This window comes from Colossoma macropomum, unplaced genomic scaffold (genome assembly GCF_904425465.1).
Source record: "Colossoma macropomum unplaced genomic scaffold, Colossoma_macropomum, whole genome shotgun sequence".
NCBI lineage: Eukaryota > Metazoa > Chordata > Actinopteri > Characiformes > Serrasalmidae > Colossoma > Colossoma macropomum.
In genome coordinates this window covers 6,567,719-6,639,807 of record NW_023494789.1, presented here as the reverse complement: position 1 = coordinate 6,639,807, position 72,089 = coordinate 6,567,719, and the positions used below count along the sequence as shown (strand labels likewise).

Sequence of the window (72,089 nt, the reverse complement as noted above, 5' to 3'; positions counted from 1 at the left end):
ACAGTCATAAGTGCATTTTCTCTAATCACTCCACAGTCCTGCACTCTTAAAAAAGATAGTTCTTCAAGTGGTTCATACTTAAATTCTTTGCATGGTGAAATGGTTTTTCAGATTGATGGAGAATGTGTTGTGTATGGTTCTATGTAGAACCTTTCTGAAACTGGTCCTACATAGCACCAAAAAGGGTTGTTCTATTATTATGATGTCAAGCTTGAAAAACAAAATGAACCCTTTTTGGTGCTATAGAACCATTTTTTTCTATATAAAAAAAACATATACAACACATTCTCCATCAATCTGAAGAACCATTTCATCATGCAATGAATTTCAGCATTAAATGGATCTATACAGAACTCATGGATCTATTTAGAATCATTCCCTATGCTAAAGAACCCTTGAAGAACCATCTTTTTCAAGCTTGTACACTGTATTTGCTCTAATCCACTGCATAGACATGATTAGCATTTTTTTGCTGCTTTACCACTTGTTTCTACCATCATTATTACAGCGTTCTTCAGATTGATGGAGGATGTCCTGCAGATGGTTAAATATAGAACCTTTTTGAAAAGGGTTCCATATAGCACCAAAGAGGGTTCTTCTACTGTTACAAGTTTGAAATTGTTCCAGCTCTTCACAGAACCGTCTACAGCACGTCCTCCATCAATCTGAAGAACACTTTCACGATGCAAAGAACCATTTAATCATGTAAGAAGTTATTTGGGTGTTCATGATTCTATATAGAACCATTTTCTTTATTAAAGAACCCTTGAAGAACCATCTTTTTAAGTGCGTACAAGAACTGACTGCCCACTGCAACATCACTAAACACTGGCTATAAACTGACTTAACAATGTTACAATGTTACCATGAGTTCTTTATAGATCCATTTAATGCTTGAATTCATTGCATGATGAAATGGTTCTTCAGACTGATGGAGAATGTGTTGTACATGTTTTTAATAGAAGCTTTTTGAAAATGGTTCAATGTAGCGCCAAAAAGCTTCACTTTGTTTTTTAAGCTTGACCTCATAAGATGGCGGTGCAGTGTTTAAGTGTCAACGGTATCTGGAAAGTGAACAGGGTCGCTGTATATGGTTTCTTGCTTCTCTGTTCCAACTCCATTAACGTTTTCAAGGAACCTGCGCTTTAAAATACAGATGTTACAGCTCAGCTCACAACATGAAGTAGGACGGCTTTTAACATTAGCATTAGCTAACTAGCTCGCTGGCACAACTATCACCGCGTCCCAAACCTAATGAGTGCACTTCTAATGGTATATGCGCTATTTTTACACACTATTTAGTGTGCTAGTGTGCAGTTTGGGACGGGGCGCATCTTACCGAGATTAATCTTCTTCACCCACTGAGCTGACGAGTTTCCTCTTCAGATGCTCCAACATGGAGGATGAGCTCCCGTGCAAGGTCGGCTTACAAATAACACAACTGACAGCCTTTGTTTCTGAGTTTAGCTCCCACACTTTTGAGGATTTTGTTCTTGGGGCTGCCATCGCTCTGTTGTCAACTCTCCAGCAAGCAGAAATGTCAAAACGTTCCTAGTGAGCGCGAGAAAGACGTTTAATGACGTCACCACTAAATTAGTTGTCAACTAATTTAAGTCGAATAATCGTTGCACCCCTATTAGCAGCTAACAATAATGCTAACTCACCAGAGTCATTTAGGGAGTGTCACTCAGAGATGTTCTCACTGTTGTGGTAGAGGAGAAAAACTGTGTGGACCTTTAAAAGAGAACATCAAGATTCTTTCAAGGTTTTTAAAAATGTGTAAATGTTCATGCAGTTAGTGCATTAATTATTTGTAACAACTCACATTAATGTCATAGTAATTCATTTTAAACATCTTAGGGGCACTCCAGCCAAAATAAAATATTTAACCATTACTACCCAGATAGCAAGCGGATAGCGGGCCATTGTTGGCCTGCTGATGGCAAAGCTGGCAGCCCGCTAGCTTTTGGCTCAGCATTTTCCAGCCCATTGGTGTTTTGTCTAACTCTCTAAGCAGATTGTTAGACAAAATGGCACTTTTAACTGCTTATTTTCCACTCACAGTTTACTTATTTTTTTATCATTCATTTCATCATTCTTTGTAAATTAGTTTAGTAAATCATTTAAACAGTAAAATCATAAATTAAGCCAATTTACAGCTGTAACCACAGCAATTTCAGCAACAACATTTTCAATAAAATAATTTGGTTTCAATATCATTATTTAGTGTGTGTAGTAATTGTATTAGTTCATTTTCCAAAATAAAAGACTATATGAATTTAAAATCTGTTTGATGAGATTAAAAAGTTGGTAAACGAGGGTGGACCAGCAGTGGCATACAGTCAGCCAGGTGCTGACCTTATCATGCCAGCAGACCAATATATGCTTGATATCTTGGTGAACATGCCTAATTGCTTCCTGCGGTGCTGCAGTAATCTCCAGAGTGAGAGATTCCAGTTTAAAGACAGGGAGGCTAAGAGGCTTCCTTTTCTGCCTAAAAAGGTAAAACACACGTCTCTGGCATCCATTTTGTGCAGATTGAGTTGTCTTCACAATTTCATTCCACAACTGAAGTAGGAGTCACAGTAATGTTGGCTTGGTTGCATTTATTAGCCTATAGCTCAGCAGCTAGGCTAGCACCCAGGATTGGTTGAAACCACAGAGATGCTCAATGCCTGTACGATGTTTAATAAAGCAATAAGCCACGAGAGGCCATAAATATAGTGGTTGGTATAGTGTGGTGGGTAACACCTTTGCCTTCTATGCTGTAGGCTGGGGTTCAGTCCCCCACCTGGGTGAGCACCAAACACTATATTGATAAGAGTCCTTGGGCAAGACTCCTAACATTACCTTCACCTACCTGAGTAAACTGATCAAATTCTGCCAAATGCGTTTCTGTGATTTTATCATGGTGAAGTGGTGTTCTTAGGCACAACATGAAGTGGCTTATTATTATTATTATTATTATTATTATTATTATACTTATTATAAGTGTGTTTAACAGTTTCTGGTTGCAGAATAAACGTATCAGGAAACCAGCTGGAGTGATTATAAATGCAAATAAGTCTCCAAATGATCGATGTTCCTCTCTGTTTGGTCAGCCACTAGCTAGGCAAGACTGTTGTCTGTGTTGCTATAGTGACCAGCAGTTGGTGCGCCAATCTTCAGGGTTAAAGGGTGAATTAGCAGTTCTACATTAACTCCAGCATTTAAGACCATTTATTGTTAAAACTGTGTTGAACGATCAGCAGAGCTTTATTTTGCTGCAAAGGAGGATTATTTTATTTTTTATCTACAAATCGAATTCTGCTGTGGAGCCACAACAGGACAGTAAAAGAGCCGCATGTTGCCGACCCCTGGCCTATTGATTAAATATTGAATTTAAGATATTGATTAGCTGGCCATACTAGGCAATATGGATGCACATCTCTCAGTGAATAATAACCAAGTACTGGTTATCAAGTATTCAGCCAAGCCATAGTACAAATAGTATTTTATATTTGAAATTGTATGTAAGGAAATCTGGGGGAGCTGGTTTAGGCCTGATGTAGCTTATAACATTAATAAAAGTATGATAAATCTACGTATTTTTAGACCAACAGATGGAGCAAAGTATTTTGAAGGAGGGAGGATTGTAATGGGAGCACTGCGGTGTCAGGTGTGGCTGTGTGGCCAGGTAGGAGGACCCCTTTGCAGAATTTTGCTTAGGTCCCCAAGGAGTTCAGAACCTGCTCTGCATGCTACAATAACCTTGAGAGCAATAAATCATCATTAAAGGTAAGTGTGTTTATATGAACATGCTCAGAATTGGTCACTGTTTGGGCTGTGAAGAAAGTTGTGTCCACACTGCATGATGGGATTCTGCATCGGTGCTGGCTGAAATCTCATGGAGTTAAAGACATGAAGTCGACGCTGCTGTCCGTGCTAAGGATCTGAGTCATTGCAGGAGCATCTCCCTGTGCCATTTTACATCCCCAGAATAGGCATGAAACTTGAAAACCATCTGGCTGGCGTGTTATTTCTACCGCATTTGAAGTTTTATTTGAAGTTTCAGGAGATACATTGTGTGAAAGGGCAGAGGTGCTGCCTGAAAGGGAGTCTTTATCAGTGGAGGAAATCTGCAGCGAAAGTCATTTCCAAAGAAATCTTCCTCTGATTGTACATTCTTACTGGCACTCTGCTCTGTTTTAAAAGAAGGCTGATTACTAAGTGCTCAGGCTCATTGTTTGGAGAGTGAAGAAAAATGGCGTTTTCCTCATGTCATTTATGAAAGGCCTGGTTAGCCCTGGACGACTGACAAATCATACAATAACCTGATAAACGGAGCACTTGAAACTATTAAAAAGATGAGACTGCACGTAATGCAGATGGCATTTGAGGGGATCAGTAGGATGTCTAAGCAGTGAAAGTCACGCACCGTCATTTTTAGTCTATGTACCCGAAGACATCTAGATGTGAACATCTAAAACAAGAGCCACGAAGGCGCCATGTTCGTGGGCCTGAATTCAGGCATAAACAGCACTGCAACTGGAGCAAAACAAATACACACAAAGCACATCACACATCTGGAAGCACACAAGTCAAGACTCGCACCACAGCCGTGGCCAAGAGCAGGATCCCCCCACTCCAGAGAACAATGAACGGACTCTGCAAGCGAGGGAAAAGGGCGTCTCCGGGTTACGGGACGGACCCGCGCAGACACCCGAGTGACCGCGCTGACTCAAGATGGCCGAACGTCAGGAAGTGCTGGGCAGGTCAGTTTCTGACAGAGATTCCTGCTCCATGTCTAATGGAGTTTCTCGCTGCTCAGGAAGCGATGGGCTGGTTTTATCACGTTACTATGGAGGATCCTTTTCCACAGATGGCTTCACAGATGGTTTCACGGACAATGTGGTGCAGAAATGTTGCTTTGGAGTCAGAAAGAGGTCAAACGAATGAATGAGGGATATGAAACATTTACCTCAATGCCAAAAAGGAAGGGTACAAGGTGTTTCAGAGGACTAAGTGGTGCTATTTGTTAACAGGCTCTGAGTGGAACTAATTATTAACCCTTACAGGGCACAACTGTGACATTATGTTATTTCCCGCTCATCACTCTCGCTCACAACGCAAGCAGAGAAATTATGGTGCAAGTCTTTCTTGAAAGTTGTGAAACTTTTAATTGACACCATATTTGGGTTTGTAAGAAGAAGAGGAGACATTTTTTATGATGGGAATTTGAAGGAAAGTTATTGTGGTTATTATGTGTACAATCTAGTTTTGCAGACTGCTTTGCTGCTTTTGGCGTTTCCTAACATCCAAATAAATAAAGGTCAGAATTGCAGACTCAAGCTTGTTGATGTGGGATATAAATTATATATATATATATATATATATATATATATATATATATATATATATATAAATGATTCAATAAAATGTAAAATATTTAAATATCATTGCATAATTTCAGATCTACATTACAAATAAATATATTAATACAGCAAAAGTAACATTTTCTTATTTTGAAGAGAGCAGTTGATTTACAAATGCTTACTGCCCAGTTAAACAACTGCCCAGTTAAACAACAGCCTAAACTAGTTTTACTTTATATACAATAATAATGTGGATTTAAATATTATGAACTATTTGCCAAAAGGTATTTAAGGATGTTCTATTTCATATTTCAAGAATGTCTGTAATGATATCCTGAAATTATATTTGCAATTTTTCTGCCTTGAGATTTAATCACCTTTTCAAATAAAAGCCATTCTGGATATTAATTTTATTTCAGCCTCATTTTCAATGCTTTACAGATTTCTTAGTGTTTTTAAATGATCTACGGCTCCATTAATCATTCTGGACACATCAAACAGTTCTTCACTTATATTTACAGCTTCCAATCATGTTCTATTAATTATTTGAAGCTTGTGAAGTAACTCAAGACTAACATAGAATCATTTTATACACTTATCTGCAACTGTGGGTAGTATTGCTGCATCCCACCACTGGCTCACGCTGCCAATGGAGCTTGGCTGTGCAAAGCAGCTACGTAAAGAGGCTCCCGGGAGGAGCTGCGCTCGCATTAGGAGCGGCATTTCTTGTAAATAAGTTGTTGTTGTCTTAATGAGGTGCTGATGTGTTGCTCGTGCTTCACTGTGCTGGACTGTGGGGCAGTAGTGTCAGCGCCTTAAAGTGAAGATGTGTGGCTAGAAGTGACCTGCCTGCTGTCTCGGCCGTCTCAGCAGCGCCGAGTAGTGGTTCTCACTCACTGCCTGTTCAATAAAAGAACATCCGCCTTCAAAGCGCAATGTTTCCAGCATATTACTTTACACGGACACCACAATATCATAGAAAACAGTAAATTTAAACTTTTGAATATTACGCTCTTAAAAAGAAGGTTCTTCAAGGGTTCTTTAGTAAATACAATGGTTCTATATAGAACCATCAACACCCAAAGAACAGTTTACCTGCTTAAATGGTTCTTTGCATGGTGAAATATGCATGTGAAATAATTGCATATTGTTCTATATAGCATCAGATCGGGTTCTCCTATTGTGACGATGTCAAGCTTGTAACAATAGAAGAACCCTTTTTGGTTGCTAACCATTTTCAAAAGGTTATATATAGAACCTTTATATATCCAACACATTATCCATCAGTCTGAAGAACGATTTCACCATGTAAAGAACCGTTTAAGCATGGAAATGGTTCTCTGAGTGTTAATGGTTATATATCTTTGCTAAAGAACCCTTGAGGAAGCATCTTTTTCAGAGTGTAGTGTATATATTTGTACTCCATGTCTGTAAGGAGGTTCTGCAGTGTTGGGATGTTCAGTGTTGCTCTGTGTGAGCTGTGATTGTTTGGATGGTCGTGTTTAGGGAAAGTCTTCCTGCTCTGCTGGCAACACACAGGAACTTGGACATGGAACACTGAGAACAGGAAGATCTCATCCCAGGAAGCGGCAGTGCAGAGTGGACACTGAGAAGCGCTCTCCTCCCTCTACCTCCACTCCTCCATCTACACTTCATCCTCCGCTCATCCTCACTCACTCTCTATTGTTCTGTGTTGAAGAACACACCTGTGTCTCTGGCCTTCTGTAGCTACGGCTCTCTCCCTCTCTCTCTCCCTCTCTCTCTCTCTCCCTGTCTCTCTCTCTCTCTCCATTTCTACTTCTCTCTCTGTTTCTCCTGTCTCCCTCTCTCTATCTCATTTTCTCACTCCTTTTCCTCTCGTTCTCTCTCTTTTTCTCTCTCCCTTTCATTCTCATGAATTCTCCCCATCTCTCTCTTCCTGTCTTCTTTTCCTTCACCCTCCCTCTTCATCTGTCTTTCTATCTCTGTCGCTCTCTCGTTCTCCATTTTTCTAGTTCTTTCACTTTTTCTGCAGCTCTCTCATTGTTTCTGTCTCTCTTTCTCCATGTGTCTCTTTTTCTCACTGTCTTTCCTCTTTTGTCTTTCTCTCTCTCTTTCTCTCTTTATCTTTATCTCACTCTCTCTCCTTTTTTCATGGTTCTTTGTCTCTCCTTCCATCTCTCTTGATCTTTCTCCTTCTGTTTCTCTTCTCTTTGTCTTTCTTTCTTTCTCCTTCATTTTGTGTCTCTTTATTTTTTCCCTCCTTCTCTGTCTACTTCTAGCTCGCTCTCTCTTTCTCCGTTTCGCTTTTCTCCATCTCTCTTTGTTCCCTCTTTCACCCTCTTTCTTATTCCTAGCCTCTCTCTTTCCATCTTTCTCTCCCTCTCTCCATTCCTTTCCTTTCACTCCCTCTCCCTCTTGCTCTCCCTCTTTCCCTCTCCCTTTTTTCTCCTTCTTTCCTGCTCTTTCATTCTTTGCTTCTCTTTCCTTCTTTCTTCTTCTGTCTATCTCTTTCCCTCCCGTTCTCTCTCCCCCTCCCTCTTTCGCTCTGTCTTATGCTTTGCCTCTCTCTATCCCTCCTTCCCCTTTTCCATCTCTCTTTCTTCCTTTTTCCCTCTTTCTCCTTTTTCTCTCTCTGTCTACCTTCCTATTTCCCTCTTTTCTCTCTTTCTCTCCCTCTTTCTCTTTCTGTTTCTCTCTCTCTTTCTCTCCCTCTCTCTTCCTCTCTCTGTCCCTCTTTCTCTTTTCCGCTCCCTCTCTCTTTTTCCCTCTCTCTTTCTCCCTGTCGCTCTCTCTTTCTCCGTCTCTCTCTGTCTCCCTTTTTCTTTCCCTCTCTCTTTCTCCCTGTCTCTCTCTCTCTTTCTCCCTGTCTCTCTCTCTCTGTCTCTCTCTTTCTCCCTCTCTTTCTCTTTCTCCCTCTCTCTCTCTCTCTCTCTTTCTCCCTGTCTCTCTCTTTCTCCCTGTTTCTCTCTTTCTCCCTGTCTCTCTCTCTCTCTGTCTCTCTCTCTCTCTCTCTCTCTCTCTCTGAGGTGTGTCTGATGGAGTGAGTACATTTTCATCATTTGCAGTTTCCTGTCATTGTTCTGCTGCGGTGCCGCTGCAGCTCTGCTGGGCACTGCCGCTGCTATCTGGGAGAAAGGGGGAAAAAGGCGGGATGTTAAATCACACGCTTTCCTGTCCGTCAGCGGGAACCGCCGCCAAACACCACAGACATGGGCGGGGCAGCCCACAACCTTTGACCTTCAAAATAAAGCCCCGAATTCCAGAGAGAGAAGCTCGGGCGCTGTACTGTAGGTAACACTGAGCACAAACACGCCGCACACCACACTCGAGATCTCTGCAGCTGAGAAGAAGAGCACAAGAAGTGCAGCTACTTCTGTGAAGTCTTTGTTCCAAGTCACTTTATTAGGTCAAATCAGCCACGATTCCCATCACTTTTGGCTGAAGACACGGCTGTATATCAAACAGGATTTTAAAGCGGACACACTAACGCCATCTGGCCAGTTGAGAAATAGTAGCATTGTGTGCGGGCAGTTTAGAAAACAGCTGGAGTGATGGAAAAAAGGCTGCAACACATTTCCGTCAGCGGTTTTCATGCACATACACACACACACACACACACACACACACACACACACACACACACACATGCAAACACACACATACACACAAACACACATACACACACACACATATACACACATACACACACACACACACACACAAACACATACACACACACACACATAAACACACACAAGCCTAATTAGTTCAGTTCATTCCACGGGTTTATAGAAAACAAATGGGTAACACTTCCCTAAATGGCATCATTCATAAAGCTACATGACATCTACATAAGCATTGTTGGTGGTAATTGTATCACAAGTTACTAGTTACTTCAGATGTAATGGGTTTACCTTACTCATTACTTTCTGGAGAAAGTAATCTCTTTACTCATTTCTTTATGTCAGCATTTTTTTGTAATACCCATTTTGAATATTAACTGTGCAAGAGAAACTCCAATAGTCACTTTCAGTAACTTATTCTGAAAGAAATCACACACATTCAAATCATACACATTAAAAAAACACACTATAATAGATAGATAGATAGAACTTTATTGATCCCACAGGGAAATTGCAGTGTTACAGTAGCAAGACATATTGCAGATAAACTTACATATCACTGCTGTCAAAGCAAAACCTCATATCTCCAAAATGGTAACTTTATAGGAGAAGGAAAAAACATACTTTACTTTTAATGTAAGTCAGTGGAACCAGACTTTTTTCCAAGTAATTTTGGGACATTTCAATTGGTCGATTTAACATGAAATTTACATACAATGTAAAGGACAACAGGCATTTTCAAATTATGACAAAAACTGAAAAATAAAATTTTTGTTCCCATAGCAGCGATGTATTCGGCAGAGAAAAAATAGAACTAAAAATAGACATAAATGAAGCAGAAATAAAAATTTGATTTGTTGATTTGTTGTATTTACAATTTAACACAACCGACTGACTGCAGTTATTTGAGCTGATCATAGTTATTTTAGCTGATCGCCATTATTTTCCACAGTTGTTGGCTTTTACAGTCATATGTTTAGGTTACCAAACCTAAACTGGTTTCAGTTTAATCAGTTGGGTTACATTAATACATGTAAATAAAACATAGCAGAAAACACACTGATTTAGATATGTCAATTTATGGATTTCACAAAAAGACACCTTTAGAGGGCAGCAGTGAGTAATGTTTGTTTATTTGAGCTCGAACTGTTATTAGTTGGGAGCAACTACGTATCGACAGCTAGGAAGCAACATACAGTAGCTAAACTGCTAATTTAGTCTCTTTAAGCTTGTACTTGATTAACTACACACAATAAACAAAAAACCCGCACTTATTTATGTGACAATAATTGTCAGCTAAAGTGCCATGATCATCACAGGCCTACAGCCAGGTATACTGATTAAAATGATGCTGTTTAAAACCTGAGAAAGCAGCCAGTGGAAACATTCAAACCCTACTTCATTACAGGAAAATAGTCACATAACTGTAATGTGTTACCTGGTGCCATGTTACCTCGACACTGTATATAAGCCTAGAATGGCTCATGGCATACACTTACATTGACGTCTATAAAGGATTATTCCAACAGTTAACATAAAGGCAGTGATGTCAACACTGATGTCATTTCACCTCAGAAAGTGTTTTGACTACTGACACATTATAAATGTGTGTAAAGGTTTATGTTGGTCATCATGAAAGGTTTATGTTTATGGTATTTAAGGCATTTACTGCATTTACATAAGTGTCCTGTAGCCTTATGAATGCCACCCCTCAGTAAAGTAAAGTAAAGCGTTCCCAACAAATGCTTGGTAATTAAAATGACTTGTAAGCACTGTGTCTGTTAGCAAAGGTGCCACTTAGAGTAAGGAAGCACTCCATTTTCATGAACCATTTAAAGTGCAAAATTACTTAATCATTCAACCGTTTAGATGCGAACAAAGTCATTCAGAGTGGTTTGGAGTAATATGCACCTTTCTAGTGTCATAGTCGTTCACCATTATAGTACTAGGAACCAGACGTCTGCATGTCTACACTACAAACATCAGCATCTTATTTGCTATCAAAAATGACCAGTGAACTTACATGTGTCTTGTAAGGTTTTATAGGTCACGTTGATGATGGTTAAATATTACTAAATTCCAAAAAATATGCATTTTTGCATGCGCCCTGCATGTTCCTCTCCGCCCTGCACGCATTTTGTGTTGTTGGGGTTGGTGGTGTTGCATCACACGGTGTCAGCAAAACTCATGCAGTGTATTCAATTCCGTTCCCCTTCAAATTCATTCACTAAACAGAAAACAAAGCCAAGCAACACTGGAACTAAGGAAAGTGAAAAGACTCAAAAAAAGATTGAAAGGCTGCGTGTTTTTAATATAAATTCACCCAAGGTAACAAGGCATAATTGAGATTCTGTGATAAACATTATTTTTAATTCTAGTAAACAGTAAACAATCGTATTGATAAATACTACTGTTCGTCACCGATTGGGTGAATACAGCTGCCGTACAAACCTTTTCTTTTCGCTTTCCGTAGTTCCAATGTTGCTTGGCATTAGCCGTGTTGAACGGCTTTAGCTACAGCCTAGTAACCACAAAAGCACGTTAGCTGCGTGCATTGATCTCAGTTGAGAACGCAGTTTTGACAGGAAACACGGAAGTAATCCTGGAGACTATTTACTAAAAGTATGTTTTAGGGCAAAACCTTGTAACAAAATTATCACAGAACAATCTCTCAGGTATCAAGCAATGCATTTGGGTAATAACTTATTGGGATGTAGCTTTTAGAGCCATTAAATGCTTCAGACGTCTGGTTCCTAGTACTATAATGGTGAATCCTGACTCTGTAAATTTCTCTAGAAAGGCGCATTTCACACCGGACCACTCTGAATGATTTTGTTTACATCTAGACCAAGGAATTATTAAGGAATTTTGCAAAATGGATGGAGTTCCCCTCTAAGTAAATCCAACTTACTCTGTGTTTCAGCGTGCACAGGCACACACAGAGCCCTCTTTGACTGCCCAGTGCTTGCAAACTCCTGCTTTCACAAACTGTTGTTTTTCATTTAACGCAATTAACTCATAGTCTGAGAATTTGGCTTGGAAGGCGCTGCATAAAGACGCAGCTCTACATTTACCATCTGCGCTCTAGTCTCTGTCTCAACCACTAAAATCAGCGGGTTAAAAGTCACCAAATTATGTAACATAAAGCAAAACCCGAATCATCTTTTGCTTGTACTCTCTAAGGGAAGACAGATGTTGCGATTTGGCCTGTCTTCATCGTCCATTACGACACATATCAATGCATGTTGTAACTGTACAGCGGCCGAGCGGAGGACGGGCCGAGACATAAAAAGGAGCGTTACGCCTAGTCTGCGGGGTCCCGAAGGGTACGGAGGTGTGTGACTTCTTCAGATGGTGGGAAAAGATCCTTCCCAGGGTTCTTTGGGGCATTCTGAGACAGGAAGGATAAGGAGGGAGTCTGGGAAAAGGTTGGGAAGGCCCAGAGCACACATAAACAGATGCACACACACACGCACCGTAGCGTGCTGAAGGAGCCCCCTGCCAGCGTGCTGCCGTCACCGTAGGCCGTCCCGAGGAAGGTCACGGGCACAGAGAGGCCTTTCGGACCGCCGCGTCTCTGCCTTGTGTAATATCTGCCCTGGAGACGGGCCGGAGATTAAACAGATTTAGCCGACTTCACTTCCCCGGGAAACGAGAAATATTTACCTCCCTGAAGGGCTGTGGGGAGATTGGGGTCCGGGGAGCGGCGCAGAAAGCAAAAGGTTTGAGGTTCGGCCTCTGCTGGGTGTGTCAGGAAAAGCTTCCATAAGTGTCTTTACCATGCCCTGTTGGGACCTTCCTCGTGCCCTGAACCGCCTGAACTCTTACACAGCTTTTCTCAGCGTCGCTCTCCAAGCCCTGCCCATCCGCAGCCAGGCTCTGTTACACTGTACAACCACTCAGCTGTTGTGTTTACACAGAAAGGTTTTATGTGGTTTATTTGTTGTGACCTGTTTGAGAAACTCTGACTTTATTTATGTGGGCATGATTGGTCGTTCTGTTCTGAGTTACACAATTATATTGCATAAGGACAAATCATTGCAAATCAAAACAGTGATTGGTCATTGCACAGAACAACCAGCCTTACTCGAGTCAACTGAGTAGAACTTATTTAATAAAATAAATCAAATAAATCAAATAATCAAGAAGGGAAAATATTCTAAGAAGTACTACTAGTGTTATTCTTAGCTAGAACCTTTGAAAAGTTCTTCTAAAGCAAAATGTGGCCCAGAAATCTCTACAGGGTACAATTTTTTAAATGCATTCACCAAAAACTTTAATCATAATAGCTTTAATGCTTGTGACCATACTAGCTTCACTGACCTGCATTTACACATGTATACACTGAGTAGCCCACTGATGGCAAAGCTGGCAGCCCACTGGCTTTTTGCTCAGCATTTTTCCAGGCGGTCCACTGCTGAATAAGCAGAGCATTAGACAAAATGTCACTTTTCATTGCTCATTTTCCACTCACAGTCCAGTTTACTTAATTTTTTCCTTCATTCCTTTCTTTCATCATCCATTGTAAATTAGTTTAGTAAGTAATTTTAACAGTAATATCATAAATAAAGCTGGTTATACAGCTGTAGCCAATCTAGCACAGTGTCAGCAAGAACATGTTCTACTAAATCATTTTATATCAGGGCGAGTCATTAAATTTTTCCCTCTTAATTGTTTGAAATACTAGACAGTTTTCCAAAATAAAAGCCTGTGCTCATTTCAAACCTATTTGAAGAGATTTAAAACTAGTTAGTCTTCACATACAGGACAATAATCCGGGTGGTCCGAGGGTGGACCATGCCAGCGGACCAATATATGTTTGCTATCTTGGTGCTTATTAACCTTAAATACTGGCTAAAGTTAGCACTACTACAGTAGCTATTAAGTAAACAAGTTAGCACAATGCTAGCTGTTGTTTTCAGATTCTTTCACTTTTCCTTTCCAACCTTTTAACTTATGTTGTTTTGATGATAACTAAGAAAATCTGTGTCAGCATGTTCCTCCATTCCTCAGAAGTGCTCATGTTTTTGAAAAGGGTTCTGAATAGCACCAAAAAGGGTTCTTCTATCATTACAATGCTTGACATTGTAACAATAGAAGAACGCTTGTTGGTGATATATAGAAGCCTTTTCGGGAAGGTTCTATATAGATCCATGAAGATTCTCCATCAATCTTAAGAACGCTTTCACGATGCAAAGAACCCTTTAATCATGCAAAGAGTTCTTTGAGTGTTCATGGTTCAATATAGAACTCTTTTCTTTACTAAAGAACCCTTGAAGAACCGTCTTTTTTAAGAATGTAGAAGTGGATGCATTGTTGATAAACAATCTGCAGGAGGTTGCGATATAATCTGATTGTTAATAAAGGAAGTCATGCTGATCCAGTAAGGAAGTTAATTTCCAACACCGTTCCAAATATGGTATTTATCAGGTCTTACCGATGGCTCAATGAATTAGCAGTATATTAGAATTTCTACAAGCAGCCCTGCTGTCTGGTTTTGTGCCCTGTGGAAGATTTCCGGAGGTTATTTTTGCAAATCAGACATGTATTTCACAAAAAATCATTTAACCCTTGTGTGGGGTTGATGTGTTTGTTACTCAGTGGTCTGGTGACCCACTGCATTATTGTTTTTTAAATCAATACAGCCACAACAATTAATGTAAAAATACCAGATGTTTGAAATGTCACAGGTGTCCAGCATAGGGTTCTCCTTTAGCAGCTGTAGCCAGTCAGCAGCCTGTCCATGCTGTCCACCCTCACACACACACACACACACACACACACACACACACACATACACACAGCAGGCCATGTAGGAGGAGAACAGAGTGAAGGACACAGCACCTCGACACTTTTATTCCCCGCAGGTTCACCCAACACCACATGTAATATAAATGTGTAGGGGGTGAACAGAGTGAAGACACTGAAAACGTAACTTTATAATGTGCATATTTAGAATTAAATGAAGGAAAATAACTCTGTACAGTCAGTTTTCTGCTGTTTTAGTGAACAAAGTTGAGAACTTGCATGTGATACAAATTCAAATACACAAAACTTACTCTGTGTATGAATTTATTTATAAGCTGAGTAATGAAACATTGGACATTTAGAATAAATATAATAATGTGAAGAGACAGGCCCCTCTCCATTCACCCATCCATCAGCCACTTATTAATATACTCCACAGTCCAACCGTGTCTACAGAGCCACACACGCTGCAAAGGGAGGCTACCGGTTGGTGGTGCAGTTTATTGGCTGACTGTCCACTGCGCTAGCCATGCTGCTGACAGGTTTACTGGCTGGGCACCCGCACAGCTAGTCATGCTGCAGGCTGACTGACTGTCCACCCACCAGCTACGTCTCTCTGTATCTGGGTGGCGTGGTGGGCGTGTGGGCGTGTGGCTGCTGGGTTTACGTGACCCGAGGAGACCCTGTACTCTGCTTTCGGCCTGGAGAGGCTGGAGAGAGGCCACAGGATTTGGACGAGCGTCCGAGCAGAACCAGATGTTTCTGGGTGTCTATGGCCTACATTCAGTGTCTCAGATAAGAACGTCCATCCAAAGACGAGGTTCTGAAAGGTTTTATTGAAGGGGTGTGATGACTAGGTCTTTTTATGATTTCACAAACGAGACGATCATTACAGACATCATTACAGAACTTGTCAACGTGTCACTATGACAGGTATGACACTTAACCTCTTAATGACCTTTTAGTGGTTTAATGACGTTGTTAAAATCTCCTTCAGTTAAATTCTCATGTCTTTCCTACAGGCTCTTTCAAAACAAAGTTATAACTTTTCAGAATAGCTGACTTGCCATTGGGTGAGCAACTATAGGTTTTCTATTTGTCCAGTTATAAATAAATAACCTGTTGTTTTGGCTCAAGGTAGAGCAGAACACTTTGAACATTTGAAGAATCGGGTCCGATTGTTACATAGCAATGAATGAAATCTCTCCCAAAACAATCTGTATCCACCGAAACAGGAGATGCAATATTGATATACAATCTGCAGGAGGTTGCGATATAATCTGATTTGTGTTAGTAAAGGAAGTCATGCTGACCTAATTAGGTAATTATCTTCCAACAGCATTCCAAATATAGTCTTTGTAGGTCTATGCTGGAGTGAATTGAAAGCCATGTTATAAACAGCTGAGTGAGGTCCATTGTCCTCAGACAGGACGTTTCTGTATCAGTATCAGTGCGCTAACGTTTGACAAAGTGTACTTGAGATCCAAAAGAATGGGGACAACAGCTGAAACGCCACCAGTCTAATAGATGTTTAAACAAAAGAGACAATGAAACAAGAAGAGAAGGCAATAAATAGATGTGCCTCCTTAGTTTTGCAGTGGAGCTACAAGACTAATGTATTTGGGGTCATCCTGATGTAATAATAAGAAGAAGAAGAACACATTTTATTTATATAGCAAACTTTCATAACAGCATCAACTTAAGGTGCTTTACAGAAAATAAACATTACAAAATGAATTATAAAACACATCTAAAAATAAAGTCTTAAAAATCTTCTTAAAAAGTGATAAAGATCTAGAATTTCTTAAGGACTCAGGGAGTTTATTCCATGATCGTGGACCCAATACTCTAAAAGCATGGTCAACCATGAAACGTAAATTTGAACATGAAACTACCAGCAGATTCGAGAATCCAGGCCTAAGTGAAACTGTAGCATGAATCTGAGACAGTACAAGACCCTGTTGCCCAGGCCCTTCATTTTCACACTAAAGTTTGTAGGAAACAGCCTTATGTTCTCCAGGCCTTGTTCCCTTTTCTTCATTTTGAAACCGCGCTATATTCTCAGGCTTACCTCACTGAAATTTCCCATGTTGCCTCAATCCTATTTCGTCACCATTTAAACAAGTGTAATTTGTTTATTTCTGGTATATTTACAAACAGGCATATTCTGACATGTTCAGTACATTAAATCTGAATTTGTCTTCATGCACATGCAGCTTCCAAATAGATTCTGTTATTAAAAAACCCACCCTGACTGAACATTTCAGTGAATAAGAATGAGAATCTATTCATTGATTTGTAGTTTTTAAATGATTGGTCACTATTTTATTTAAACTTCACAATATAAGTGACCCTGCAAAACCAAAGATGACATTCAATTAACAATAAAATCTTTGAGCATGTCCTCTATTAGAATATCTATCCTCTGTTTCAATACAGTTTTTTAAGGATGTCCTTTGGGGAAACTCTGATATCAAGCTGTTACTTTAATCTGCTAACTTGCTAGCCAGCAACCCAGTTAGCAAAATTTGTCTGGCCCACTGGTGGGCCACGTCCTTGGTTTGCTCTGGCCCAATATACGGCTGGGTCCTCAGCCCAGATCTAGCCCACACACTGTAAAGTGTGTAGAACTAAAGGATATGGCCCAAATTTGGCCCCAATCTGGCCCAACTACATTGTTGGTTCACAACTTTCACGCCAGAATTGTCCCATGAATGTAGACACAAGGCAAAACTGTATGAAACTGTCCAGGATCTGGCCCTATTCTGGCCCGCATGCCTAGCATTTACCCAGTAGTCAACCAGCACTCACATAGGAAAGCCAGAATTGGCCCAAAACTGTTTGCTATCTGGGAACCTTAAGGGCTACACAAATAGCAACAACATAAAAGAAGAGCAGTGCATCACACTTAATCCACACATTCACAAAAACTGAATTACAAAATTTGTTTAGCAAGCGGATTAGCTCACTGAGGCTAGGCTAACTGAGAGAAAGTGCATTCCTACTGAAAAATCTACTCTTTCTTGTTCTATGTATGACTGTTAATGACCCCACAATGTTAACCATGACCTTGGGAATTCCTTCACAGACTCCTTTAATCATATTAAGATACAATATATCACATAAAGAGCTCAACAAAAGGTCCTGGGATGCTAGGTATGCTACCCATGTAGTTAGCATGTAGTTAAGCTTAAACTCAGTTAGTATTGTGGAAACTGTATTCCTGAATCATCACAAGCAAGTTCTCTAATAGACCTGCTTATGTGGTTTCTGGCCCTGTGTGACCAGCAGTGCATACAGAATTCAAGCTTGACGATGCTACTGTTTTTAGCTAAGCTACGCACTTCTGTCCATAGATAATAGCAGTCATACAATGTCAAAAGCTTAATAGGCAAGTCTATTTGAGAGTATCTAACAACTTAACACAGTTTGAGTCAAGTGTATGAAGATTTATGCATGCTGTTTGAACAATGCTGATTGGCGTTCATATTCTTTCATTACTTTTTAAGTACATTAGCCACACAGCTTCAGTGCGACACTGAAAAACAACCCTCAGGCACAAAACATGTCTTGGCTGAATGACTACATATGAAATAAGATTAACAAAAAAAGCGTAAATTAGATTTTTTGCCAAGCTGTGGCTGCAGCCAAGCCTGTATTTTAGTCAGTGAGTGTTCCTCTGGTCTTGGCCCGTAGCATAATTTGTCTTAAGCCTGAACACCCTTCTGACACATGTCATGGCCAGGAGAGCCAAACCGTGGGGTCCTGATCCTCTGTATCAGATCTATTGGTACAGCTGTTTTTTCATGAGTCTGAGTGCGAGCCTATTCACCACAGGCCTTAGACTCCTCTAGGGGAGCTCCCAAAGAAAAACAAGCAGTAAAACTCAGGGCGCAGGGCTGCTTCCTTTAACTCGCTGATATTGTATTGCTGAGTTTGCTCGGGGTCAAACGGCGCCTCGCGGCTGGCCGCTGGTTCACAGGCCTGCTCGGCCCTCCCCGACGCTGTGAAGGAAACCTTAAAGCGCTCGTTGATCCATCAGCATCTGTCACGCATTAATACCAAGAGCTTTCCTGGTTTCTTAAAATCACAGATAACGCCGCCGATTAAGACTCTGATGTTTTCTTTCCCATTTTTTAAGCAGACTTCATTAGAGCAGAGTTTCAGTGACTGGAACTGAATCAAATGGTTCAGTGATGAAGCTCTTTAAACTGCAAGGGTCTGTCTGTGGGCCCATACGGTTAATTCCTTACTTTTATAACAACATAACTAACATATTGGGGATGTAAATTTCTAATGTAGCAGTTATTTGATTGGATTGCATGAAATCTTATCTAGTTTCACCATGATTTGATGCAATTTTATGTTTTCATTCATAACTATGTTTGAAATTATAAACACAGATGTGACTGGAGGATACAGAAGTGTGGAGAGGCCATGAGCTGTTGCTGTCATTTTCTGGATTGTAATCTTGAGATAACAAGATAAGTAACTCGTCATTTTAAGATAACAATTTTGTTATCTTGAGATAACAAGTAACTCATTATTTTAAGATAACAATTCTGTTATCTTGATATAACAAAATAAGTAACTCGTTATTTCAAGATAACAACTTTTGCTGTCTCGAGATAACAAGATAAGTACCTTGTTATTTTAAGATAACAATTTTGTTATCTTGAGATAATGAGATAATTAACTCATTATCTCAAACTAACAATTCAGAAAATTATCTCATGCCCTCTCTGGACGTGTGTAGGAGTAACTATTTACACAGTAGTACAGTGTAGATAATAAAAATCAAACTTTTCAAACTTTTTTAAAAATCTTTTTGTACTTTTGAAAAAAGCCTGAGGATTTTATTTAAGCTAAAATGCATGCTTCATGATTATGCATGAATATGATCATAACTGATTATCATCAATGCTGACTTTCCAAAATCAATACAGTTGAATCACTTTCAAATGCATTTTTACACCCCTTAAAGCTGCACGTAAGGTATTTTTTATTCAAATTAAACAAAGTAGCATTACTGAGTCAGAAGAAACAAAAACACATTAACATATGGTGTGTGTGCTGCTGTGAGTCACCCTGTGAAGCCTGAAATAATAAATTAATAGTCTGAGGTGTCAGGTCAGATTTGATGGGAGTTTTTCTCACTACATCATACGTGTTGATGTATTGACATCACAAGCACAGGCTCAAAAAGAAAGTCAAGCTTGATGTTTAAGTCGCAAATGTAAAATCAACATTATACTTATGGAGAAATGATGATTATAGTAGGTAATTCGTATACATTCCAAGGAGACATCAAGTTTTCACTGAGTTCTCTTTAAATACTCTTTCAACGCACTTGCAATAATCAGATTCATCTGCTCAGGGAAGGGGACCAAAGCCCAACCAATGTTACAAAACGTTCCTGAGCACTTTGTATGCATTGACACATTTTCACCAGAGAGGTCACCAAATCCCCAAAACTTACAAAGTGTAGCTTTAAATGTTAGTTTTATAGTAGTACTTTATAGTTGTCATACTGTTTAATAATAGTAAGTCATTAATAAAGAATTAATAAGCCTCTTTTCACTGCAGCCATAAAATGCTATGTCTGCCTGTTTTGGATTTCCCTCAGTTGAACTATGCAGTGAAAAAGGATATTATAACTTAATATTATCTTTCCCCGCCCACTGGTGCTCAGTGACGTAATCAAAAATCCGATGTTTCAGAGGTGGCAGAAGTCCTTACGTTTCATTACGAGAATTTTATCTCTTAAATGACGTGTGATGAATCATGCTTAATATGACCAGGGATATGAACTAATAAGGTAACAAAAGTTCATTTTGATTTAATGACTTTAAGAAACTGTACAGCCCAAACATATCTGACACAGAATTATGTAGTGTGAACCAGTTCACCTCTCTGTGGTTCTCAGTGCCTCATTCTTTGAACTCTTAGACCAGCATTCTACTCATGTATGCATGTGAGTGTGCAAGATAATGTGTGTGCGTGTGTGCGCGCTCGCACGTGTAAGGGAGTGCAAAAGTGAAGGTGTGTGTGCGGGAGAGAGCTCATCGCCTTTGCTGGTGCTGAATGAGGTGGTGACCTTACAACATGTGCTGCGTGAACTTTTAGCCCGCTCCTTTCCTGTGTGGTTCCTTCCTCTGAAAAAAAGAAAAAAAAAATCATGGATCACATAATATAAGTAACGAAATAATAAAGCCGCATGAACACATGCCCCTCTAGGTCAAATCTCTGGGTGGAACCACTGGCGTAGGCCACGTTCTGAACGTGCACATGTTATAGAACGGCCTCTGGTGTAATTCCTTCTATTAGGACACCGACAGTTCATACTTGAGATGGAAAATTCAACAATAGCTTATAGTAGAATTCAATAATAGATAATAGTTCAATAATAGATCATAGTAGAAATGGAGAATTAGAGTTAGTCTGTCTCACTACTCACTACGTCACTTCTGCATTACTCTGTAAACCCCTCACAAATCTGTACCAACTGTAAAGTACAAGGTGAAATCCAGCAGTCATTTCAGTTCTTTAACTAGAAAGAAACAGTCAATCACAGTAAACTTCATTTGAAAGGTACTGTCCCTGCTTTTGAGCAAAACATAGCCAGTTATGCTTGATTAGCATTGTCATCGTCGTTGTTAACTGCTTAGTCTAGCTAGGGTCGCAGTAGTAGTTGGGAGAGCAGAGAATCCCAGACGACCCTGTCCCCCCGCAACTTCCTCCAGCTCATTCCCGGGGACCCCAAGCCGCTCCCAGGCCAACTTGGAGATATAATCCCTCCAGCGCGTCCTAGGACAACCCCGGGGTCTTGTCCCGGTAGGCCGTGCCTGGTACACCCCCCCCAGGAGGCGTCCAGGGGGCATCTGGATCAGATGCCTGAACCACCTCAGCTGGCTCCTCTCAATGCGGAGGAGTAGCGGCTCTACTCCAAGCTCCTCCCGGATGGCTGAGCTCCTCACCCTATCAAATAGAGTGTAGCCCGCCACCCTGCGAAGAAAGCTCATTTCTGCCGCTTGTATTCGCGATCTCATTCTTTCAGTCATTACCCAAAGCTCATGACCATAGGTGAGGGTCGGGATGTAGACCGACCGGTAAACAGAGAGCTTCGCCTTACGGCTCAGCTCCCTCTTCACCACTACAATCCGGTACAGCGACCGCATTACTGCTGCCGCCTGTCCCAGCCTGCGGTCGATCTCACGATCCCTCTTCCCATCACTCGTGAACAAGACCCCGAGATACTTAAACTCCTCCACCTGGGGCAAGTCCTTTCCCCCTACCTGGAGTGGGCATGTCATCCTTTTCCAGGCTAGGACCATGGACTCAGACTTGGAGGTGCTGATCCGCATACCAACCGCTTCACACTCAGCTGCAAACTGCTCCAGTGCGCGCTGGAGGCATCCATGTGATCCAGCCAAAAGAACAACATCGTCTGCAAATAGCAGAGACACCACACTTCGGCCTCCACCACACATGATGAATATCACGAACAGGAGTGGAGACAGGGCACAACCCTGGCGGAGTCCAATGCTAACACTGAAAGAGTCCAACTTAATGCCGAGTATACGAACACAGCTCTCACTCCGGGAGTACAGAGGTTGAATGGCCCGGAGTAGCAGCCCCGGTACCCCCATACTCCCGGAGGACCTCCCACAAGATATCTCGGGGAACACGAAGCCTTCTCCACAGTAAGCCTTCTCCAAATCCACAAAACACATGTAGACTGGGCTGGCAAATTCCCATGCCCCCTCAACAATCCGTGAGAGGGTAAAAAGCTGGTCCATTGTTCCACGGCCCGGAACGGAATCCGCATTGTTGCGGAATGCGGATTTGATTAGCATTGTAAATAGCTAATTGTTCCTGAATGAAAATGGAGTCTGGTCTGTTTAGTTCGATGCTATGACAGATGGCGCATATTCACAATCAAAGTCATGCGGTCAGCCAACGGATAGTAAACATGCATGCAGATGAGTCATTCTATGGAAACATCCATTTTTGTGTTCCTTAGCGTTTACAGATATATTACACTTGAAAATATGTTACAATTAGACTTAGACAGACTTTATTGTCATTCAAATTTACACCGTACAGTGCGCATTAGAACGTAATTACGTTGCATTGGCTCAGAGTAGATCGGGGAGAAAAGAAAAGAAAAAAAAATTAAAAATTTAAAAATAATAAGTAATACAATGTAGTGCAAAGTGCAATGTAGAGCAAAGTGTAGCGCATATGTAAACATTTGTATATCAACAGATATACAAATAAAACAGTTTATTTATATTTTAAAATAAAACAATGTTAATTTAACAAATACACTTTTTTGAGTCATCAATTCAGCAATATTGTTTTTAAATCAATCATACAGAATTCCAAGCACCACCATAGAGCTCGTCCTCACAGTCATGTATAAAGGGTGAGGCCATACTTTGAGGTGAAAAACATGTTTTTCTGCAATTGTAACTGCAATAATCCATACATGACCATGAAATATATGAATTAAATGACATAAAGAAAACAAATGACAAATAAATATTATAAAATACATAATGAAAGCTGTGGTCCCCAGGAGTCGTGTCACTGGTGTTACTACGTAACAAAAAATCTCTTATTTTGAAATAAAAATCACACTGATAACATCACTTGACTTCCTTTTGCCTGTTTTCTGAAAATCTATGAAGAAAAGCACATGGTGAGTCCACTGTGTCTTTCAGTTATCAGAGATTTTCTCATTTATCTCATGATTTCATATGAAGCTTCACTTGAAGTCACTGGTGTGACCGACTTTATTCTTAGGTAATTGTCAAAAAATAGAATACAAATGGATTAAATTACATATTTTAGTGGATATTCCATGATTGACAACATGGGGTTTGATGCTCTGTAGCAGCCATTTTGTAAAATGCATTTTTCATTAAAAATGTCTCTGGTGTTCCCTTTCTTACGTGTAACACCAATGAGGATCAGTAACACCAATGACTCCTATGGATAGATAAAAAAGTGGACGTTTCTGTAGAATGACCCAGAAATTACATACAAGGACAGGCACAGGTACTAAATATATAGTCTTTGGGAAAGGACGTCATGTAGTGCTGCATTATAGGACTGTTCCGCCATGTTGGCAGGGTATATTCTTTGTTTACAAGCTGCAAATACTCACGTGCACTGTGAGAACATAAAGAGATGACTGTTTTATTGTGTGTTTTCAGGCATGTTGTGCTTAAAATTGAATAAAGATATAAATTTAGCCTTACTGATGATGTGGATTCATACAAATTCCCAAGCTATGAGTGGAGTAAATGATCTGGACATGCTAATGTTACCTGCTCTTTCATTCACACACTTTTTTCTAGCCCATGTGTGGCTTAAGTACATGTCCTTTTGAGTAAGTTTGGATTTTTAAGTCAATCTAAGCCTGTGAACAGTCTATAAATGGTTATTTCATTCAGCCACTAGCAGACTTAACTAACTGACATTCACTCAATGTGCTGCTGCAGATTTAACTCCCCTACTGCTGTATTTCACTCAAACCCTGTAGATTTAACCAGAGAGGATTCATACGATCTCTGATTTAACTCACTGGCATATTTCACTTCACTACTGGCAGCCATTTAGCAAACACTGCTAGACAGTTAGCAAACTGACTCTGAAATTGACTCTATTACTGTCTGTAAGATATCATTAACCCCCACAACAGTCCATATTAGATCACACAAATCTCACATTTACACTGAAGAGGCAGTCAATCTAAAGTCTTCAAGAGAAACAGATAAATAAACATGAACCATCAGCTAATGTTGCTAGCCAGTCATGGCATAACTTACTTCACTACATTTTGTAGATTGATAGTGGTAAGATCACTGCCGACCTCACCACGAAGCTGAGATTTGCTTCTTTGCTGGTTTTTATTCCAATTTTCCAGCATTTAAATGGTGTAGCAGTTACGCATAATTAACAACGGGCCTCCTTCGTCGGTATCTTCCTAAGTTTTTTTTTCTTAAATTCGTTCCTGAGAAAGATCCTAAGAAAAAGTCTACATCAGCTTCATGACGTGTTCTTAAACTGCCTAACTGTTCACACCTTTCTGCTCTTCAGAGTGTGTAGATTCTGTTCTTACCAAAGAACAAATCCCAAATAAGAGAACTTTGGCGAATGTCAGAATCTTCATGAAAACTGTGTAAGTGGGTTTTAGGAAGAAAGTTCTTCTTAAGAGTGGTTGGTGAATGAGGCCCACAGTGTCTGTAAGTAACGCAAGTAATATAATTCAGAAACTGTAATATGATTCAAGAGTTTATTCTGAAATACCTTACAGTCCTTCATTACAGGAAAAGGTAATCAAATTACTGTAATGCGTTCTACTTTCTGTTGTGTTGCTCCCAACGCTGATGTGGATTTAGCTCAGTGGAACAAAGCTTTTAAGCGTTACAGCAAACTGTGCTTTCACTTTTCTGTTGATTTTTACACTTAGAAAGGTCACATACTCTCAGGTCTGAGTGTCACACTGATTTATAAGGCTTTTGTGTGTGTGTGTGTGTGTGTGTGTGTGTGTGTGTGTGTGTGTGTGTGTGTGTGTGTGTGTGTGTGTTTGTAAGCTGGCATTAGCACTATAATAGGAGAACAGAATTATTATTGGCCATATGATTTACACACAGCAGGAAAGCCTGCGTCTCCGCTGCACCTCCTGGGATCCAAACAGGAATGAGAGATCACAGCTTTTCCCTGCCCTGTTTCCTCTCTTCTGCGTTATCTTTCTATCACTGCCTCACTCTCTCTGTCTCCCTTTCACACTGCGCTCCAATTCTGTCTGTCCTTCTCTGAGGGCCTGTTTTCTCTGTATGTGAACTCACATACAACAATGTGTCTTTTTTTGGTTCTGGCTTCTCTGATCCAGTTGCTGTGTCCCAATTGTTTACTGAAGACTAGTACTAAACTGTACTAATTGAAGTGATGAAGTGATGTTGTTGTAGAAACATGTCATATTATGCTGCAAACTTTGTAAACTATTTTGTACCACCAAAAAAAACGGACACGGACCACGGGTTTAGTATGCCACAGTGTAGTCTAGTGTGAAACTGTGGGTATGCTGTGACAGGCTGTTAGCAAGCCTAACTAGCATATGCCAACATGAGGTAATTTCCTGAAAACAAGTAAATATACTTCCTGAATACGCTTAACTCATTGGGACTCTCCATTGAGTTAAGCTAGAGAACTTGTAGAGAGGAGAATTACCGCTCTGTAATGTCTTCTGGGTTTCTCAAGCGCTAGAGGGCGCTCTGGAGCGAGTCCAAAATGAAAGGGTTAAGATGGAGCATTTGAGCAAAATCATAGTTTATAAATGCTTAAACATTTTTAGGATAAAGCAATACATTCATTTCCTGAACACTGAATAGCATAAAACATTTTAACCCTGCTGTTATACTTTTGAGCACTTTTGAACTCAGTAGCAGTGATGCTAACCAATCAGCACTCAGTAGCAGTAACGCTAGCATCCTGCTGCCTAAAACCCATTTGCTGTAGAAAAAAAGGAAACATACAGGTGAGTTTTCTTTGTTTTTTAGTGAAATTCATCCTTCTACTTTCCAAAATTAAAGGAAAGTTCTGGGTGAGTGATTAGAAACTATTTTAACTTTTTATTTTAAATTTAGCTCCATTCAACCCCATTCATTGAACATGAACTGACAAAGCGAAAAAGGCCTGACTTTGAGAAGGTGCAGTGTGTAAGATTTAGCGGCATCTAGTGGTGAGAATGCAGACTGCAATCAGCTGAAAACTCTCCCTCACCCCTCCCTTATCAAGCGTATAGTAGAATCTACAGTGGTCATCAGGTTTTCTGCCTTCACCTGTCCAGATTTCGTTTTGCTTCTTCATGTTTTCACTTCTTTGACTATAAGAATTCACCCTCCTTTGCTTTTTCTTGTACTAAATAATAAGTATGATGCTCCATTTGTCAAAACTTGGGTTCTCAAACTTCTCACAGCACTTTCCAATCAGTGCTACCAAATTCAAGCTGCCGCTTCAACGTATAAACGTGAAATGTCCTTTCTAGAGCCAGTGTTTGGTTTGTCTGTTCTGGGCTACTGCAGAAACATGGTGGCTCAGCGTGATGGCCTATTTGGAAGAGAATCCGCTCCATAAGTAGGGTTACTGGTAGGTGATTATAGACTAATGAAAACATGGTGTTGTATACTATATTCCATTTCTGCTAATAGATCCCTGTAAATCTTACACACTGCACCTTTAAGGTTTTGTCATTAGGTTGTCAGGCAGCTTGACAAGGAGTGAAAGAGAGTTTATTATGATGCTAACAGCCAAATACATATCACTGGGCATCTTTAAGTGCGTATAGACTGCGAATCCTAGTGGTTTCCTATTGGGTATAATTGCTCATCATTTAAGTACACAAACTTTGGCACTTCATCCTTCATACTATATACTTATAAAACTATAAAACTTATAGTTACAGAACAGGAACACAGCTGAAGTTTCTCCCATAACCCCTAATCAGGAAGAGCTCGCTGCGAGGCTCAGTGGACGTGGGCCGTCACGGTTAACACCCACATGGGAAACAATGCTGGCCGGCCGCTCTGTGCTGTCTCAGCCCTGCTGGAGCGGCTCTAACATAAATACTAACACTCTCTGACAGCGCTGTATCTGCTTTAGTTTCCCATGGGGAGATCCCTCCTCCTTTCCTCGCCGTGCACCAAGGCATGGTGGGAAAAAGTGAAACACGTGAAACTCATAATAGCTAATAGCAGTGCTTTTGGTTCTGAAAAGAAAGATGTACTTTGCTGTGAGAATTGGCGCAAGATGGGGAAAATAAACAGGGGTAACAGCAAAAAGAAAAACAAAAACAAAAATTTCCTCACTTCAACAGAAATATTAACCCCGTAAACTCTAAGCAGCTGTTTGTGGGTCCACATTTCAGTTCCTCTCTCTCGTAACTACATAAGTTACATATTAGTTTCAAAGTAGTTACTGAACAATGTATAGTTTTAACTAAATAATAATGCAGGCATATGTAAAAATTTGCACATTTTAATGCATGATTACTGTTTATTTGCTGAATTTAACATGGAAAACAAAATAAAACATAAAAAGTGGCCTGTGCAAAAGTTATGGTACATTTTATATTTTGCTTTATTTTTTTTCCAATATGTTAAACTCAGCAAATAAACAGAAATTACGAACAAACATTTGCAAAAAAGATTCCATAGTTAAGTGTGTTCTCTGTAGAGGATGTGTTGACTTATTTTCATTTAGATTATCAAAGACATTTAGACAGTGTTTAAACTCTGTACATCTTAAGATTAATAACTGAATAATTTGTTGATAAATATAGGGATAAGTTCAATATTCATATTTAACAAATTTGTGTATAGTTGCTTTGTGAAAAATTGAAGCAAACACAGCATTGACGCTTTAAACTACTGCCCAAAGTGTGACCCATTAGTCAAAGCTGGCCTGTGATCCCACCTCCCCAAAAATTAGTGAACAATATGTTTTTACACTATTTAATCATATGCAGTTTGGACAGCCCTGGTCAAATGAGATGTTTGGTTTTTCTAAGTGAAAATAAGTTCATCCTCTACAAAGAACAAACTTAAGTGGCATTTTCCTGCAAATGTTTTTTTTTTATATTAAAATCTGCAAATAAGCAGTAATTGTGCATTCAGATGCACAGAAGTGCAAAAAATCGTATTTCTCTATTAAATCTGTACTAAAAACTTGATTTGTAACCTATCCATTTTTATTTGTATGCTGCTTTGTCTTTCTGGCCCTCAGCCCACCGCAAACATCACAGTTTGGACCCCCAGTACAATAAGTTTGAGCACCCCTGGTTGAAGCCTAAGGTCATGTAAGTGGGCCCTCACTTAAGTTCCTCACTCTCATACGTAAACAACATTATAGTTTCTTTAAATTATTTATAATAGTTTAAACAAATAAGTAAATAATAACAGCAATAAATTGAATGAAATATATGAAATCAACACAGCTGCCGCAGGTACACAGACTGTAAGACACAATTATGTTGATGTTGTGTTTTATTCACGTGCAAATAAGCATTACTGTTTTCAGTCTAGAGAAAAACAGAGCGCTTGTCCCGGCAAAAGTCCAGTCAGTTCAGGGTCATTGCTTTGTTCCCCAGGCAGGCCGAGTTATTGCTTTGGGCTCTGGTCAGTGTAGTAGGCTCAGAAAGCTCTGCTGAGAATATCTGGTTTGAGCTGCAGCTTTTCAGCAATTGAAAGATAAAAGCAGAGCATGCTGGAAAGTCTGTGTTTTGCAGCCATGGAGCTTTGCACTCCCTCTCCACCTGTCTCTCCCTCTAGCAATCCCTTTCTCATCTCTATCTGTCTCCTCTCTCTCTCCTTCTACTCTCACTCTCCACATGTCTCCCTTGTATGACGCACCTAGACAGGGTCAAACCAACTGCTCGAATTCATGGTACGCTGCAAAAGCACAAAGCGAACTTATGAGCAAACGAATAGGATCTGAGGAGGAAAGCTGCAGGAATGGGTACGTTAATTCAAACGGATGGGACATCCATATTCATGGGCAATAAAAATGGGTGTTGTCAACAGCAGAATGCCTGAAATGATATGTGAATTAGGCTGCGTGTGTTGGGTCAACAGATGTTTTGATGATGTAATCCATTGCGGAGTGCTTTTACGGAGGGGTGGGAAGGTCATTTATCATCCACCACCGCTCTCATGACTCAACATTACAGCACTTGTTTTGTGGAAATTGCTCTAGGATGGTAATTTATTTCAATATAGGGAAATCTGTTCACGTCATTTAGCTAAATGATATCAACCTATATCACTCCTGGGTGCAGTGAGACCTCCTTTCTCTGTCACTATAACTGATAAAGCGTTAACTTCCACATTTATGTTAACTGAATCAACACTGTCCAGAGATCTGGAGATAATAACTGCTATAGCGCTAATGCTAATGTTTACCAATGCTGGTCCTGAAGCTCTGAAACTGCACGCTAGCCTTTCTCCAGCATAAAATGAAATGAGAATGGGTTGTTTTTATATGGTTCTCCAATTTGTCCCCAATTTAGACATGGTCAGTTATCACTCAGTAGTAAGGTGACCAGATTTCTGAAATAAAAACTGGTGACGTTTCCAGTGTTGGAGTTCAATATATCATTAAAATATCCAAGGTTTTATCTATGGAATAAAAGGGGAAAGTTCCAGTTTCATGTATTTTGATCATGGTAATTGTTGTACTGCAATAAACAATTGTGAAGGCTGACTAATAAAATTGGGTGCTAGCTAAGTAACTTTGTAAACCATGTCAGAAAATCATACAGAGGCCTACCATGGTGAGTGAAGCTATAGAAAACTATGGAAAAAGAGTCCCATGGCTACGGAAAAAAGACCCCTGGCTACAGCCCAAAAGCCAAACCCTAAACACACCACTAGGTTAGCTCCACGTCTAGAGAGACAGAGACGGCTGCTGTCAACTTACGCCATATGCGATATATGAGATATGTGATATATATATGTTAAGAATACCAAATACAGAAGCACTAAAGCAGCTAAACAATGAGCTTTCCCTGAATTTATGTTTGAGCATCCATTTTTCCATAACTAACAGCATGACTTCATAATAAGTTTATCCCGCCACCCCCAACTCCCACCGCCAGGATTTTGATTTTGAGACAAGAGGGGGTCCAAGAGGTTAATTAGGAAGTCCCGGAGCCCCAAGAGACCCCTTGTATTTTGCATCTTGGATATAACTACATACTTTTTTCCTTTTTTATAGATAACAATGTGTGAGGTGAAGCTAACTGACACTGCACAAACAGTTGTACGCAGTTTGAAGTAAATGTGTAGTGATTTAGGCCCAAAGTTTGATGCTAATTAGCACAATATAAGCTTCCATTACATGTTAGCTACATTAGCCTTGTAGCTGCAGAGTAAAACGAAAGCAAACTTCAGACACAAAGCATGTCCTGGCAGATCGACCACATTTGGGGTAAGAGTAAAATTGTGTAAATTTGATTTTCTGCCGAACTTTCACTGTAAGCGAATGAAGATCTGGGCAGCGAGCCGATGAGCTGAGTCAGCTTTGTCACATCGGGGAAAACAGTGAAATGTGCAGCGCAGGGGGACAACAGGTCCAGGATTGGGAAACACACTCTAATGTAACGTCTCAGAGCAGACCAGTGATAGGCCTATATTGGGTAACAGAGCTGTACAGGGTGATCTTACACACACAGAGTCCTCGCCTCACGGACACTGACGCAAATGTCTGTCTGCATCTCCCACGTCTTGTTTTATGGTGATTTCCCCCGATGCGGCCCTCACCATGACCTCCCAATGCAAGAGCCTAATGGAAAACAGTGAGAAGAAGACAGAGGCTGCCAGAACAGGCGATACGGCTGTCCACAAATCTGGAGCTGCTTCACCCTCTTCCTCTTCCTAGACAGAGTCGGAAGCGTCTGCTCTGGGTTAAAGGTGCCAGGGAGGAACAGGGTGGTACATGACCTAGATTTTCATGTCCAACACTTGGTTTAAAGATAAATGAAGGAAGGCGGATGAAAGAGCGGGGGATGGGGGGTGGGGGTTGTTGTTCTTGAATATCACACCAGCCACAAGAAAAGGCAGAAGTAGACGTTTTGGCAGAAGTTTGGTAAATATGTAAATATACTATGTAAATACTATAAAGAAAGTGTTAAAGATATGTAGGTCAGATGTTTTTTAATGTGGTGATGAACACAGTGGTTTACATTCAGTCCTTTAATTGCTGAAGTAAACACTTGGTGGATTTCTAGTGTTTAGTATTTCAAAGAGAAAATACCTTTTGTTAGGTTACAGAAAGGAAAGGCAATTAATTCGGCCCTGTTTTTAGTCTTTCACATTAAGGTCCAAGTTGCTTTCTTGGGGGTCATTTTCTTTCTGTTCGGTTGGTGATGGCATATGAACGGCTCTGCTTTGTTCACACCTATTATTTGCATTATTTTCATTAAAAAAACAAGTCTGAAATTGATTTGCTATGGAGCCCCTAAGTGGTCGTAGTTTACACGAATTGCATTCCTTTGCAAATGTTTTGCGTTCTCTCGCAATGATCCTTGCAAATGCAGTGAATTTTGCATGGGGATGCAAAACTTTTGCGAGAGAATACAAAACTAAGTAACTGTGAGGGAACGCAACACGTTTGCGAGGAAATGCATACATTTAGCAAAAGAACGCATACATACATACATACATACATTCATCATCTAAACCGCTTATCCTTCTGGGTCACGGTGGGGCGCTGGAGCCTATCCCAGCTGTCATTGGGCGGAGCAAGAGAACGCAATGATGTTGAAATTTTTTTGCAATGGCACTTTAGGGCTCCATAATTTGAAATGTTTTAGAGGTTTAATGATTTATTTAAGTTTAATTAAACAAATGGCTTGTTACCACCTTAAGTACGATTTTCCCTTTTTCAGGCTAAAAATGTATTGTTCTATAGTGTTCTAAGAGGTTCCACTGCAGTTCTCAAGTTTTACTTTTTGGACCTGGTCCTTTTTTGTTACTCCCACTCAAATCCTTTTTGAGTCATACTGAAGAAATTACCCTTAGTTGAAGATATTTTAAGTTACTCTGCCTATCTTTGCCGATACTATGGCTTAATTTATAGAATTGACTGTTATAAACTACATTACTGAACCACATGCTATGAAGCCATCAGGCCTACATGATCTATCAACACAGTGCAAAGAGTGGCATCGCCATCTAGCGGTGATTTGCAAAACTGCTCATTGCTGTGGACTGTTGCTATAGAAACACTGTCAGTGGAAACACCACACAGTGACTGGAAGAAACAATGTGCTAACATAACTCCTGACAGAGGCATGCTGACACAATATTTAGCATTTACTGTGGGTAAAAACAATGTTCCCCGCAGGCACAGCTGGCTATACCGCCATAATTGTCTGGCACTTCACATTTAAAGCATTTCGCTTTAAAAAAAGAGCTTAATAGACAGCTGGCAAGTTAGCTTACTAGTTAGCTACCAGTAGACAGTAACGGTCAGACGTGCTAAACTGAACCATGTTCCGTAAAACAGCTTGGAGAAAGACAGTCAGCGATGCCGTGAGCTGGCATCAAGATCAGGCGATGAGCACAACGATTTTCATCCTGAAAGAATTTGGGCCGACAGGATTCCTCCTGAAGGAAGATGGGGAATCCAGACACCACAAGGTGAGTTCACTTCTTCTGTCCGCTTCCTTTCACTGTTGAAGTCTGTTAGAATGCTGTTTCAGGATGTTTCCGTGTTTAAGGTGTGTCTGGGTGATCCTCACACTTGCACCTGTGGGACTTTCCAAAAAGAGAAGGACCTCTGCAGACACATCTGCTGGTAAAGGCCTGGATATGTAAAGGAGAATTTCAGGGATTTTTTACATCCTCTAATGTAAGAAGTCATTCAGAGTGGTTTGATTTGAGGCGCTCCATTCTGGAGAAACTTCTTGAGAAAAGTCAGAATTGTTCACAGCAGGGGTGACAGGAGCCGGACATCTGGAGCATCTAATGCCTCCCTCACAAAGAGTCATTAATGTAGTGGTTATGAACTCACCGCCTTCTGCCTGAGACACACTGCCAAAAGTGTGCCCTATTCACTATATAGGGCACTATTCTGGGGTTCTGCCATTTTGTAGTGGTGTCTGATAACACAGAGCAGAAGATCCAGCGCACTCAAACAATCCCACTGTGCACCGCAACAGTGTGCAACTGATGTACCCCCAGAGAACTTATTCTAGAGGAGAATTCCCACTCTGTAATGTCTTCTGGGTTTCTCAAACACTAGAGGGCGCTCCTGAGTGAGTCCAAAATGAATGTGTTAAGATGCAGCATTTGAGTAAAATCATGGTTTATAAATGCTTAAACATTGATAAAAGAATGCATTTATATCCTGAACACAGAATAGCGTAAGACATTTTAATTTTTTATTATATTTTTAAGCGTTTCTGATATCAAGTTACAGGAGTTTAAATGGCGCCTCATATTTGTTTGTGTGGTCAGTGAGCGCGAACAGCCAATGAGCTGCCCAAAACCTGTTTGCTGTAGAAAGAAGGGAAACATACAGGTGAGTTTTCTTTGCTTTTTTAGTGAAATCCATCCTTCTGCCTCCTAAAATCAAAGGAAAGTGATTAGAAACTATTTTAACTTTTCGTTTTTAGCCTTTCAGCTCCATTCACCCAATTCATTGAGGACTCGCTTGTGGGCGCCCTCCGCTGTTTTGCAGTCCTGTTTTTGATATAACAAGAGAAATAGGAAGTGGCCAGGCTCCTCATAATGTTAGTGACCGTAATCGTTTGCTACCATTACAAACTCCGTTCCCTATGATAGTGTTCTATATAGTGATCAAGACTTTTGAATGTAGGGTATACTGATTAAGGGACCATTTCAGATACAGGTTTACAATTTTGACGTAAGCTTAGGGCTTAAACTCAAATTTAACCAGTGGAGAGGTACATGCAGGGCATTGCTAGGCAAAATAGAACAATAAATAATAGTAAGAAACATTTTTTTTTTGATTTATCATTCTTTTACCATTATCAATACTGCATATAGAAACTCAGAAGACACATATAATTTCACTGGTCATTTTGAGTAGTACTTAAAACGGCTGTATTTCCGTTGCGACCTCTGCTTCCTATGGCCACTATTATTAAGAATTTGCGCTGATGCACCATTTTTCATCAAACCACTCTGAATTTCTTTTTTTTTAACATCTCAAGGATTGAATTATGCAATTTTTTTAAAAATTGTTGCAATTCCCCTTTACAAGTACACTCATAGTGTAGATCTGCTTTGGTTTGGTTATTTCTGTGTCCTCACTCCATGTTATGTTTTCTGACTCTGACTTCATCGTTACAGGATTTTGATGCGTAAATTTAGACTACCGAGAGACCATGAATGTAAGTTTTCTCTTTTTTTGTAACTAAGTAAGCGTAACTGTGTCAAGCTCACTTTCATTTCCACATCCATCACAGTTTTCACAGCAGTGCTTTGGTAACTTTGGAAGCTTTTGGTGCTGCTTTGTCTTACCAATTCCATCTCATGTTTCCTCCCATCAAGATTGTTTCCAGCCAGGTCTTGTGGACAGACAGATCCTGGAGGTGTTACAGGGTCTGTACCGGGCCAGAACTCCACGCCCAACTGACAGCACCTTCTCAGCACCCCCACTGCCTGACTTGAGTGAGGAGGAAGGTACAGTCAGGCGGAAGGCAGTTGAAGCAGATGATATATGCCCCATCTGTCAGGAGGAGCTGCTGAAGAAAAGACTACCAGTGACACATTGCAGGTTTATACAAGTTTAAATAGAATTGCTTGTGGCCTGTGAACTTAGGAAGCAATAAATATTGTTATAATCTAAAATTTTTATATGTTAAGATCTGTATGTCCTTAAAGTATTTCAGACTATTTCTCTTTGGCTAACATTTCCCATCTCTCTCAGAGGTACTTAACTGATTAGCTGACAAAGTGTTAACATGTTACATTCTGCTCTAAACAATGTTATGCTGCACTTTTAAGGGAACAATGGAGAAACATAATTGATATAAAAATCATAGACCTATGAGTTTACAAATCTGTTGTGATTTTTAATATGAGGTGCTCATTTTTGTCGTCTTAAAGGCATGGATGCGGAAACAACGTCCACATCTCCTGTATGAAAGTCTGGGCTGACCATCAGACCAGGTCAGAAACGGAGGTCATGGTGAAGTGTCCATTGTGCCGGGAGGACTTTGGTGCATTGAAGCTGCTATTAGAGCAGGTAGGACTGACTTGACATACTAAGTAGAGGAAATTTCCAGTTATTTCCCTAATGTTCTTATTTCTTCGAATTCTTATATCAGAAATTAAACAAGATCAATATTCCAGTAAATTCTCAGTAAACATGTGCAGTGTGATGTGGTTGCACACATGACAATTCTGTTCACTTACAGGTAAAGACCTCTGGCAGACTGTGTACTTCCTCGGAAAGAGAGCGTCTGGACAAACACCTTGGGATCCCATGCAACAACTGCAGAATCTGTCCTATAGTTGGAAAATGTTTAAAGTAGGTGAATTCTTCCAACACTGTTCTCTACACTGACGTTAGTACATTGTAATGATAACCACTGATTGAAGTAGCTGCAAATCATTTACCTTAGTAGTTATTATAAAATAAATCGTCTCAATATTGATTGAGCATCGTTAACCAACATGTGGCCCAAAGCCTCAAGTTGTCCCAACTCTCCTGATAAGTCCTCAGAACATGAGAAAGCCTGTATACCAAGCTCAAGCATTTGCTCATAGGCTTTATAAACAGTCCTTAGAATTTAATTGTCCTGTTTAATTTTCCATATAGTTCATGTAAATACACTCTTATACTGTAGGTGCACCACCTGCAGTTATTTCCACCTGTGTGAGGACTGCTTTAAGAGGAACTGCCACCCTCAGCATAGCTTTGCATGCAGAATGGTGAGTTTCTGATTCAAGGCTAATTTCCACCTTTCATTTGGGGGTTGTCGATATATGAGTGTGTTTGAGTTTGCCATGTAATTGTCAGGGTTTCTCATGACTTCTAGAGATTTCTAATATGATTCTACCAGTTAACTGTGATTTCTGCAGAAAAGAAACCAGCCGTGGCAACCAGTGGCGCAAAGTGTGGACCCCCAACCCAAACAAGCACAGACAGTAGACAGTCAGTTGATGCACCGGTAAGTATGGATCTCTGATACACCCCTTACTTCAGTGACATTAATATTCATAATATAGTTTGACTGTTTTTTGGTGTTAGCTCTTCTTAAATGTTATAATAAAAACTATCCCCTTGTTACTGCAGCCCCACTGATGCACTCATCATTAAGGCCAGTGAGATGTCAGATGTGGTTCCAGAGCATGTGCTGAAGAGTTTACCAGTTCTACGAGTTCGCCAAAGCTCCAAACTTCTGGAAAAGGGCATGCAGTGCCGCTTATGCCTTCAGAGCTTCCATTTGGGCCAGCATGTTAAAACTCTACCCTGTCGACACAAGGTAACTTCCAAAGGCTGTATTTTAATAGAATAGTTTGGCATAAATTCACTCCTGGATGTTGTTGATCAGCCAAGAGATGGTTGGTGTCCAGAATGTGCTTCCTTATGTTAGCTAATGTAGCTAACAACAATAGGAAGTTCGTATTCTTCCAATTAGCATCATAAAAAAACTCCATATCTACACTCTTAAAAAAGATGGTTCTTCAAGGGTTCTTTGAGCAGAGATAATGGTTATATATGGAGCCATAATTTGCATCATGAAAGGGTTCTTCAGATTGATGGAGAATGTGCTGTAAATGGTTCTATATAGAACCTTTTGTAGAGGGTTCCATATAGCACCCAAAAGGGTTTTTCTATTACTATAAGCTTGACATCATAACAATAGAAGAATCCTTTTGGGTGCTTTTCAAAAAGGTTCTATATAGAACCATATACAGCACATTCTCCATCAATCTGAAGAACCTTTCACCATGCAAAGTTTCATCATGTTTACTAAAAGCGTTTTCACCATGCAAATAACACTTTAATCATGCAAAGGGTTCTTTGAGTGTTCCTGCTTCTATATAGAACCATTTTCTTTGCCTTTGAACCCTTGAAGAGCCAGCTTTTTTAAGAGTGTAAAACATCACATTACTTGCCTCAAACTGCATTCATTTGTTAAGTAATCTCAAAAAGGTTTGGTTTCTGATGCTGTTGAAATGGATAAAAAGTATGTTGCATACCTAAAAAAGTATGGTTCTATATAGAACCATGAACACTCAGAGAACCCTTTGCATGATTAAAGCGTTCTTTGCATATTGAAAGGGTTCTTTGAGAAGTAAAAAAAAAAGTATCAGCAATCTTAAAACATTGTTTGTCTGTACTTTTGTCCATTTTTATAGACAAAGGTATGCCATACAGTGTGAATAACCACATATGCGAGCCTGTTTGAGTTTACTTAACACCTCAGCATGATTTGGTATGCAGTTAGCTACATTAGCCTCATAGCTCCAAAAATACTGAGGCAAATATTGGACACCAAACATGTCTTGGCTGGTTAACTACAATTGTGGCAAGGGGAAAATTGTGTAAATTTGATTTTTCACCACATTTTTCATCTAAGTATAGCTGGCCTGTATCTTCTATGCTGGTAAATGTTGTCATGTCTGTATCTTTTGGTTATAATAACAATTAAACAACTAAGCTTAGAAGTTATATTCTTAGCCTTATGTCTGTGAGGCTCCTGTTATAGTGATAGCATGATGGCAGTCTTCAAAATTCACTCAACTGTATCAGCAAAGTCACTGAGGAAGCCTAAATGGTAACACTTGAAGGATGGCTGAAGCATAAGGACAGTATCTATACCAAACTGCTACTCCCTCTCTTTTTCTGGCACTGCAGTTCCATACTGGTTGTATCGACACATGGTTACGCCAGTCTGTCTGCTGCCCACTGGACTGGCAAGTCATCTACAACCCCCTCACATGGAATGCTGTTGGGGTCCAGGTACCAGTCACTCCTGCTAAGGGTGCCAAGACTAGCCTTACTGATCAGCAGCGATCTGAGCTGTTCATTCCAGGTTTCGGCCTGCTGGCTCAGACTGCCAGGGCACCTGCCTTGCAAAGCACAGAAAGATCTGACACATCTACAGCAGCTCCACTGGATCCTCTTTGTTTTGAATCCCTTAACCAGGGCACACAGAGACTCTGCATCGGCAAGACAAATTCTGGAATGAACAGAGCCCGAAGTCAATCTAGTGAATCCAGATTCAACCAGAGGTGCAGGTCTTTGGGACAGGCTCCAGTCTCAGCCCCCAGGAGAAGAGTCGTGGTGCAGCCATCTTTTCCAGACAGATCTTCACCCCTCACATCAGCATGTACTATCAGGAGAATGGAAGGCTCTAACCGAACCCAGCAGAGCTTTTTTCCGGAGTTAAATGAGCATCTCAGTAAAACCAGACTCAAAAACAGTTCTCCCCAAGGACACAGACCTTTGTGGTTACGTAGTGGGAGCAAAAGACCACAGCCAGGTGGTAAAGATCTGAGTGAGCTTGGTCTATGGATGACAAGCATACCGATCAGTGTTAAACAACAAATGCACCAAGAATAGTGTAACAGAATGTTTTTATTCTTTAGCACAAGTATTTCATAATCAAAATAATCTGATGATTCCAGCTATTTTTGATTAACCATTTAATTAGATTTTCCTTCAAGGACTGTTTTTTGTGTTCTCCTTGTCAAAGAAGAGGGATTTCTATTTCATTCAAGCTAAAGTTGTAGGTAAAAGCAAATTCATCAAGCATTTTGTATCTGTTCCTTGCTTTTACATTGACACGATTCATGGACACACCTACTTTTAAAAGGGCTTTTCTTTATTCTATTTATATTAATATATAATAATATTTATTTTTCGATAATGGTGACAACATTAAAACTATGAAATACCATAGAATTACTACAATCAGCAATACTGGCCTTCTATTAAATAAGGCTGTTTAGACCCACCCTACCTACATTGACAAGGACAGGCATTCCATACTTCAGTCTCTTTCTGAGAGCCTCTTAATAATCAACTCAGATAGTTTTAATGAATATAATCAAATTAGATATTATTCCTCGTAACTGTTAGCAGATTAACTAGGGCGCTGGTGTTTTAGGTGAACGGGCGGGTGGTGAGATCCCACTGCTCAAAAACTACTTCACACCTCTGTTTAACTACCACAATACAAAATAGCAAATAAACACTGATTTAAAAATTCATACACTCCCCAGGACTCCCTCTATTTCACACCTTGTGTGTATATATATATATATATATATATATATATATATATATATACACTCCTGTTAATCATGAGCAAAATGAGCTGTACTTAGTATTTTGAAAGAAAGATCAAAAGGATATCAAAAATGTACCTTTATTTAAGGCATAATGGTTGAAAGAAAAACTAAATCTTGTCATGAAATAAATATTTTTCTTAAATCTATCTATGCCACAGTTGTTGGCACCCCTAAAAATTCTTAAGAGTGATAGCTAACAAGTATATTCCCATACATATTTTATGTTTTATAGTTCATCTGATTGATCAGGAACACTTAAATGGTCAAGACTTCCTGATTCACTGGGGAATATATATGAGATGAAATACAGATCAAATTCCCTCAGTCATCCATTACTATGAGAGCGACAAAAGGTTGAGGATCACAGATGAGGAATTGCTGACATTAGTCAGGTCTTGGGGTCAGAACGTCTCCCAAACTACTGTCAAACAACACCAACACCAGGGGTGAGTTTGGATACAAAGATAGCCATGTGGAAAAGTACCTCATCCCCACTGTGAAGTATGGTGGTGGATCTGTGATGTTGGGGGCTGTTTTTCTTCCTGAAGTCCTGGACAATTTATACGGATACATGGTATCACAGACTCTATGAAGTACCAGCAGAAATAAAATCAAAACCTGACTGCCTCATCTGGGAAGCTTTAACTGGGCCATAGTTTGAAAGCCGCTTTAAAATCAACACAAAAATGATTCACTGCCCACAGAGTTAAGTTTTAGCCATGGCCACCCCAGTCCCCTGACCTAAACCCCATAGAATCCCTGTGGGATGAGCTGAAGAGTAGAGTGTGGACCTCGGAATCTGAAGGATCTGGAGAGGTACTCTATGGAGGAATGGGCTCAGATCCTTTGCCATGTGTTCTCTAGTTTCATTAAGCATAATAAAAGACTCAGAGTTTTTATCTTTGAAAAAAGGAGGTTGCACAAAGTATTAAATGAAGGGGTGCCAGCAATTGTGGCACACAGAGATTTGAGAAAAATATTTATTTCCTGATAAGAGTTAGTTTAGATTTTTTTTTTTTTAACATATTAAATGAAAAATGAAAATGATAAGCAATAAAGGTTCTTTACAGCCTGTTTTGCCCAAGCTTGCCAGGGGTGCCAATATTTGTGGAGTTACGGTCCTAAAATCTGACTGGCTGAGCTGCACTCGAATTCGTGGCAAAATCCACAATATACGCACACACCTATGAGCAACTTGACTCTGTAACCCTGACATGGTGGCGCTGTGTTAGTGTGTGTTGTGCTGGTATGAGTGGATCAGACACAGCAGTGTTGCTGGAGTTTTTAAACACTGTGTCCACTCACTGTCCACTCTATTAGACACTCCTACCTTCTCAGTCCACCTTGTAGATGTAAAGTTAGAGACGATAGCTCATCTGCTGCTGCACAGTCTGTGTTGGTCATCCTCTAGTCCTTCATCAGTGGTCACAGGACGCTGCCCACAGGACGCTGTTGGCTGGATATTCTCAGTCCAGCAGTGACACTGAGGTTTTAAAAACTCTACCACCCAAGTAGTTCCTGCTCTGTGAGGGTCCATGGGGGTCCTGACCACTGAAGAACAGGGTAAAAGGGGGCTAACAAAGTAGGCACAGAAACAGATGGACTACAGTCTGTAACTGTAGAACTACAAAGTGCACCTATATAGTAAGTGGAGCTGATAAAATGGACAATGAGCGTAGAAACAAGGAGGTGGTCATAATGTTATGCCTGATTGGTGTATATGTTTATTTATTAATTAATAAGTCTTAAAACACAGTAACAAAAACAGCCTGTTTAATGAATATAGAGACATTGGAAAATGGTCATGTAAAAATTAATTGGCCCCAGATTTTTGAAACTGTTTTACTGGTAATGTAAAATGATGTAGTAAGGCTGTTTAGGTAAGCAGAACTCACGAACAGACTGGTTACACCCTTTATTGATGTGCACAAAAAAGGCATATGACAAGCTGTTCAGTAAAGCATTCAAGAAATGGGAGGACTTTCCCGTAAGCGCTTTTTTAAAGTGGTATGTTTAAAAATGACTTTTTTACAATTAACATAAATAATACACAGTACAATATGAGAAGTGACGTCAAAACACATTTGGTTGACACTACTTACAAAGAAAATGATCTTCTCGGCTTCTTTTCAGTCATGCATCACTATTTTATCGTCATAATGTCAAAATCAAACTGCCTTCCAGAACTCAGTCCACACACTTCTGCTACTTGGTAACAGTCTACCAGTGTTTCTTTCTAATCATCAACAGATTATGAGTGCTACATTAAAAAAGATAAAAAAAATCAGACATTCAGCAAGTGATTACATTATAGCCTACTGGTCACTTTCGTGAAGTAATATCACCCATCAAAACATCTATGCACAAAAAACATCATGACGTGCTTGAACTATGGCCATTTAAGCATTTTACTTACAGCTTTGAAGTATTCAGAATAAAAGCCTTGGTAAAAGAAGACAACCTGAGCCAAATCTCTGGTGTTTGCTGCTACATTCTCACATGTAACACATTATATCATCCGATGGGGAAAAAAAAAAACCTTCACAATGAACTGCATGCAATTTCAAAGAGTATAAACAATATTAAGTGTGTGAAACAATCTGACCTCAAAGGCCTCTTTTTATTGAAAATTCCAGTTCTAGTGCACTTCGTTTTTAGTTAGCTTTTCCTGAATGCCAGAATTTAATGTCCTTCATGTACTGGTTACATACATGAGGTAAATACGACGGTTACTGTTGTTTCACAACACTCCAAATCATTACGTTTACTAGATTTCATTTTTTATTGTGGCACTCTGTGGCAACTCTTTGTTATTTCACATTTGTACCTGAACTTAAAAACAGAGAGACAACTTCAAGCATACAAAGCATTCCATTATCGTTATGCCATTACAACCATCCTCTTCAGTCTGCAGACTCTTCATCAGTTTAAAAAAGCTTTGTAGGTATAGACATTGTGCTCACAGTGAAAAAAAAGTTGAATCTGAATGTAATATGTACGCTATTGCAATGCACTCTTACTATGTAAACATAGGACTTTGTACAAACGTGACACAGGCAATGACGCGCTGGAGTGAGCAGTGAAGCTATTGTGACACATTGGCCAAAAGTTGGAGGCAGCAAAATTAGAGATACCACAGAAATTCACTTTTAGAAAGCTATGCTCCAAAGGTAAAGACCGGTTGTTTTTGTTTTTATCGATCATGGCACCTTTCCTGATGACAATACAATAAGGCAAGTTGATCAAAACCAGGTATATTTGGCGAACACCGAAAAGCTCCACAGAGGCTGAGCACAAAGGCTAGCTAGCGTTTTGTTTGCGGCCTCTCTTCCCTCAAGTGTCGAGTTGTTTTCTTATCAGGCTTTTTGTCCCGTACCTTTCGCAGCCTGCGAGGCGGCGGGGTGGATCTGGATTCACTGGATGTATCACATGCGTCCTTATCCTCAGGGATGTTTGGGATGGCTGCGCTGCTACCCTCTAGGGTGTTCCTCAGGGATGCATCCTCAGGACTTCCGATTTCACTACTGCTTAAGTCCTGTTCCTCGTGGCCACGACCCCCTACTGCTTTGGGCATGTTGGTGATGGAGGGACCCTCCCGGTCGCTCTTCCGTACCGACTGCTGCAGCTCATTCATATCCACCCCAGAGTCCAAGCTGGTGTCGTTGCTGCTGCCTGGCCGGTGCCTCCCCTGGAGCTCAATTACAGAGTGACGGACTTGGGCTGCTGGTTTACCATCCAGGGACACAAACCATGCCCGAGGAGGATGGGGAGAAGGCTTGGCTTTGGAGAGCTCCAGCAGGGTCTGTTCAGAGATTCCCTGAAGCTCACCGTGGAATGGACCCATTCCAGCTGCCTCATTCAGGGTACCTGGGACAGAAACTGACTCAAGCAGGTGACTGTAGCGGCCCCAAATTCCAGGGTTGACAGTGGAGGTTTGTGGGCCCTCCAAAGCAGGCTGCTCATCACTGTCCTGCTGTGGGACTTTGGGCAACGTCTGGGTGAAACTGTCTTTGAAGTTGCGCTCAGCCTGTGCTCCGTGTTCCATGCCATTCCGGGGGAAGGTGGCGCATCTGCTTCCAGTAGGATCAGCCTGTCCCTGGGCAGTGAAGAGCTCTGGAGCTTGAACAATGGCCACCGGCTGGTTGTAGATGTGGAACAGCTTGTCTCGATATACCACACTCTCTCCAGGAGTTTGCCGTGAGGTACTCTTTTCAGACATCTCTCGAAGCCTTGCTACTTCATCACTGTTCACATACAAGTTGGGTACCGGAGCCCTGATGCTCTCTAGGCCTGCAGTTCCAATGTTCTCATATAGGTTCCCCACAGGCCTACATACGTTTTCAACATAGATGTTATAGTTGGCCTGGTGTCGAGGGGAGGCTGATACATCGGGATGGCCTACACCTCTTGAGGCCAGTGGGTAAGACCTGTCCCCACTGTGGTACAAAGGCTCATGGACTTCATCCGAGCTGGTGGACGTGGTCTGGTCTTTCTTTAGAACAGACATTTTGGTGGAGTTCCGACGTTTTCGCTCGGTCTCATGGTTTAAATCTCTGCAAAGCAAACAGAAAAAGAAATGCTACCTTGCTTGGAGAGTCATCTACAGATGCAGAGTAGTTGACAAATACAAAAACAATCTTAGTATCAGCACAAGGAACAAGGTTATGGTTAGGGTTAGGCTTTGCACTGACTTTAAGACAAGATTAGATGCCTCAAATTTAAGGTCAAAGTTGGGGTGAGTGTTTTTGTACGAAACCAATAGTCCAACAGGGCTAAGTTGGTGGTAAAAGTGATCTCTTACCTGCAGTGACATAAGATCACAGATAAAAATCCAATGACGATCACTAGAGTACCACCCAAGATGCCCACAAGAAGGTATGTATGGTATGAGATGAAATCCATCGAAGTTGCATGTCCCATGTAACCTAGATTTTTGCAAACACAAATCTGGTTACTGGGTTGGAAATGTACAAGAAAAGAGTTAAACACTCAAGGCTTTGTTCACATTAGCCTTCAGTGATGACACAGATTATGGGTGCCTTGTACATCTCTTCTTTAAAGCATAGCCTTGTTTATGGGCTATGCATGGATCCTATGCTATGTGGAAAATGACCGCTTTGAGACATATCGATTTTCCGGCTTACCGCTGGAAGATGGAGATAGCGCTGCGATCCAGTTTCCAAGGTGTGGAGCCACATAGGTCCAGACCAATCCATTTCGTTCCATCCTAACAGAGCCGATGCCCTTATTCACCCAGGTACCTGCATCAAAAGAATATGCTAATTCATTGGAAAACCAGAAGGCAAGTCTGAGACCTTCTGAGATTATAGGAAAGGCTTCAATGAGCATAGAAAATTATGCAAAACAGTGTGAGCCACCCTCAGTTGAAATGGCAGGGCTCAGGGGACAAAACTATGAAGACAAATGCCATTATTTACATTGTATAAGCTGATCTCATCTGCTTTTTTGTTCTCCACCAACCTGTGGTCTTGTCAAAGGTCCAGGCAGGGAGGGAGTCAGAGGCTTGGAAGTGGGTGTGGTATGGTAAGGGAACTGTGAGCTGAATGGGCCCTCTGATGTCAATCTCCTTCCCACCGGACAGCAACTGAGTACTGAGCATTGCCACAGGGCTCAATTTCACACTCCTGTATCCTGAAACTTCAGATAAATATACTCTGATTTATGAACAGTGAATACTGTAGATATACAAGTTCATGTTCTACTGCAGTGGTCACCAACCCTCTTCCTGGAGATCCATCAGAGTTTAGTTACAACCTGAATCCAACTCCTCTTTTTACCTACCACTAATGCATCTGATCTAGCCAATCAAGGACTTCTGAAGAAGTTAAAGGAATGGCTTGACAATTCCTACACTGAACAATGGAGTCCAAATTTAGCTTTTTTTTTAGAATTGAAGTGGCAAGGCTAACATTGCTAACAAACACTAGAACTCAATAGTCACCCAAATAGCCCAAATCACTTCTGTAAAAATACACTAAATTTGAACCCGCTTAAACCGCATCCAGGCCTTCATTAAGTTTGCACAGACTTGTCGATATAGTTTAGGACACAGTATGAATAATGAGAAGGGTCTAACTGCAGAGGCACAGTACCTCACTCTCAGACCCGGGCTGTCAGACCCCCACTCTCAGCCCAGATATGATGTTACAGTTGAGAGGCTGAGTAGCTGGCACAGAATGCAGCATGTAACGCTTTAAGAAACCATCAAATACTATGGCTGAATCTCAAATGGCACCCTACTCCCTACTCCCTAGGTCAGGAAATTACGACTTCTGTGCACAAACAGTGCTCAAAATGTACTATTTGGGTGTAATATCCATTATTTTATGGCCGACAAAGTGTTACCAAAATACAAACAATTTCTCTGGCTGCGTCCAAAACCACATACTACTGTACTAAATAGTATGTCAGAACTAGTACACCACCAACAGAAGTCCATGCATTACTTTAGTATGTATAGCACATTAGTTTGTTCAATCCACCGTTTACTGCTGCACTCGTGGGAGCAGAAAGTGCGGCTGCAGTTCCTAAACGGAGGCGTAGGGAGCTGAAAGTGTGGGGGCTGAATGTGTGGGGGCTGCGGCTCTGAAGTTGGGTACTCCTGTGACTTACTGTGAACTATAAAAATGAGCAAAACTGCATGCAGCCACTTTAGACGACAGGGTCTGTATTGGCAAACCACCTCAGGAGTGCTGAACTAAAATCAGTCTTTGTGACAATGAGGGTAATAAACATAGAGAAATCTGATCCAAGATCATCCTGCTTTGTGATTACCAGAGCCTGGTGTTTTCTGAAATGACCACAGTGGTCAAGTTCATTTTTATAACTCACAGTAAGTCATACTGTACTCTACACCATATCAGCATGTCTGTACCACCTTAATGAAGACCTGGATGCAGTCTAAGCAAAGCAGCATTTAACTATTCCTTTTATTAGCTGGAAATGACGGGCAGAACTGGGGCTGAATAATTTGGGGAAAATGTCTAAATTTTTTTTCTTACCAGCACTGTGATGGCAATTTAAATTTTTATTAATTTTTATGAATTAAGGTCCAGTCCTGTTTCTTTTTTGGCCAAGAGGACCAACACATACACTCTTTCAGGCTTCAGGCTTGAGGGCTGAACATAGTGTGCTAAATGGCCAGTTAGTCAAGGTTGTGTTGTCATGTATGCATCATATGGGTGGCTAGTTACAACTAATATTCATCACATAGTTTTGAGAGTGAGGATCTGAAGTGTGGGCCCACATACAGGCTCCTGCAGTTGAAAGGGTTCATTTACATTTGTTTAATGCAGAGCAGACCTGAAAATACTGTTTAATCACTTATGTTAATTACTCAACATTATTATTTTTTATTTAATGGAACACTGACTACGAGACTGTAGCCATCACTCACTTGACCTCACCAACAATGAATCCTTCAAAAACAGTCTGCTCAACTTCAGTTTTCCTTCAAGTACCTTTCTGATCTTTGATTACTTACTCTGAGAACGTCAGTGAGTGTGTTTACATGCACACAATAATCCGATCATAATCAGATTTCTGCAGTTATCTGATTATCCAAGTGGTCATGTAAACAGATCTCTCAGATTTCTTTGATCGGCCACGGCATGAAGTTTTTACATCACGTTTACGTCACGTCCTCTGTGAGTTTATTGGCTGGTTGTAGAGCAGAAATCTGATTACTGGATTACTGAAAAAATCTGATTTTCTGCAGTTACTGAATTATTAAGTGCATGTAAACGCACTCACTGATTCCTCTGTAGTCATTAACATACATACATAAGCAGCCTCCATGTCTGCGTACCTCCTTTGTTGTTGAGGACCCCCATTGTACAGAAATGACTGTCTTTCTGTGGGGGTGGGGTTGGAACGGTCAGATAGGCAGTCACCATGGAGATGCTCGTGTTCTCTGGAAGCGAGAGGAGGCTCTTGGGGAACTGGACACTCGGCTGGGATGACAGGTCTTTAGGGGAAATAGTGTTAATGTAAGTGTTGTCGAGCATTTTGAAAGCAATCTTAATGAAAAGATTTCATTTAAGTCTCTAAACACACTGTTTACACACAGAAACAACACTGCCAACTCAATCTGAAGTAAACCTCTGAAGTTGTGAAATACGAAAATCCCAAAACTCCCTCAAAAAATTGCGACACAAAACTGTCCAAGGAAGCTAAAATGACCTTTCGTTTGATTTATGTGCCCCATAAGTGATGACATGCAGTGTATTTTTTCAGTCATCCAGAAAAGTTTTCCCCCAGAAATAAATAAAAAAAACAAACAAATAAACAAAATATGCTTCTGGATGACTCAAACTAGGTTCAGCATGTGTACGCACCAGATGTTTTTCTTGTTATCAACACAGTGTCTTCAAAGAGCCAGATGTTGCCTTGGGTTTGCGGGACCAGGGACATGGTAACGGCAGAAAATACTGAAAAAGAACATGAAAAATAAGTTCAGGTCAGATCTGACACCCCCAGCTTTGCCTGAATTACGGTAGTGTTAGTATCAGTGTTGTAAAGGTCAGTTGTGCCTGAGTCAAAATGCTGTCAGAGTGTTAGAAAACAGGCCAGCGTGATGTCAGAGCAGCTCACAGAAAGCTTCTCTCACAGCACTGTGTGAAAGCCATTGTTTAAACTCGGAGACATTGTCCTGGAACACAGTCGCTTATCTGATGGTAGGAGGGAGCGAATATGGGTAAAACAAAAATCTTAATGGAGGAGTGAGATATCAGTGTAATCTCTTCTCCTAATAGGTTTCCAACACACTGAGCTCTGGTTGAAGTTGTATTTAATGTAACTGAGAGCGCTAAAGCTGCAATTGCTTTTATTCTGGTTTCAAACGCAACGTGACAAAATTCCAAATCAGATAAGAAATATAATGACGCCAAAAAAAATAAAAAATAATCTTTGAAACTCTACATGTTCAGGTGGGAGGGATGTACACTAGAGTTCAAAAGTTTGGAATCACTGTTCAAATATCTGCTGTCGGGATAAAACCTTGTATCTCCATTTTTGGACATCATTTGAAAAAGGCAGTTTCCCTTTCCCGTTGTGTTAAAATTTCATGATGAATACAGTTAAGAAAGTAAAGAAAGTAACTAATATATATATATATATATATATATATAAACTCAGTTTAATTTCATTTAATTTCAGCTAATAAGCTGAAGCCCAGCACGTGCTTCCACATTAAGCTGAACCGCATCCTTTAAAACTGCTGTTAACACAACGTCATTGGACAGCTCAACACACTAACACACAGAACGCTAACTGCAAATTCTGTTACATTAACTAACAAACCAAATACAAACCATATACAAGCAATTCTGTCTCGGATAAATGTATAGAATGATTCTAGTTATGCTCGTCCTGTGCAGCATCACAGGCTGAAGTAAGAAGGTAAGAAACTGCAGATGCATCCAGAATGAAGAATGGAGCTGTAGATGATCCAAAATGACAGAGACAGCTATAGAAGTGAGTTTTAAAAATGAATGAAGAATAAAGTTAGAATGCCTTATATTTCAACAGTGATCAAATCAGAAAACCTGACAAAAATGACTGAGTAATTATATGAAGTATATTATTCATCATTTAAAGGGGAACTCCAGCTAAAGTAAAAAACTGAACTATTACTACATCTGTAGAAAACATGCCTTCTGGTCTTCTGTGGTGCCTTAGTAGTTTACAGAGTGCGATTTTCCAGTTTGAAGATTAAGAAAACTCCCGTCTGATGATGTATATTGAAAGTATGAAAAAACTTTGGAAAAACTTCAGAGATCCATTTTGGGATGAATACTTGAAGGCAGGTTGTTTGAAATGGTTTCTTTTCCCAGACAGGCTGACTAACGTAGAAGGAATGCAGGTAGTTAGCGCTGTTGTGTCTGTATTTATTAGCCTCTACATCACTGGCTACGATAGCAGTCAGGATCTTTTTTATGATCATGGTGGGACCCCCAGTGATTGCATGACATATTTTGTGCAATGCATGTTGGGTACTGTAGTGAGAGAACACAAAGAGGATACAAAATCATGATTTCTGTCAAACCAGTGAGGCAATGCTGCACTACAGAATATCACATACCATGAATAATATTAAATGCTAGATTTAGGCCTTAATGTCCCTTTAGACCCAACATTTTGGAAACATTAAATAAAACATGGTAACAGACTTACTGGGCATCTTGGTGGTCTTCCAGGGGAGCTGAGCAGGTACATAGGCATCCATGCTGGCTACCAGGGTCAGGGTGACCCCAAGTTGGTAGGGAACGGTCAGCAGGACCTCTCCGTTCTCCTGGGTCTGGCTGGAGTGCAGCTGAGATCCGTTCACAAACACTCGGACTTCGGCCCCGCTCAGGTACCGCTGGCTAGACGCATCCTTCACCCACACCTTCAGAGTCAGAAAGGACAACTCTGGAAAGAAGTGATGACCAGCGTTAGGGTTACTTTTAATTAAGTAAACTGATCAACTCTATGAAAACGGAAAACTTTAGAAATGGAAAGGGTGGAACTGCAGTGAAATACCTGCAAATTACATTTTGTCACTTAAACAGTTAAAAATGACAAAGAGCAATATACTGTATTTTGGGGTTAGTTTGCATCGTCTGCTGTTATTTATTGATAGCCGTAGGATTAACCTTATCCTCACCATGAAATAATAATGAGACAGAGACCCCAGCTCCGTCAGAGAGACTTAAAAATAGATCAAAGTGCCAACTGCCATAAACGAAATGAGCAGAAAGCTGCACCCGTACGCAGAGCTCGACCAAACCGGTCTCAAAGTGCATCACAGGAATGATCCCAATTCAGTGAATGTGGGTTGAACTTTTCCTCATTTGAAATTGTATCAATCAATAATCTGACTGTAAATCACCAAGAATCTCTAACCTGACATTTACAGTAAAGGCCTATAGTCATTCTTTAAGTACATGCTTATTTTTTGGCACTGAAACATTTAAGGGAGGATATAAACTTTTGGTAAAGCTCAGAATGCAAGAAATGGAAAAATCAAGTTTTACTATGCAAAAGTACCTTCAACACACTCCAACCCTCCCCACCCCGCACCTTGAACATGCATCATATCATCTGTCATATATATATTTTTTATCCACACCATTTGAGCACAGTCTTTTACTTTGTGCCAACATTTCATGATGGATGGACCAATAGAAATGGTCCACAATGGACTCTTGTTCCGTTAATTTACATTAAACATTAAAGGAGAACTGAGCCAATTTTGTCTGTAATTGAATCGCTGAGATGTAAACAAATATTATGTCAAAACTACTGTAAAACAGCATCTCAGGCGTTCTTTACTATTTAATGTAATAACCTCCATGAGAAAGCTTTATAGGCATAAAACACTTTGGATGTTTGGTTCCTATCACCATCACTGTGAACAAGTTTGTCTAGAAAGGTGTTTTTCACACCAAACCCTGAACTCTGAATACGTCGTTCACATTGTAACTTCATTATGCAGAAATTTTGAACTAGTTGGTGAAGTTCCTCTCTAAGAACGTGTTTGTCTTCTCCTGAAAGATTTTTTGAGACACATATTTGTGTTAGGACATCATCAATATGGATGCATAATAGAAACATAATGTAAATAAAAAGGCTTACAAACTATACAACCTTTTATTACTGTAATATTACTGTAACTTATGAAAGCTATAATTCTGAAGCAACAAAAAAAAACTCGTAAAAATGGTTTTCCGAGGGTTCTTTAGTAAAGAAAATGGTTATATAGAGAACCATGAACACTCGAAAAGCCCTTTGTATGATTAAAGTACATGGTTATATAGAACCTGTTTGAAAAATGTTGAACTTGTAACAATGGAAGAGCCCTTTTCAAAAAGGCTCGGAACCTTTCACAATGCAAAGAACCCTTTAAACAGGCAAAGAGTTCTTTTAGCGTTCAGGGTTCTATGAACAAACATTTTCTTTATCGAGGAACCTCTGAAGAACCATCTTTTTTAAGAGTGAGTAATAAAATTTCTGAACAGTATAAAGAAGGACTTCAGCCTTGATGCCCTCCTTAAAGAGAATCTCAGAATGTGAGAACCTACACTCTTAAAAAAGATGGTGCTTCTGGGTTTCTTTAGTAAAGGGAACTGTTCTGTTTAGAACCTGGAGTTCTATATAGAACCATTTGCATGCTTAAACTTTTTTTGCATGGTGAAATAGCTCAGACTGAACCACCACCATTGCTAAAGAACCTACACTCTTTAGTAAATGCAGTGGTTCTATTTAGACCCATGAGTTGTATTTCATGCTTAAATAGCTCCTCAGATTGATAGAGAATGTGATGTATATGTTTATATATATGTTTTTAAAAATGAGTCTGTATAGCACCAAAAAGGGTTCTGCTACTGTTACGATGCCAAGCTTGCAACAATAGGAGAACCCTTTTTGAAGCTTTATAGAACCACAATCAACACATTCTCTATCAATCAATCTGAGGAACCATTTCACCATGCAAAGAACTATTTAAGCATGCAAACTGTTCTACACAGAAATAACGGTTCTAAATAACACCATTGCTTTTACTGAAGAACCTTCGATGAGCCATCTTTTAAAATGGTAATTGGTGCTTTATTATATGAAACTTTGAGTCTGATATGCCTGGAAAATGAATCATATGAAGGTTTTTCCTCAAAAACAAGTATGAAAGTGATGTAAACACAGTCTTTCAAATGACTGCCTGTCCCTTTAACTCTATTATACAGGCCTGTTACGGTAACATATGGGGGCCTATTCTTCTACATCAGCCTTTCCCAAAGGGTCACTTACAGCAGCCCATAGACTCCACCATCCTACACAAACACTGCAGCTGTAAACGAGCATCATCAACCAAACCAGACATGAAACCGGAGCCGGGATGTTACAGTGCAGCCTTATCACTTATTTATCCCTCCTAGCACATTATCAGCCCTCCGCTACCGTTTACTGTCGCTGCTGAGAACAACACATCCAGCCCTTTTCACCGACACCCAACCCCAAACTACCAGAGCTATGAGATTAACGTCACCCTAATATTAGCCCTAATATCAATATCTGCTACAATAATACACCCACAGGCCGTGTTAGTGAGAGAGCGCCACCCAAACAGTCCAGCAGCGCTGAACGAGAGGTGATGATGATGGCAGTGATGATGATGAGAGACCGTGGGCTATAAAAAGCCTGTCTATGTCTGCGGTGCTGAAGCGCTGTTGTGCCGTGTCTCTACCTGCAGGCTCGGTGGGTGAAGCCGTGGTCGCGTTGCTGCCATTGTCCCGGGTTGGTGAGGCAGGGCCGTGGGGGAGCAGGCCAGCCCGCGCGCCCCCCAGCTCCCCATCCTCACAGAAAATCAGCACAACGAAGAGGAGCAGGTACGCTGCGACTTCAGCCATGGCGAGAGAGGGCAGCGCCTCAGAGACATAACTGCACGCAGTGAGGCGGGGGGCTGAGGCAGCTTTTCGTCGGGGGTCGCGGTGCGTTTGTTTTTTAGTGTAAATATCCCTTCAGGTCGGTTTGAACATCACGGTCACGTCGCGGAGACACAGGCGTAACACGGCTGCTGGTGCCTTTCTATGGGCGGGTGTCTGAGCGGTAAAGTTGCATCATCACAGCAGCGCAGCGCCATCTGCTGGTAGAACAGTGTAGTAACGCTAACCCGGTGTTCTACACACTTCAAAAACATGGCTCTTCAAGTGTTCTATAGTACAGAAAATGGTTCTATATAGAAGCATGATTACTCAAAGAACCCTTTGCATGATTAAGTGGTTCTTTGCATCATGAAAGAGTTCTTCAGACTGATGGAGAATGTGCTGCAGAAGGTTCTATATAGAACCTAACTGAAATAGTTTCTTCTATTGTTACAATATCAAGCTTATTACATCTACAGCTCATTCTCTGTCAATCTGAAGAACTCTCATGATGCAAAGAACCATTTAATCATGCAAAGGGTTCTCTGTGTGTTCATGGTTCTATATAGAACCATTTTGTTTTTGTTTACTAATGAACCTTTAAATGACCTACCACAGCGCATATTTATTTATAGGTGACTAGCTCAAAAAAAGGATGGTTCAAGGGTTCTTTAATAAAGAAAATGGTTCTATATAGAACCCTGAACACTCAAAAGAACTCTGCATGATTAAAGGGTTCTTTGCATCTTAAAAGGTTTCCTCAGATTGATGGAGAATGTGCTGTAAATGGTCCTACATACAGAACCTTTTATATATAGCACCAAAAAGGGTTCTTCTATTGTAACAAGCTTGACATTGTAACAATATTCAAAAAGGTTCTGATGATTTACATCATAAAGCGTTCTTCAGCTGGAAAATGTGCTGTAAATGGTTCTATAAAGAACCTTTTTGAATATTGTTACACCCTTGTAAATCACCCTTTAATCATACTAAGGGTTCTTTGAGTGTCCATGGTTCTATATAGAACCATTTTCTTAACTAATGAGCCCTTAAAGAACCATCTTTTTTTTTTTAAGCGATCAAGCCTGAATAACTTTCTGTGAAGGAGTTTTTTGAGGCGCAAAACGCTTTGGACGTCTGGTTCCCATCACCACTGTGAACAATTTCACATCAAAGCCCAAACTCTGAATAACTTGGCTGACATTTTAATTTCATTATGCAGAAATTTTGAACTATTCTGTGGAGTTCCTCTTTAAGAACACGTTTGCCTTCTCCTGTAAGACTTTTTTTTGAGACACACAGTTGTGTTCAGACTGTTGATATATATGGACACAATAGAAATATAATCTAAATAAACTACTTGTCCTTGTATTATATTACTGTAACTTAAAAAAAGTCACATTTTGAAGCAACAAAGAATAACAAAATTTCTTAACTGTGTAAGTTATTAGCCTCGTCACCCTCCTTGAAGAGAATCTCAGAATGCAAGAACCTATAAAAGCGGCCATCCTTAATCTGTCAAGTGAAAACTGACATTAAGTTATTCATATTTCAGCGAGGAAAGAATACGGTAAACCTATTTAACCAGAAACTGTACAGAAGCCTCAACAACTAAATATATATCTTATTCTTCACTATTTAGGGTGTCCAACTTTTTCCATTCTTTTCAGACCTGTTTTCAGTTTCAGAGAAATCTGCTGGGATCTTTTTCTACTCCTCTAAAGTTCAGTCTTAGGTGGTTTCATTTTCAGCTTCTCACCATCCAAGTAACCCCAAACACATTCAGCGATTTTGAGGCCTGGACCTAAAAATTAGAAGCACTGTTTTATCTGATGGTGACAGTTCTGGTGGTCTATTTGCATGGTGGTTAGGAGTCCCAGTTCATCTACATCTTAATACATATTTTTGAAACTCCATTTTATTTATTTCATATTTCTTGCTACTTCCTTAGACAAGTGGGTTCTCATGTCTAATCTCCTTAGAAACATTTGAAAAAAAAATTAAAATAACTTGTACGTAATGGTTAATTTGATTGGGACATTATTAGGTTAGACTATTGTAATTTGGACTTCCAGTCCTATTTTGGAAACAAATTAAAACAGTGACTCATCAGAAAACCACTTCTACACGAAACAAATTAGTACATAGGCCCAGAAATCAATAAGCAGATCTGTGTGATGTACCTCCGTACAAACTTTTATTACTTTAATTAAATTGAGAAATCAGTAAGCAGAGCAAATTACAATTAGAAAGCGACATTTAAACAGACAATGGAAAAGTCGACCGTGAACTCACTCTCTGAATAAAAGTAGTCCCCATTCTCACACTCATTCTCCGAAAACTCACTTCAAAGCAAATCCATTTGTCACATTAAACATAAAGAAATTAAAGGGAATTTTTTTTCCACCATCTTTGATACTGTGTCACATTTCACCATGCAGTCTTACACAGTTTAGGTTTGCCTTGCTTCTCTTCATCCACAGCACCGCCATCTAAGAGAATCCAGCCCCAGTACTGCCGATCTGCCCTCACCCCACTCTGTGTGCTAGCATAGTAAACAAATAAAGCACTCATGGTTTAACAGCCCAACAGCTCTTTCTTCTCACTGCATAAAGCTTCATAGTGCACTCGGCAACTTCGGATGCAGGAGAGAAAAACAAAATAAACAGAAGTTCTCAATCAAATCCCAAGGGTGGGTGAGTGAGTGAGTGGGTGGGTGGGTGCCAAACACTCCCCAAGAAAAGTTTATCTGCATATCATGAGAGCCCTCCATGGGGCTGTAGACAGTGTTTAAGGTACCATCACTGGGACGCCGTTTCAAATGTCTGCTCGATGGGCGAATGAGCAGAGGTGGAGCGCTGAGAGGAGGCAGATTGTCGGCTATTTACTCTACTCCACCTTCAACATGATTAAAATTCCTCCTCCTCCTCTTCATCCTCTAGGTCACAGAAGTCAATAGATGGCCTGCTGTCCTGCACCTCGTCTTCATCAGATTCGGCATAAGAACCTGAGAATAAGAGAGACAGAGAGCAGACGAGAGGACGAGGGAGTGTGGAAAAGAGGAAGAATGAAGGATAGAGAGAGCACAGGAGCATGAATGAAGGGCAAGAGAGAGTGAGAAGAACAGCAAAAGAGTGAGTAAGGAAGAGCCAAAGGAGAGCAAGCACGTGAGTAAGAGCAAAAGGGCAGACAGAGTATGAGTGAGAAAATATAGAAGAGAGCAACAGCATGAGCGAGCAAGAGCAAAAGAGAGAAAAAAAAAAAAACAAGCAGGTAAGCAAGAGAGCAAAAGAGAATGAGTAAGGGGGAAGAGCAAGATAGAGAGATCATGAGAACACAAAGAAGGAAATATTACTGAAGGAAGGTCAATTAAATTGATCAATTAATTTAGAAATAAAACCTAGGGCTTACAGACTTACAGTGGGCATGCCATAACAAATATGTCAATGTGATTATAAAAATCAATCCATTCACTATGTAGCATATTAGTGAGTACATATGCTTGCAGACATCAGAAGCCATGCTCCAGCACACCCATCTTCCCCAATAGCAATTTCTTTAATACCACTCAGTTTTAAACATTAGCCTTGCGAAATAGTACTTACCCAAAAAACTAATCAATTTTGCCCATTTTGAATTTCAAATCATTCTGATATTACCACGTTCACTGAATCAATCAATCTTAGACAACAAGAACAAAGCGTGGTGAGGAAGAACCAAAGTAAAGAAAGGAAAAAAGCTATTCGAAACGTACTTTCAAGATTGTCCATGTGTTCGTGAAGAGTTCTCGCCAAGTTGAACAACTGAGCGAGAGAGGGGGAGAATGTTTTCTTCAAGTAAAGGTCACATTGTTGTTGAAAAGATCACATTTCAGAGAAAAACTGAACTGTACTGTATTTTGGAGATGGTTTATTTGCTGAGATACAGATCTGACAGTTTGAGACGGATAAGCTGGTGTACAGTAGAAGGTGCTTACCCCAGCTTCATTGACTGCTCCCAGAACATCAGAGAACCTCTGCTCACACAGGTGCAAGAGGACCACCAGGTACAGACCACAGCTGATGAACTCGTACTCAGACTAAAAACCCAAACAAAGGGGAAGAGACAATTCAATTCAGATACTTGTGGGACAGGAGCCACTGTTCACTTTGAGTTTGATATCTTGCTTTCAGCATCTTTCCTATCCATAGATTTCAAATACATGCATACTTGAAGTATATCAGCTGAAGTTCAGCATTCACGCACCTTTATGTGTTGGGTGATGTTTAGTTTTTCATGTTCCGATCAGAATTAGAGTCATTTTATTTTATTATCCTCTTTGTTTTTTTCTTCTTCTATCTCATCATGCCATTAACTTTATATGCCTTTTGTTAAGGGACAGCATTTCAACAATTTTTACATTTTCAGGTATTCATAAGAGCAAATGAATGGATATTGGATTAACTGCAGGGAAGGCAAAAATAAACTGAAATAAAAGGAGTTCAGCTAAAATAAACGAAGGGCTGTAGGTTTACATTTTGAGGTGACAGCATGGGTAGTTTGGAGGCAAAAAAAATGCTAGTAGCACTAACATTTCGCCCAGAGGAATGTTTAAAACCTTTTTCCCCCCATTAAAAAGTAGGCAAAGGGAATTCGGTTGGTTTTAATTTTGGATAAGTATTACAGGCTGCCTCTTCAAATGAGCTACAACTTAGCCTCTTCACTAGAGCTAGGCAGTGCAATGCTGGATGCCGATGAGGACTGGTGAGGTCATGTTCTACAGGAAGTAGTTTCGTAGTCGTGTTAGTCATGTTAAAACGAAAAATCACCACTCCACAAAATCATTAGGCTGTATATTTTCTCTGCCTTCCTGTGATGCAATGCAATTAATACCCAAATAGTGATTTCAGTTTTGAAATCCTGGCACATGGAACAGTTGAAGTACGTGAGTACCCATGCACATCCCCTGTTCCTAGATGTATATTTAGAAGGAATAACAGTCTAAAACACCACACCGTCCTGATCAGGTACACCAGTTGAGTGGTTCTAACTCTTAATTCTACTTAATATATAGTTAGACATATTTGTTTTAATCAAACTCAAATCACATTTTCAGCATCACCATGTTTAATATTTTAATCCAGGTTACAGTTCCCTTAAGTGAGTCCATCGATTACTGGCTGACTATAAAATGCTGCTTTAAGAAATCTGTCCCAGGTGTGTTTGTGTGCAAGCAAGAAGCTCCTACCCGTTCATGAGATCTGTATAGTTCATTAATGTCAAAGTTCTCGATGTTCAGGTGCAGCTTCTCTTTGCACAGTTCACAAGTAGTGATGGCCTCCAGGGTCGAACCTGCAGAGTCACGAGAGCCAGAGCAGCCGAGTCAGAACAAAATTAAGGACAAAATTGGAAATGAATATGCTGATACGACTTCTATTTGCTTCAGTTGCTGCATGTCTCTTCATGACGACGTTATCATCAATGACTAAGTTAAAGGATTAGTCAGCAGAGGAAAGGCAAGATATTTACCGGAGCTGATTTTGGAGCGCAGCCACTTCTTGATACAGTCCTGGTGCACATACTGAAGACTGCCTGTACACCTGCATGGCTCAATCAGCGGGTTGGAACTGGAGGTCTCTCCCATCTGACAAATCCGGCACAGATCCCCCTCTTCCTCATCTGAGTCCTCCAATAGCAAACTATCAAGAAAAACAGTGGCATGGTCAACAAATTTGCCAAATAGTGGCTCAGTCAAATGGGCAATGATGCACATTGAATCTTGTGTGATACCAAACACCGCTGGTAGAAGATGATTTTAAAACACTTTCTTGCCAAACGACATGACTAATAATGAGGCATAAGAAATATTGACCGAAAGGTTGAAAGGTTACAACACACTGCGCAGCTCTAAATGGCGCACGGATATAGAAAGAACACACTTTGCAGCAGTGACCAACTGAGACTCATAACAGGCAACTTTTTCCATTACATCCCAAAATGACCACACATACTTTTTTGTAGTCACCGTACAGTGAGGATTCCTGCAGCAAGGCCTTATTTCTGCCATGAAATGCATCTTGTGCGCCAGACATCCAGACAAGGTTCATGCATTATTTAGCAACAGACCAAAGACTGCCATCTCAGCCTCACCTTCCAGTCACAATGTGACCAAGAGCTTTAAATAAAATTACTGATCTGGTACACCACAGGTGACTGCCTATTAACACTGGCTCCTAGTTCTGGGTCTAGATCAGACTTGCTGGCATATTTTGCTGTTTTCTCTGCTCTAACAGACCCGATCCAACTAATTAGCTTACTAATGAGCTCTTAATGAGCTGAAGTAGGCCTTTTAGAGTAGGGAAAACACTAAAATGTGCAGAGCAAGGATACAGCAGAACCTGCCTGGGTAACCACTGCTGTAGAACCAAAGCATGAACTCTACTCAAGCTGCAGCTTTTAAAGGGTAATCATGATCAATGGACAGTATTTCACCTTTCCTGGATCTTCCGAAGTCTCTCTGGGTCTCTGGAGGGAGCAGGCTTTTCCTTTGCTTGTGCCTCAGCCTGACTTCGCCCCTCTATTCCAACATCCAATCCAATGATTACATTCTCAGGCATGCGGAACAAAGGGCTCGACAACACCCTGGTAACACCAGGGCTCCGCCCTTGAAGACGGGAGGCATCCTGTAAGAGGGCTGAGGAAAGTCCTGAGGCTCCAGCAGGAGGAGCGGCTGTCGCTCCCTCAGACACGTCATCATCCTCCTCCTCTTCATCATGGTGTGTGTCCCTGTCAGGTGTTTTGCGCCCCTCTGGGCTGCTGAGGGGGAACGGTGGTGATTGGCGGGCCTCCATGCGGGCACTCTCGTCACGGCCCTCTCTCCGCCGATGGGAAAATAGAGGGGTGCAGCGGTTCCAATTGAGCCAGGACAGCCCTGCTGGAGCCCTGAGGGACTCTGCTTCCGCCTCCACATCTGCATTCTCTTGCACAGGAGACAGAGCCTGCTCACGCCTGCGCAGGAACGCAAATGCCTGGGCTGGATCTGATTCCACGCTTTCCCTACTGACTGTGGGTGGGGCTTCACTGTGAGGGGTCTCTTCAGGGGTGGTGTCAAACGACCTCAAGGCGGAGTTAGTGCTGGAGGTGGAGCTAGACTCTTGACTGGAACGCCTGGAGAAGAGGCGAGACAGCAGCCTCCTGGTGGTGCTTCTGCCATCCGAGTCTCCGCCCTCAGGAGCGGGAGTTGGCGCAGGGACAGGTCTAGACTGAGGAGGGCTGGAAGTACACTCATTGAGGGGTGTGTAAGGGGAGGAGCTCCAGGAGGAGAGGCACAAAGGATCTGACCGAGAGACTGAGGTGCGGGTGGCACTGGAGCTCGGGGTCTCTCGAGGGAGACGAGGACTTGGCTGGTAATCAGAAGCCAGCCTGTGGGAGCTGCGCTCCAGGGAGGATGAGAGGTACTCTGAGGAGAGACGACGGCTGGTTGAGCTGCTCTCTCTGCGGGAGGAGTACAGGCTCTCTTTGGGTCGAGCTCCTTGGGCATAAGTGGAGGTCACACGCTCTGGACGATCTGAAATACAACGTATAAAGCGTTACATTTCAAGTTTGGACTTAATGAACACAAACATGTGGTTTAGAGCCCAAACAACATGAAAATTTTGTGATACAGATGACTATAGTATGGGGCTAAATTCTGATAATACAGACAGATTATACTGACAAATATAATTATCTTCATTAGTTTTAGGCAAACATCGCTTTAGTGATTGATATGATTGTCAGTTATCAAACATGTCACTCAATGGTGAAATATACATATGGAATCTATTGTACTTAACAAAATCACCTACCAAATGAACTGAAATCCTTTTGTTTCTGAATTTGTACACAGTATAATACAATATTTTTGTTCCCAAATGTTATCAGTGTAACTGGCAAGCCAATGACATTGCTTGGCAAATAAAATCAGGCAATGACGTGGCAATTATGACGGCATGTGTGTTGGTCAAGCTTTAAGTCAATTAATACCTAACCCTGTATTTAGCTAAACAGTGAGAAAATCTGCAGAGGATGTGCATGCATCATTATGCTTCATCACACCAAACACTGACAAGTATAGAGGGTTGACATCATCAAGACTCGTGGCATTTTTATAAAGTTATAGAGACTGCAGTACCGTGCAGAGCTGAATTCCATCCAGGCCCTATAATATGTGCAAACAGAAACAGAACAGTATCTTCTCTTCACTCAAACTTTTGAGACATTTTTGCCTGAGGTTATACAAGGGTACTGTGGCTTCTGCTCTCAACATTCAGTCCACAGTTATATTTTGACCTGAAGTACAGGTGATCCATAACGTCTAACAAAGTTTGAAAGTTTGTTGACATCTCAAGTATTGAGTCAGATATGCTGTGTACATACGGATTTCTTTCAAAACTTCAAGCTAAAAAAGTAAACTGAAGCAAAACGCAATTCTGGTCAAGAAATCCAATGATGCTAATTCTGCTGTAACATCCAATACATTTACATTCTGTTTTGTTTCCTTGGGGATAAGAAGTACTACTTGTTCACACAACTCTGCCTTCTACTGTCTCAGCCTTGGCTGATTTCTTTAACACCCCAACCCAGACTACTTTCTTTCATTAGTTGCTGGTGTCTACATTCATTCCTGTAAAAAGCCTGATTGCATGAGACAAACTCTAATCACCACTGAAAACAAACTGTAAGTTGTGGCAAGTTTGTTAATGGTGCATAAATTATCCAGTACAAACACTTTGACAGCAAGGGAAATTGCAACTTCCCAACATTTCTCATGGCAAACGCACAATTTAGTACGGAAACATTTTCTTGAGAGTCTGAATGTTATTTTGGCTAAAATGTGTACAGTATAATCAAGGTTGTTTATGAGCTCACCTCAAAGTTTACAACATAGTGGCTTAGTGAATTATAGTCTGGCATGTCTGGTTTGAATTATGATCCGAGTTACTATATGTACAGCTCCGACGTATCCCGATTCTCTCTGTGCTCCAGTTAAGGCAGACCTCATGCTTAACCTGACTTTAAAGGAATAGTATAGCCAAAAAACAAAACAACAAACAAAAAATAACAGCACAGTTTACCCACTTATCCCAGACGTTTGTGATCAGCCAAGTTTAGTGTCTCATGTTCTTTAATTTTGCACTGGAGCAACAAGGCTACAGTAGTTATACAAGTAATGGGAGGTTGCATCCAATTTACCACTTGGCATTGTGCAACCAGCTTGCCTACATGATCACACGCTGGACTAGAGCTGTTAAGTAACCTCTAACAGAATTGCAGATGTGGTTTCTGGTGCTACAAAAATGAGGAAAAAGTACATCACAAAAAACAGTAGTAACAGTCATTTTAAAGTCTGAATTTTGTCTACCAAACATGCCTTACCTGAATCGACTACATTTGGGCCACGTATAAATTTGATATTTGTGCCAAATTATTCCTTAAAAAGCAGCAGTATAATCAGAGCAACCGCAGACCTACTCGAGCAGACTGAGTGTGAATCATTCAGGTCAATCATCTTCAAATAACTGACCTGAAATGCTATAATTATTTGTTGGAAATGTACAGGTCAAGTACTTTGGGTGATACAGCAAAGGAAAATGAAGAAACACAGAACAGCACAGGTCTCGAACACAGAGCATCGAAAAAGCCAGAGGCACTAGGGATCACAATCTGAAGGGCATAGGCAGCAGGAAATCTGCAGTAAACGTATACATACACAGTGAGGAGGTCAGTGATGTGGGTCTGTAGCTGTTGGGCTCCCCCAGACTAGGCAGTCCAGGGTCCACCCTCTTCTCTGCTTCCCTGCGAGCCCACAGACCCTCTGATGAAGACGAGGAGGATGAGGAAGAAGAGGATGAAGAGGACCTGGACAAAGGGCTGATTGTGGACTTCCAAGATGAATCTAAACACAAGGTCAGTTTGTTATTCACCTGCATAATCAAAGAAATACAGATTAGATATAAATGATGTTATAAAATGTACAAAATATTCTGGATATTCAGACAGTGTTCATGCTTTTTTTGGCTTCATACTTCAGTGCATTGGATTTGAAATTAAAAAAAGTATACAATACAAATTACTACATATTAATGTTTAAATCAAATACAGGTATACATGCACTTCCATTAAAAGATTCACCTTCAATCTTATAAAACCAAAATAAAAACTTACACTTCTAATATTTATAAACTTCACTATCATATGTAAGCCAAGACATCTCTGTTACCAGGTACAGCAGTCATGTAACATGTAGATTTTTTTTTAATTATAACATGCAACACCTGACTGAAATTTACATATTTTTGCACGATTTTTTTTAGGGATGCATCAATACCAATACCGATACTCATAAAAATGCACCGATACCAACATCCGATACCACCTGATACCTGATATGTGACATCAGACTATGTTCACTGGCGCTGCAGCGTACACAGCAACTCAAGCCGACACAGAAGCAAGTTTTGCGTCCCAGAGACGTGCTACTTAACTGTGGCAGACGAACCCTTAGTTGCTGGTCACTGAACATTTTGCCTTGGCAAATACCTGCCAGACCTACACTGTTAATTTAGGCCATCTTTAAACACACATACACACACCCACACAACGGGTGGAGACATGGAGGCTACAAATATGATTGTATGATATGAACATGTTCATACACAGATCTATTCAAACGTACAGGGTGAGTCAGCAAAGCACAAGATTACTAAAATCTCAGTGCGCCTGCCTTTTGAAGACATTCAACTACAGCTTAACCAGACAAACAAAAGACTCACAAGACATAAAACTCAATCTGAGCTCCTCGAATGCATTAACCTTAAATGTGATTCCTGCTGTCACTGTGCTGCAGATTGCTGTCAAGACAGATTAGAAGCGCAGGATCAAAACTATAAAACATACTTTACTGACAGCTTTACAGAAACTCTTTTCAGATGCAGAGCAAAACCTGCTTTTCTCCACTGCAACGCTACTCGATCCAAGGTAACTAATGTAACATCACAAGCTAATGCACATAATTTAAAATCTGCTAAATTTTCAAGACTTAAATGAAGGTACATTGCACTCATTTACTCTAACAACTACTTAATTCTAAAAAGATAACTCAGTATGGTATCGGAATCTTTATCAGCAAGTACCACAAAACGTACTTAAACTCGGCCTGAAAAAAAGGATTTGATGCATCCCTACTATTTTTTTATACCCTGACATCAGTGCTTTAACCACTCATTAGTTGTTCCAAAAGCTATGACTTCAGCTTTAAAGAATGAAGCTAGTGCAGAAGATTTTGTTTCCTAAGAATCATATTTCATGTAAAATTACACCATCATATGTTCACAGACTTTATTCTGCCCAGTGTGAGAGTACCTGGCAAGCCTCCCAGGTTTGAGTATGTGCTGCTGGGTGTGGAGGTAAATGGGCTTCTACTGTATGTTGCTCTATTTGTGTAGGACAGCTTGGCTCTCTTGGACTCACTGTCCTGAGCTGTGCCAAGGAGGCTGGAGTATGACCCTAGTCCTCTCTCTGAGTCAACCTGTAACAACACACATTGGGAGGGGGAGAACCACCATTATCTCATGCTGACCCAAGCAAGTGACATCATCGATGATCGCAGAGACAAAATCCAGCAAAGAACTGGAGTCACACTGTACATGACATCAGTGAGGAGACATAAAAACCTGTGAGGCATGATGTTGATCTGCATGGAAGCTTACAGAAAGACAAGCTTCTAAGGGGGGAAAAGAGTGAATAAATGACTCATAACTGAACAAAAAAAGTTAAACATTTACAGGTTTGCTTCTTCCCCCATAGGAAGACTCTGTCCACTGGCGATCACATGAAGATGTAGAGGAAGAGGAGGAAGAGGAAGAGAGGGGCGTGGACAACTTCCATCTGGAGTGTCGGCTCTCTGAGGAGCTGTAATCTCTTGTGGCTCCAGAAAGGCAGGGGCTCTGAAATACAGGGAAAGAGAACACCATTACGGTTACAAGATATAGACAGAAATTAGTTACAGATCAGAGTCAAAAACGCACCAACACTGAACATTCTTGCAGCTTAAAATGTAAGTACGGGGGCAAAAAATGACCCCAAAATAGCATGTTAGATTGGTTACAAGTCATTTTAAAAGACAGCAGGAATATACTAAGCAGCCAAAATATGCCACTACATACATGATAATACACCACCAATGCTGATTTACAAAAAAAATAAAAATATATATTCCTGGTTATTACTTCAATTAAATCTGAGAATAACAAGTTGTCATCGGATATTTCAGAGTGCAACCATTTTTCTATAAAATGCCCTCTATCTCAGGTAGATACCTGCATGTGGTAGCATGTCAGGCTCCAGGTTCTTATCAAAACTACATCACAATATTTTAACACAAAATAAACAAAAGTGCATTTCAGAACAGTTTCCAAATCCCAAATTCTTACAAATGAAGCACGACAGCACTAAAAGTGGGGACAACAAAGACAAACACGTCCTCCAAGGTGTGATAAGGCCCCCCTCGTTTTGGTTTGGTTAAAGCAAACAAAGGTGTTTTGGAGGCTAGTGGTGACAAGCCATGTTTAAAAAGCATTCTGTGCTCACCCTGGATAATGTCATGTCATGTCATGGTGTTTAGTTATCACTTGTTTTTGCATGTGATCTTCCACACACATTTACAGGGTCAAAAACAACTCTGGCTGCTCCAGTAACCTTATCTAGCAAGACACCCTGTGCCAAGCTGGCTGAAACCCATTAGGGGCCAGCAATCTGGCCTGTCCCGTAAAAAAAAAATAAATAACCCAAGCTTGTGTAACATGAAGAGCTTCTCACACACACAGCAGGACCGCTGAGAGTAGGATGCTAACAGAACTAGTAGGGCTAACATTGCCCGCAGATCTATTTCCATCTTTCCATCTCAACAGAGGAGCCCAGAAGGCAGTGCAAGTTTCCAAAAACTTTTCAAATGAAGTACGTACTGAAGGGCCCCCCCAAACCTCATCTGATTAGATCACAGTTCTACAATTGGGCTAAATGCTGAAATCAGGCCAATTCGTTCATTGTAATTAGCGGTTCTAAAGAGAGGGGTGAGGGTGGGATAAGTGTCAATCCCTCCCTCTCACAAAAACAGATTAAAGCTGGCACCAGCCCAATAGCTAGTATTAGATGTCATCGGAGACAAATAAATAAATAAATAAAAACCCACAATCCTGATCCAATTCCACAACATATCTAGCTCTAAAAATCAGAGCTGCTTAATCTGCTTGAAAAATACAAGCAAAGTTAAGTTAGTCATTGGAATTTGGGTATCATGGAGAGGTTTTGTGCTAGCTGGGAGTTTCTGCTCAATGACAGACTGAAGTGGTGAAAGTCGGAGATAAACCATGATGATATTGGTTAACGTTTTCACCTTCCTCTGGTGCATGCTGGCACAATCAAAAATCAGATGTTTCAGATATAGGAAGGTCACTGAATTACATTAGCATGACACTTCATTTAATTAAAATTTCATAGGTTACACCAAGTGATACTGCTTTTTTGTGAACGTGCCAAACTGTTTAGTATGTAATTATTGGCTATACATTTCTCCTTGTAGGGTAACAGTGTTTATTTGAAAAGCTGGAGCCAAGGCTGAAAGATTAATCATTATTATACTGAAATTACAATTTAATAGGGTACAATTTTCAAATTGCAAAAGCTGCATTTTTTTAATTATAGCCTACATTATCAAAAATGTTGTCTTATGTTTTAAGTGGGGAAATTTAACCTTATAACACAGAGCTTGTCAACTGCCGGTAGTTAGACCAATCAGTGGCAACCAAACCTCCATGTGTTGTGACATCACAACCACAACTTACTGGCAGTCTTGCACATTCACAGATCAAAGCTCAAGCCAGAAAACGTTGATATTCTGGCCAAATAAAAAACAGGCCTGCACCTTAATTTATAATAAATAGCCGCAATTTAAATCGTATTTGCAATATTAGTCATAAAAACTGCAATTAGATATGCTCCCCAAATCGTTCAGCCCTCTCAAGCATAGTACCCATTGACTGCCATCTAAAATTAAGCACTTTAAAAATAGCCCATTTTAAAGCATAATATTTTTAAACGATGGTATCAGCCGATAACCTTAATTTCACCATCAGTACTGGAAAAGGAAAAAGTGTAATTCGGCAAACTCTAAAACAGACCATACAGTAATGTGCCCAGGAGAAGGTTTCACTCTGTGGAGCTGCATCTAAATTCAGTACCTGGTAGTCAGAGTCTAGTTTTCCTGCACCTCCCCTGCTGAAGCGATCACTCCCCAGCACACTCCCTCTGCCATACAGCCGACTGGCGCTGAGAGCCGAGGAAGAAGAGGAGAGGGACGAAGGCGAGGACAGGGACGAAGAGCTGGAGATGGTGAAGGGCAGCCGACGAGGCTTTGAATCCATCGCTGAGGGTCACTGGGAGATACAGATCAAAGACACTTTGACTAGGGGACTAAAACATTTAAACAACTTGTGGAAACACTTACTACTTAATAAATTAACAATACATGGAGGGTGTCGGGTCATAACAGAGACTCGCAGATCAAATACCGGTTGAGTTCTTGAAGCGACCTGAGCATGCAAATTAATTAAAAAGAATTAATTTCACAGCCATGCGCCTTCAGCACAAACATGACTCAGTATGACTGTTTTCACTGTCATCAAGAACGGCAGACTGTTCGGCACGATAAGAACACCATGCTGGCTTCCAAAAGATCTTATCCCCAACCTTGGACCGAGGGTACAGTCACGCATTTGTGACATTTTCAGGAATTAAGACTGTGCAAAGAGGTGAGGTTATAAATAGTTATGCTTTACGATCTAGGCGTGCTTAAGACAGACTCAGCCAAACCCCTGAGAACACACTGAGGCTTGATTGCTTAAATCTGGGGACCGTTCTGAGAAACTCATGCATGGTTTATTTTCACATTACTAACTTTGTCCGACAGACTTGTCACACAGAAACAGCATCAGCTGCTCTATAAATACCCCCCCTACAGTACAGAATCAAAATAGCTTCCTTCTGATGCAGCGAGTTTAGCTGTGCGCTCTTGGTCTCTTGCTATTTTCCAACTCCCATTTGCTAAAGTTAACCTGCAGGAAAGTGCTGCCCCAAAGAGGTACTGCAAGGGAAGAAGAAACCCTGAGAGACCCCTAACTTTATCCAGAACATTCTCAACGCCTCTAGAAAGTTCCCCACCACTTCATGGCTTCCACTGAGTTCTAAAGGAGTGCAGGAAGGAAAAGACTGCCTCTGTGACCCTTATTGTTTGGTTCTTTTGGTATTTGGTATTTTTTCTGAACGCAGATTAGCGGTGGGAACACAGTGATACTTAAAGGGATTTTGTAAACACACATTAATCACCATATTTAGGCTGTCTGTGGCTTGATGAGTTGGAACAAACCAAAAGCACCAGCAGTGCAACATTCAAAAAAGAACATTTCACACATTGAACTGCACTGAAACCTATTAAACTGATCTAATTACTTTTTCTGTGTAATAACATATGCAGTTAGTTGGTCTAAGTCCTTAAAAAAAAAATTCACCAATATCCACATACTGCGACACCATCTGATTCATTTACCAAGATATCAGCTCATATCATATTGCTGACATCTAACATGGTTCAATGTAGAAAAACCTACCGACTCAGAGTCGTGGTAACAGGAAACAGGGTTTGCAATGTCTACAATGCAAATAAAGCCATTTTATTTGCGATCCAAAACAACCTGTGAACTCATGTTTTCTGAGTTGTGAGATGCAATGTTGATAACGCTAAAATAGTGGCAAACTTTGCATAATTATTATTTGAAGTCTTTTTTTGCCTTGCAACACCCTGCAAGTACCTCTCAGCCAAAGAAATACATGGTTTTGAGATGGTCTTGGCCTAAAACATGTCAAAACATTGTCTTAGACAGGCAATAACGTTCCCGGATGGAGCTTTTCAGAGACAATAAACGGTCCAGACGTCTGATTCCTATCACCACCACCGTAAACAACTAGTTTCTCTAGAAAGGAGCATTTAACATCAAACCACTCTGAATGACCTTGTTAACATTTTAACCATCTCATTATGCAGACATTTAAAAAAAAAATCAGTGGAATTTAGGCCGGTGCCTTAAGTTATTACTCAAATACAAGGGTGTGTGTGTGAATAAAGACATGGCTCTATGGTTCTGTTTAGGGGGAAACGGTACATCCAGTTCTTCCTGTGTAGCTGGTGCAGAAACACCTTGAGCTACTCAAGGCCGTGCGAACTCACAACTGGCCTTCCTGCAGCCTTCTCAGCCATTTTAGCACAGCTTAGGAGCTTGTAAGCTCTTTAATAAGCGTTCAGATGTTGGTTTCTTCATCTAGGTCACTTATTCACTCCATAAATATAGCAAAAGTCGAGGCCCATCGTGCAGGGGATTTATTATGCCAGCTGGTGAAATGAAAGACAGGTAATGTAGTGCGATGCCTGAGCAGCTCTAAGCGTTTTAGTGGAGACCATCGGCCGAGCCAGCAGCACACACTCACACACAGCACTGACCTTTCAAAATGTCTGTCTCTGGCCTCGGGACAGCAACGTTCAGGCACCACGACTCGCGGTGGGCTTCGTCTAACTTACAAACAAAGCAAACAGCGCTCAGGCTAAAAGACAAAGTTGACAGCAGTCTAGATAAACTGCCCGAAAGTAAGCGATGCGGACTACTTTGTCTTTGGGCCGTTAAACCAACGTCTTTCTCAAATTTGAACCGAACTGAGGAAATAAAAACAAATTAAAGCGCTAAGGTTAGCTTTCCAACAAGTAGCCCAAGATCTCCACCTCACAGAAAGGTCAATGTAATACATTCCCTATAACTTCAGACTATCAGAATGCGAAAGGATTAGCTGAGCTGTACCGACAGCAGACAGAGGAAAAACACCAGGCCTTGTTTTTGGCCGAGTTAGCAAGTTAGCAGCCAGCTAACGTTAGCTAGCTAGCTAGCTAACAACTCTGCCCACTTTTGCTGATAAAACAAGGTTTGCAGGGCTTCTTCGCAGCGGAGTAGTGCAGAACACAATCTGAGAACGTGTTCTTTTCACTCTAATTTACCAAAGACGGCGCATTAACATGCTGAAAGTGGACGTTAGCGATTGCAACCGAAGCAGATAACGCAAAAGTGTCTCACCTCTGATTTTTCCGTCTCTGCTTTTAGGATTAATGGCGGCCGTGTGTTGATATAGGGTAGGTCATGTGATGTACAGTGCAAGCGGACACCGGCAGTAACGCGTTGCTCGCTGTGAGGGTGATCGACAGGCTTTTCAGCCAATGAGCGTGGGCGCACGGCTTTCTGACCCGCCCCTTTGTTTGGTCTGTGCAATAATATCCCTGATTTTCCTTTACCGACTCGAAGTGATGGAGTGGCGTCAGTATCCGCGCTGAATGTCTCACTTGTAGTTCAATAAATCATATAACAGTCTGTGCGCGTGCATTAATGTAATATGGGAAAAAAAATCAAATAGCACACAGAAGATATTCAGAATGAATAAAATATGCGCTTGGTGACTTGATTAAGTGAAGAGATAATCTGAAGATCTGAAAGGCAGGCTTGGATTTTTTTTTAACGTTGTCGTCATTGGTTTAATTGGCCGGCAGAGGGCGACGTGTCGCGCAGATTCTCGCCGCTCTGCACTTTGATTTTTGTTTGCGTGGAGCCACATGGTATTTATCCTATCAGGAAGGCAATTAGAAATGCTGCGAATGCGATAATGAGACATTAATTAGAATAATAAACATCAGCGCTATTGTACTTAAGTCTTAATGCAGTATGTACACTAACGCCTACAAGCTTTCATAATGAATAAATATGCAAATGCATAACAAACTGTATGAGTCTTGTGTTGCTCGGTTGTTTTACATTGCAGATTTAGCAAACGGCTCAGTGCTGGACAGGTTAGGGTTGCATCACAGGATATTTTCTAAAATATCTACTATTTGTAGTTATTTACTCACTAAAACCAGGTAAAAAAAATTACTATCCACACTTAAAAGAGATGGTCCTTCAGAAGTTCTATATATGGTCTATAATGGTTCTTTGCAAGAAGATTGTTCTTTAGATTAATAATGGTTCTATATAGCACTAAAAAGGGTTCTTCTATTGTTACAAGCTTGATGTTCTAACAGTAGCAGTACCCTTTTGGTGCTACATATTACCATTTTCAAATAGGTTCCATATAGCACCACATACAGCACATTCTCCATCAATCTAAAGAACCATCTCACCATGCAAAAAACCGTTTAGCACCATTTAGCATGAAATTAAATAGAACTATTGCCTTTACTAAACAATAGAACTTTTTTAAGTACATATGATTTTTTTAATGGTTTCATAATTAGTTGTTTTATATTTAGGTTTCTCAATTTTGGCATAAATCTCAGAAATGGGGTTAGATGTACCAGCAAGCAGTGAGTGAAGTTTGCATAAAAGGGGATTTCATTGATTTTTCGTTTTTTAAATGCATTGTAGAGAAATTTACCAGCTCAAATTTATTCACAGTGGAGGTGATAGGAACCAGGGGTCGTGACGTCTATAAGGCAAATATGGACCCTTCGGCCTGTCACGACTATTACATAATCACCTAATCATAATTACTTCAGCTGACAATCATTTAGCTGACAAGTCATTAGATTTCACAATCGTATTATGCCACAACAAGCAAAACTAGTAAAATAGGCAAGTAAATGTGAATAAAAGAAAACAGTAAATGAGACATTTATCAACGTTCTAACTTCTAACTTGTTGCTGTGATGTATTGGGAAGGCACCACAAATAATTTGTTTATCTGTAGTTACAGCTAACATTTTAAGCATATGTGCTAGAATAGTGAGGGTTTTTTTGCTTTGCACTCAAGAAAAGTTGTAGCATTGCAATACTTTTTATTGAGGGGTGGCCGTCCCAAACACTAACCCCTAAATTTCAACCTGTTATACTATATACTTCCTTTTTTTGCTGTTTTTACTTCTTTTTTTGTTTTAATATCATCTTGATTTATTTTATAGTGAAGTTGAAAGATTTGGATTTATCATGAGTTTAATTTTTAAATAAAAGCCTG

At 40.5% G+C, this 72,089-nt stretch overlaps 3 protein-coding genes across 5 annotated transcripts; 1 reads left to right on the top strand and 2 right to left on the bottom strand.

Moving 5' to 3' along the window:
* Positions 1-32,766: 32,766 nt before the first annotated feature.
* zswim2 (zinc finger, SWIM-type containing 2) lies at positions 32,767-38,616 on the top strand. The gene is made up of 11 exons (XM_036569439.1): positions 32,767-32,916; positions 32,997-33,073; positions 34,594-34,634; positions 34,795-35,020; positions 35,353-35,491; positions 35,664-35,776; positions 36,096-36,180; positions 36,331-36,419; positions 36,545-36,734; positions 38,114-38,426; positions 38,510-38,616. The coding sequence occupies exons 1-11, from the start codon at positions 32,767-32,769 to the stop codon at positions 38,614-38,616; spliced, it is 1,530 nt and encodes a 509-aa protein (XP_036425332.1).
* Positions 38,617-41,452: 2,836 nt separating this feature from the next.
* Positions 41,453-52,958, bottom strand: LOC118807804 (protein FAM171B). Its single transcript, XM_036569918.1, has 8 exons — positions 52,796-52,958; positions 49,747-49,983; positions 47,910-48,002; positions 47,381-47,539; positions 45,034-45,210; positions 44,697-44,813; positions 44,354-44,477; positions 41,453-44,105 (listed from the first exon to the last, which is right to left on the bottom strand). The coding sequence occupies exons 1-8, from the start codon at positions 52,956-52,958 to the stop codon at positions 42,857-42,859; spliced, it is 2,319 nt and encodes a 772-aa protein (XP_036425811.1). The 3' UTR covers positions 41,453-42,856.
* Positions 52,959-55,142: 2,184 nt separating this feature from the next.
* On the bottom strand, positions 55,143-70,240 carry marchf7 (membrane-associated ring finger (C3HC4) 7). Of its 3 annotated transcripts, none has more exons than XM_036569906.1 (12): positions 70,166-70,213; positions 69,544-69,612; positions 67,232-67,426; positions 64,778-64,939; positions 64,356-64,521; positions 62,704-62,889; positions 59,445-60,519; positions 58,482-58,651; positions 58,201-58,304; positions 56,950-57,051; positions 56,728-56,776; positions 55,143-55,980 (listed from the first exon to the last, which is right to left on the bottom strand). In XM_036569906.1, exons 3-12 carry the CDS (start codon positions 67,412-67,414, stop codon positions 55,883-55,885), a joined length of 2,295 nt encoding a protein of 764 aa, XP_036425799.1. In that variant the 5' UTR covers positions 67,415-67,426; positions 69,544-69,612; positions 70,166-70,213; the 3' UTR covers positions 55,143-55,882. The 3 variants fall into 3 exon arrangements, with proteins under 3 accessions (XP_036425799.1, XP_036425800.1, XP_036425798.1); XM_036569907.1 differs by having other exon boundaries at positions 69,544-69,616; positions 70,166-70,181; XM_036569905.1 differs by lacking the exon at positions 69,544-69,612 and having other exon boundaries at positions 70,166-70,240.
* Between the last annotated feature and the right edge of the window lie 1,849 nt (positions 70,241-72,089).

What these genes read in the sequence shown, in the direction of transcription:
- zswim2 (XM_036569439.1), top strand. Translation starts at nt 32,767, where the DNA reads ATGTTCCGTAAAACAGCTTGGAGAAAGACAGTCAGCGATGCCGTGAGC. An exon ending in ACTACCGAGAGACCATGAAT is followed by an intron (nt 34,635 to 34,794) that starts GTAAGTTTTCTC and finishes CCTCCCATCAAG; the next exon opens with ATTGTTTCCAGCCAGGTCTT. An exon ending in TGAAGCTGCTATTAGAGCAG is followed by an intron (nt 35,492 to 35,663) that starts GTAGGACTGACT and finishes GTTCACTTACAG; the next exon opens with GTAAAGACCTCTGGCAGACT.
- LOC118807804 (XM_036569918.1), bottom strand. Translation starts at nt 52,958, where the DNA reads ATGGCTGAAGTCGCAGCGTACCTGCTCCTCTTCGTTGTGCTGATTTTC. An exon ending in GATAACAAGAAAAACATCTG is followed by an intron (nt 47,540 to 47,909) that starts GTGCGTACACAT and finishes TTTCCCCTAAAG; the next exon opens with ACCTGTCATCCCAGCCGAGT. An exon ending in GTGATCTTATGTCACTGCAG is followed by an intron (nt 44,106 to 44,353) that starts GTAAGAGATCAC and finishes TTTGCTTTGCAG; the next exon opens with AGATTTAAACCATGAGACCG.
- marchf7 (XM_036569905.1), bottom strand. Translation starts at nt 67,414, where the DNA reads ATGGATTCAAAGCCTCGTCGGCTGCCCTTCACCATCTCCAGCTCTTCG. An exon ending in GCGCTCCAAAATCAGCTCCG is followed by an intron (nt 58,305 to 58,481) that starts GTAAATATCTTG and finishes GTGACTCTGCAG; the next exon opens with GTTCGACCCTGGAGGCCATC. An exon ending in TATACAGATCTCATGAACGG is followed by an intron (nt 57,052 to 58,200) that starts GTAGGAGCTTCT and finishes TTGGGTTTTTAG; the next exon opens with TCTGAGTACGAGTTCATCAG.